The 72089-nt window shown below is 44.2% G+C and overlaps 4 protein-coding genes across 5 annotated transcripts in view; 3 read left to right on the plus strand and 1 right to left on the minus strand.

Annotated features, from left to right (window-relative positions):
- Positions 1 to 6441: 6441 nt before the first annotated feature.
- On the minus strand, positions 6442 to 10723 carry LOC125545603 (probable membrane-associated 30 kDa protein, chloroplastic). Of its 2 annotated transcripts, none has more exons than XM_048709619.1 (12): positions 10580 to 10723; positions 10356 to 10499; positions 9756 to 9856; positions 9552 to 9662; positions 9312 to 9376; positions 9141 to 9222; positions 8861 to 8935; positions 8637 to 8707; positions 8361 to 8443; positions 7202 to 7266; positions 7039 to 7113; positions 6442 to 6792 (listed from the first exon to the last, which is right to left on the minus strand). In XM_048709619.1, the coding sequence occupies exons 2-12, from the start codon at positions 10456 to 10458 to the stop codon at positions 6679 to 6681; spliced, it is 945 nt and encodes a 314-aa protein (XP_048565576.1). In that variant the 5' UTR covers positions 10459 to 10499; positions 10580 to 10723; the 3' UTR covers positions 6442 to 6678. The 2 variants fall into 2 exon arrangements, with proteins under 2 accessions (XP_048565576.1, XP_048565575.1); XM_048709618.1 differs by having other exon boundaries at positions 10356 to 10514.
- A 2769-nt stretch (positions 10724 to 13492) lies between these two features.
- Positions 13493 to 14971, plus strand: LOC125548940 (galactose mutarotase-like). Its single transcript, XM_048712455.1, has 3 exons — positions 13493 to 13733; positions 13822 to 13871; positions 13977 to 14971. The coding sequence occupies exons 1-3, from the start codon at positions 13529 to 13531 to the stop codon at positions 14835 to 14837; spliced, it is 1116 nt and encodes a 371-aa protein (XP_048568412.1). The 5' UTR covers positions 13493 to 13528; the 3' UTR covers positions 14838 to 14971.
- A 3462-nt stretch (positions 14972 to 18433) lies between these two features.
- On the plus strand, positions 18434 to 29169 carry LOC125545604 (chromodomain-helicase-DNA-binding protein 3-like). The gene is given in 25 exon segments (XM_048709620.1): positions 18434 to 18644; positions 19068 to 19106; positions 19232 to 19348; positions 20476 to 20592; positions 20693 to 20812; positions 20949 to 21053; positions 21563 to 21639; positions 21712 to 21769; positions 22340 to 22413; positions 22513 to 22794; positions 23002 to 23066; positions 23432 to 23814; positions 24449 to 24573; positions 24702 to 24795; positions 24798 to 24893; positions 25001 to 25089; positions 25659 to 25825; positions 25916 to 26070; positions 27010 to 27068; positions 27333 to 27428; positions 27531 to 27643; positions 27804 to 27924; positions 28011 to 28038; positions 28112 to 28796; positions 28798 to 29169. Coding segments are annotated over 25 exon segments (3420 nt in total). The 5' UTR covers positions 18434 to 18529; the 3' UTR covers positions 28838 to 29169.
- A 41278-nt stretch (positions 29170 to 70447) lies between these two features.
- LOC125545605 (pentatricopeptide repeat-containing protein At3g21470-like) overlaps positions 70448 to 72089 on the plus strand; it is a 1887-nt gene continuing 245 nt past the window's right edge. Inside the window, exon 1 of the mRNA XM_048709621.1 lies at positions 70448 to 72089. This exon is cut by the window's right edge and continues 245 nt beyond it. Coding sequence (XP_048565578.1) covers positions 70526 to 72089 — 1564 coding nt within the window. The 5' untranslated portion in view covers positions 70448 to 70525.

Here is a 72089-nt window from a genome sequence, read left to right on the forward strand (position 1 = left end):
GGCATCGGTGTTGATTTTGACCTGACCCAATTTTGGTGGCCTCCAGCCATGACCTGGCAAGAGAGCTGCCTGCTGTTGAGGAACGTCAAGCAAGGCCAAAGCTTCTCTGGTGAGTCTAATAGAAGTCACCGGATCATACTTCTCTCCGTCATGCGTGCACCTGTTACGAGAGCTCCAAATAGACCACATGATGGTGATTATTGTTGTGCGCTCCTTTCCACTGAACATTGAGCCGCATAAAATATCGCTCGCCCAAGAGGATGGATGAAACCTTGGCAGTTTGATGTTCAACACCAACCTAGCTTCTTCCCAGAACCGTCGGGCATGTGAGCAGTGTAGCAATGCATGCTCCTGATCTTCCTCTTTGGCTTGACATACTTTGCATAAACTGACATCTCTGATATGCCTGTAGTGCAGCGTTTTCTCATCAGGTAGAATGCCCCGTAGGACTCGCCACCAGAAAACACGCACTTTTGGGACAACTTTGAGAGACCATAGCGATTTCCACAAGTGTTATTGATCTACTGAAGCTCCTGTAGCCTGCCCTTCACCTAGAGCTAATTGCTCGTTGCGGTTCATAAGAGTTTGGTACGCTGTTTTCACACTGTAGTTTCCTGATTTCTCATGCGCCCATGTTAGGAAATCTGCACCACCACCCCGCCGTAATGGTATATTGAGAATTGCTTCGGCGTCTGGTGTGATAAAGGTTTCCTAGACCAACGACAGCAGGGGAGGCCCGTTGCGACGCTTGATTTAGTAGTTGATCGATCATACTCCTACAGTACAGGCGGTTTGGGGGGACGAAAGTACGTCAAGCTGGTCGTCATTTTTGGGCCGGGGACATGGGACGAGGATTCAGTTTTTATTTTGGTTTCCGATTTTGAAAGTTCTATATGTTTTAAATGAAAATTTTATATTAAGTTATGTTTTCATATTCATGCTTCTCACGACCAGCGCTTTCATCTAAGATCCATTTTAAATATATTTTGACTACTTTTGAAAAAAATGTTAAGTTTCTTTCTTTTGCGGGGGAAAAATGATAAGTTTCAATGTTTAAAACTTAGTAGGAGCGTTCGATAAAAATTAATTATTTTGTGTCTACGATCGACAGAAAAAAATTTGCATAAAATTATATCTATGAAACTTGTTGAAAACTAAGCATTTTTTATGCAAAGATGATAAGTTTTATCGTTGAAACTTAAAACTTTTTGAGGATTTTTTTTATTGTGCCCTCATATGAGATTCAACTACCTCACGAGGCAAATCAAGCGGACGGCAGGGGTTGGCAGGTGTGTGCCCCTGCGAATCTCCGCGGGGACATGCTTGGTAGATGAACCAATCGGGTGTCAACTCGAGAGCATGCAGAAATGACAAATCAGCGTGCCGCCTACGGCGCATGAATCATGCTTGATGATAATCTATACTACATACTCCGGATAAGAACCGACCGTGTGTGTGTTACGTGTGGTCCGCCCTAACATGTGTCCCTTTGATGTCTGATGCCGCCCTGTGTCTTTGGCTACATCCGGCAAAACCATGGACGCTCGAATGGGGGTATGCATGAGCTGATGGGTCGATCCATGATATACATGCATGCATGGGTCGGGGTCAGGGGTACGGTTTGCCAAGTTGGCCTGCCCAATGATTCGAGGTCTCATTCAACTGTGCCTTCACATGCCATTCATTGTCTCAAGGGTCCAGATAACCTTTTGATCTGGCAATTTTATATGCACATATTCTCTGGAAAAGGTTTGGGTCGCTGAGCATATAATGTCTTCCACAAAACTTTATATATACTCTTCGCGAGAGGGGGAGGACATAATGAAGTGCTTTTCATCGGAGCAACTGATTCAATTTCTTCTTGTGTGCAGGGGCAGCAATGTGTGGCGGTTGTGAGCGTCGTACGATCCTTGATTGATTCGGGTGAACCGTGCAAAAGAAAATCAAGGACACGGGACCTCTCCCCCTCTGGAAAGGAGTTGCTTTCCATCGCTGTATAGATTTCCTGTTATCATTTTTTTTGCGGAAACTTCATCTGTGGTCCGGTTGTGGTCATGCAATGCTGATTGATTCGGGTGCACAACATATCATGTGGTGAGGTGGCGGGTTGATCGACCGCCCTGGTCTAGCTGCTGCCTAGACTGGCTCCGAGGGTCATGCATGGCCATGCAAATCAAGATCCAAATCGTCAACGACCTGCCAAAACAACAGCGTGGACAAGGTACGGTCGTCGGAATTGGATCACGTCGATTGCATGGGTCAGCAAACTGCGGACACACGTAGTGCTTACAATGAAAGACGATCGAGTTGGATCTGTTCTGGAAGTAGCTGTTCGGCATGCATGCGTGCGTGCTATCGTCTTCGTACGTGTAAGCTGAACTGCGAATGGACCGTACATACGTGCATACGTACGTCCGGCAGGAAAATATGCATGGGAATGGCAGACCGGCACGTACGTACGTACATACGCTACGTAGCGGTAGGACTGTAGCCTGTAGGTGCACGCAGCACTACACGGCGTCGCTATGCTCGTCGTGTGTCCTTATCCAACTCGTACCTACAGTCCTACTCCTACCCCTAGTCCTGGCCTGGCCGGATGTGGTCAAACATAATCAGACCCATACGCGTCGTCGCAATCGGGTGGCCGACGGCTCACGCGCGTCCACCGTCGGTCAGCTGAGACGGGATGCGGCTTCTGAACAGATCAGCACGCGCAGACGTACGTACAGCGTGTACACATACGCGTCGCTACATGTATACCTTGAGGTCTAGAAGATATACATTGATGTACGTAGACGGGCTCATTGAAGCCGGCCGTGCATGTTCTCATTGACGTACGTGTACGTAGAGCGTCGACCGGGCAGTGATGGCGGTGTCATGGAAGTCTCGGCTCTACCCTCTACGTATTGTTGGAAATATTAGCACTTCTCCGATTAGACTTATCCACGAGTTAACAGTAAGCATGGCATAAAAAGTATGCATCTCATAGCGATACCTAAGCATACTAGCATGTAAAGAACATAGAATCGAAACTTCTATGAGCAGCACATATACGGCTAGCATAAATATGAGTAAACGAGGGATGAACAGATCATACCCTCCGGTTGGCCAGGCCAACGCGGCAGCTGCAGCAGCAACCTCGGCGTCGTCTGTGGCCTTCTTCTTAGCGGCGGCGTCGTCGGGCATGGTGTCGATGCAGAGGAAGTAGTGGAAGCATAGGCGAACATAGTTGGGGACGGATCGGGAGCAGTCGCGTCGAGACGCTTCCCAAAAACCTTATTGCCGTTCTCCCGGACAGGATCTCGAACGACAGGGTTCCGGAGGCACTTGCTCTCCCGACCAGCCGTGCACGCGGTCGTCGGGATGGGATCACCGGAGGCAGCACGGAGTGAGGAACAATAGATGACGGCTAGGTCACGCGAAAGGGAGTGAGTGAACCGAACTTAGTTACTTCACTGGCCAGAGCCTTCTTATATAGTCCGTAAGGAAGAAAGTCGTGGGCCTTGCCGAGGCCCACGACCGAGTCGGCCCACTCCCGGCAAGGGAGTCAACGAATACGTGGGTCCCGGCAAGGGAGTCGACGAATCCCGGCAACGCAAGTCAGCCCACATGTTAGCGACTCGTTAATTAATCCCTGATTAATTAATTCATTCCTGAGCGGCAAAAATAAGCTTCGACTCATTCCCGCGGCGCGCGCGCGTCGAGGCGTGGAGGAGGAGCACGTATGTACCACTCCTCTTCCCAAGTTTTCAATGGCAAATGGTAGAGCAACCCTTATAAAGGGGTCTCAACTCTCCTCAACTAGCAAGGTGAGACTAAACTTCCAGCCACCTACCATCTCATATATGGGCACCACCTACCATCTCATACATGGGCCTCAAGATTAACCAGAGATTAGTGTCTTATATTTTTTTTACCGGGCAAATTGGGAAGTTTTATTCTTTTCTTTTTTTTGCATCGAGTTTTATTCTTATATGGGCCTAAGCCCATCCATAATTCAACATGTATATGTACGTAGATGCGTATTATTGATCATGCCTCAAGATTAATCAGAGATTAGTGTCTTATATTTTTTTTACCGGGCAAATTGGGAAGTTTTATTCTTTTCTTTTTTTTGCATCGAGTTTTATTCTTATATGGGCCTAAGCCCATCCATAATTCAACATGTATATGTACGTAGATGCGTATTATTGATCATGCCTCAAGATTAATCAGAGATTAGTGTCTTATATTTTTTTTACCGGGCAAATTGGGAAGTTTTATTCTTTTCTTTTTTTTGCATCGAGTTTTATTCTTATATGGGCCTAAGCCCATCCATAATTCAACACGTATATGTACGTAGATGCGTATTATTGATCATGCCATACATAGTACTCCTACATGTACAGGGCAGCCGGCAGCGAGGAATAGTTGGCTAGGGCACGTAGAGTGTAGATGCATTGGTGGGTCACGTGGCAATGTTTATCCGCCCAGAGCATAAAAGTTGACCCGACGGATACAATGGCATCGAAAGAGTTTGTTTGTCCTTTTAAAAGTCGGTCAATGACTTCCAGGGTAATTCCAGCTATCCATGTATACTGCAATTAATATGTTCGCATGCACGGTGTGTATCCAAACACATGATAGTAGTAGGTTCCGGTCCAACCACTGGTTTGTGTACATGCGTCAGTTTGGAAATAGAGAGAAAACAGAGTGAAAGAGGCCCTGTTTGGTTCACCTGTGGATTTCTAAAAGCAGTTGTGAAAAATTTGTTGTGGAAAAACAGCTGTGAAAAATCTGATGTAAAAAAGATATAGATCATTTAGCAAACCAGCAGATACAGCTTTTTCAGATTTTGGCCTGTAGCGGAATCAGATTTTGGAAAGCATGTCCTGGACTGCTTCCGCTTTTGGTTTAGATTTTGACAGCAGGTTTCTGAAATCGAATTCTACTGAGTTCGTCCTTTGGTTCAGATTCTACCGCGCGGCAGCGGAATCCGTCAATAAAAGCTGAACCAAACATGGCCATATCTCCCGGTCCGATGCATGTGCCCTTCTTACTAGTACTGCCTGCTATTGATGCTAAATCATACGACTGCACATGAAAAAGAACGCAACGAAATCGGTTCGCCTTTTCTGAAGGTCTTGGGGCACAGTGCTGTCTGCCTGTACGTGCTCTTATTGGTTTGATGGAGCCGGGCGTGTTGCTTGTGCCGGTCCAATTCCTGTCGTCGGTTCCGGCAAGGCGTCCCGAGCTTTACCACCTGATCTCTCTTGTCCCCCGGTCAATACGGAGTACTACTTTGCAAGAGTTGGACGGGTCTACGCACAGCGACGTGGGCGGCAGAATGCAGGGTTTTGTTGAAGAAAACAATTGTGGTGTCAATTATTGCCTTTGTATCATTGTATGTGAGCGTTGCATAAGGACCTTGACGCTTTCACCTGCGACTCATTTTACGGGGAGAAGGCCAGGCTTCACCTCCAGCCTCCGGGCGTATGTCCCCATTGCCGATGCGTGCACGCTGAATATTAAGGAAAGCTAGAAAAGCCATGGCTGCTTCTAGTACTTGGCGATTTGTGAGTTGTGGCCATGACCCGGATATATTAGCACCTGCTGAAAGACTAAAAAAATGTTCACCGAAACGAACGCATCTCGGTGCTGGAAACCAGCACCCTGATTCTCACTCAAATGATCGTAGCGTGTTGCCGTCCAGGAGAGAGGTGTGCCTTCTTGTCGCTGCTTCCTTTTACCTGCTTGCTGTTGCTTGTGAGCCGTCGCCGCTTCTAGATGAACAACCGGCGACGCAACGCGATGGCAGTGGATCGTACCGTATGGGCTGGAGTGTAGCGTCCTTGGGCGACAGCGGCGCTCCCCAACACGCCGTTCTGCCTGTCGTTTTGCACTTTTGCTGCTTCCGTCTGATCACGACCGACAGTGGCAAGGGCAACCTTCGTTCTTTCTCCTTCATCTGAACCTGGGATCCGACGGCTCCCGAGAGTTTATTGTACCTACGCGAAATTTTGAGACTCCCGGATGATTTTCTTGCAAAATGCTTAAGAACTCCCGGGAGCCGTCCGATCTGAGATCCAACGGCTCCTAGAAGCCCATATCATGGTATCAACTGATATCTTCCCCTAAACCTGGTTTGGTGACTTCAAAAATTGACGCTGTGGTTGGTGTGCAACGCACATTTTTCAGCGGGACGGATAAACGGATATATCCTGATCACTTCACAGCTAGGCAGAAACCATGTATCAGACAAGTCAAAAAAAAAAATAACCCCATGGATGAGAGGCTCCGTGCAGGTTCAGAACTGCGGCCGGTTCTAGTGGGCATGCCACTCTCCTTCTAGAAGGGCACGCATGGTCCCTGGAATGCAGTTAGAAAGAATGGGCAGCAACGGGAAAAGCCCAGCATCGACAACAGTCAGGCGCACGAGGATGGGGAACTGGGGCTCTTGGCTAAGCTCGAAAAGGGTGTGATGATTTGCACATTGTGACAAATATAACTGTACAAAGTACACTGCCATTCACAGGAAAACTGCGAGAGAACTCTTCGCACAACTGTATATACCTTTACCAAAAGAAGTGCACTCTGATGGGTTCAGAACCCCGGATGCACATTGCTGAAAATCTGCAAGGCTATATAACTTCTGGGGTTCTTCGGTTAGGTGGTTTCATTTCATCAAGCCTGCAAAATCTAGTACTCTTTGGCCTTCTTCCGCAGCTCACTTAGCTCCTTCTCAATCTCAATGTCTTTGAAAGGGCTGCCTGATTTGCTGCCCGTGGTTCTACCTGGAGGAAGTTCGCCTTTCTGTAGGTGACATGAAACATAGTCATGTATTTATATAGGGAACAGACGGAATAACAAAGGCATATCACATTCACTTTTGTATTTACAGTTGGCTAGCCAGGTTATGGTCTAATTTTTGCATATCCAACTACTCCTATGTGTTTTGGTGCACATCCCAACAGGAAGGGAACATGATCAAAAGCAGACATAATCTCAATTTCAACTTTAAAACCACTATAATTCCGAGTCCAAAACGACGAGACATACCAAAGAGCTCCCGGACAGTTCTTTTCGCATTTGTGCAAGATCATCATCCACCGATGTAGTCTCGAGCATCGCAAACTGTGGACAAAAAAGAAATTTACTGCGGGTCAGATCTTATTACCACAATGAATATCTTTAGAAGTTACTACGCACGCTCCAGATTTACCTTTCCTTCTAGATCATCAGCTCCTAATTGACCAAGTGCCTCAGCTTGGGATTCCATAGTCATAACTGACAGCACAAAACATGTAGCTATTGGTAAGAATAAAATGTACAAATAATTTGTCACGAGAAATCACTGGTCGGCTCGCTGATAACACGCCCGGTAAGAGAAACTAGTGGCACATGTAATTTCCCGACCAACAGAAGACACATAACATTCACTACACAAGCAAGAAGATTATAACATAATTTACAAAGGTCATACATATAACAACACAAATAGGAGATGATACAACATGTCAATCAAAATATTCATCATAAAACGCTAGATTCTGTTGAAATCATCAGCCTATGTGCAAGTGGCCAAACTATCCACTGCTTGAAAACTAGATATGTAATGTAACCACAAATGATTTTTGGCAACAGCAAAAAAAGTTCCAGATGCATTTTGATGATACAGCGGCTGGCAATTGTGACAACTTATGGAGGGAAAAAAAACACCACTACCTAGTTCTAATTGCTACCTGATGCATTTGAATATTAGGCCACTGATAGTTTGACATATTTTGAGGTTCGAGTCTCTACCGAGTCATTAAGGTTGCTGATTGAGTACTCCGGGAATGTATTCGGTGCACCAACACTTGTGGTGCTACCGGTGCACCAGATGCCGTAGAACATTTTAAAAGATCAGAAAAAAAATCTAGCAAATTAATACAACATCAATGAATGTTGTCACAAAATTTCATGTCAAATTTAAAACATTTCTTGAGATACAAAAATGACAAATTTGGTATCAATGTGATAATGGGCCAAATCTAAAGCCCAACTTATGTTATCTACTATTCAGTGCTGAATTTGTCTCTCTCTTTTTTAGCCATGCTTCGAATTTTGACTTGAAATTTTGTGACAATCTACATTGATGTTGTGTGAATGTGCTGAATTTTTTTCATAATTTTTTGAACATCTTAAAATGTGCAATATGAGTTCGGTGCACCGGTAGCACCACAAGCACCAGTGCACCAGATATTCTCCATGAGTACTCTAGCATCTTTTGAGCTTGCATCTGGCCTATGCCCATATCAGTTCATACTAACTATGCAAATAAGAGGGTACTTAACAAAATAAATAACACTAGTAGGAGAAAACCACTAACGAGGGAATACCTTTCTCCTCCATCTTCTCAAATGCTGATAGGGCACTACTTGTATTTACATTCCCCAGCATTTCACTCACTTTTGTTGCGGTCCTAAAGAAAAATCAAGGCCAATTATCACATTAACGAAACTACTCCCTCCGTTCCGAATTACTTGTCGCAGGTATGGATATATCTAGATGTATTTTAGTTCTAGCTACATCCATTTCTGCGACGAGTAATTTGGAACGGAGGGAGTATGAAGCAATGGGCGCCGAGACAGAACCAACAAATGAATGATGCATACTTCGCTGATTGAGCACGGGCTTTTAGGGTATCCTTTTTCTGCTTGGCCTCTGCTATCTTGCTCTCAAGAAGCTACAGAATGACATATACATGTTTAAAAAAAGTTGAAAATAAAGCCAAAAATACAAATAGATAGTGTTCGCCCTGTGACACACATGGTCCCAGAAAAATACAAATTTGTATTCAGGACAAGAGCATTCCTGCTGTTAAAACTAACAAACTCACCCTGGTATTTGAAACAAGATTGTCAACGACACTCTTCTGCTGATCAAGCTGGGCCTTTAAGGAGCTTGCGTTTTCCTAAGCACACAAACACGTAACAAGACTGTAACATGAATTTAGCATACGAATTAACACAAGTTGACATAAGATGTATATAGCACATACATGTATAATGCAAACATTCAATAGGATTTGTTTCTAATAGCAAGTTGCATGTACACTTTAGTAACGGTGTGACTGGGCAGACATTTGATCCAGCACACTAGACCTACATGATACTTACAGCATATGATTTACGCCGTTTAAGGGCTTCACGAGCAAGTTCCTCTTCGCCCTTTTGAAGAGCAAGTTGAGCCCTCCGGTACCTACATTTAAGAAAAATGGCATCGAGTGTAAAACAAACAGATGACAGGGGTAAATGTAAGCTTTTAGTTTCCCGTGACATTAACATTACCAATCAGCATCAGCTTGTTCGGCAGCTTTGTACTTGTTCTCGAGCCGCTTTTGAGATGCCAAGACCTTCCCCCAAAAAAAAAACATGTTATCAGGTTGAATGCAAAAGAATATTGTACAATAGGCTTGTATTTCCATTTTACATCTATATGCATAGAGATCCAAACAAACAACCTGACAATACAAGAGGCAGCCAACTGTAACTGGTGAAATTTTAGGATTAACAGTAAACACAACAAACCTGTGCAGTGGCTTGCCGCATCTTTATTAAATCATCATTCATCTCCAAGACCGCTTGATCTAGGATCTTCTCAGGGTCTTCAAATGAACTCAGAATTGCATTTGCATAGGACTAGAAAAACCAACAAGGCACAAGCACTTAGTTAAATAAACACAAAACTATGCTACTGTGTAACGAAGTATTGACTGAAATGGCCTTACTCACCCTGACAACCCTAGTTAGTCTATCAAAGAGGTTACTCCGTATGGCGTTGCACTTAAATCTGTTGACATTTGATTGGCGTACTTGCACAGCTCGAAGAGAAACTGCAGAGGATGTAGCCAATTAGAGGTCATCAACATGGCCATTGGCTCATCGTTAAATAACTACAATATGCACTTCCATATGCTCTCTACTGCAACCATATTAATGTATGTTACCAGCATCAGTGACTGTCTGAGCATGTAAGCTAAGAAGATTAAGAGACATGATAAAATGTAAATATCTGGCATGCTTTAATAGTACATGCTATAGTTTGTAGTTGGAACCGCAAATTAGCATGGAATGGCTTCAATGAACATGCTATTGGAGATTTGGAGGTCAACCCGGCTCGTTTCAGAGCAAGTTCCACAACCATAAAGAAACAATAATCACAATCTCCCAAACCTTCGGCCTATCAACCTTCCAATTTGGACCTCTACGCTAGCATAGGTGTACTAACTATAAACTAGCTAACCGAATCCACAGCTACAAGTTTATTACAGCAATCTCTGCCACAAAGCACATGAAAGACGAGGGCGCAGGGCACGAGCTCGAGAAACGCACCGCTGCCGTTGAGGAAGGAGGTCCGGAGGGCGGCCGGGCGGAAGCTTGCGGTGGCGGGCGGCGTCGCGAGCCTGAGGCTCGTCGGCGGGGCCCTGATCTCCATCGATTCGGGGCGTAGCGGAGGACCAGATGGAGAGAGGAACCCTAGAGTTGCAGACCCTGGAATTTCAGAACCTGTGAACCGATGGACGAGGCAAAGAGGAGAACGTGGAGGGGAAGCGTACCTGGAGCTCCTGTGGCCGGAGATGGGATGGTTGGGGCTCGGGGTCGCCGGAGACTGGCGGCGCGGCTCGGACAGCGGCTTGGGTCGATTTCAAGGTTTGTTTGGTGAATCGGCTGCGGAACGGGGGCGTTGTCGCAAAAGTGGCTGAGCCCTCTCCACCGCCCCGATCTGGACGGTGCACGCTAGATCGGACGGCACACGGGCTCGCTCGGTGTGCGCCGGTGCATCACGCAGTGTTTTTTTTTTATTTGACATCATGCATCACGCAGTGAAGTCACTGCTTCAAAAAGTTCTACCTTTATACGGGAATCGGATCCTCTAACATTGTGAAGGAAAGTTGATGATCTACTGTGTTCAGTTATAATAGTTAAAATGACTTAAATTAATCAGATCCTTCTTTTTATCCATATGATTATAGCTAAAATGACTTAAATTAATTTGCAAATTGATGATCTACTGTGTTCAGTTATAATAGTTACATACAAACAAATTGATGGTGAAATAAAATTAATTTTAAATTATTTATATCTGCAGTAAATACCAACAGTAAACAACCGACTAATTACCTACTAACAGTCCATAACTTTCCTTATTCATTTTACACTAGACAAACACTGTAGCGCGGTGACTTTCCTTCACAATGTTAGAGGATCGGCAAAGACCCGCTTGAATGAAAATGCCAAGCCTGGGCCTGGCATGATGGCCCAGAAGAAGACATTGCCTTAGCATTTTGTACACATTTCTCTAAAAAATAAAAGCATTTTTAGAGACATTAATTTTATCATTTTAAAAAAGTGGATGAATTATATAGAACTTGGAGGAAAACTTCAATGAGAGGTATGGCAGATCATGAGAGAGGTGAACACCCTGTCTTGAACGCCCTGACAACTGGCTTTGGCGTATTTGACTTTTTGCCATATGAACGGAGAGAGAATAACACTGAAGCTCACAACTTGATGTGGTCCATGATTTGCAACACTACTGGAAGCCATGTTTGATTGGGTGATCTACCCCCCCCCCCCTTCCTCCTATTTTATGATACACACTGAAGGTTTTTTTATTTGCCCAAACAAGATTATGTTGGTTTCACATTTTATGCTTGAATATGGGAACCACCATTAGATAGCTTAATCCTTTATAACACTATGCTCCCTAGTTTTAAAGAGCCTACATTTAATTGAAGTCTTCAATTAAAATTGGGTCACCCAATTTTGACCGGGTTAACAATTTCTCGAAGCACTCTCATTCAATTCTTTTATATTATACACTATGCGTTCTATAACACTATGCTCCTTAGTTTTAAAGAGCCCACATACAATTGAACTCTCCAATTAAAATTGGGTCACCCGAATTGAGTTGTTCAATTTATAATTGGGTCACCCAATTTTGATCAGATCAACAAATTCTCAAGGAGCTCTTCCATTTAATTCTTTTATTGTCCTATGTTCCCTAATTTTGAAGCTTTTTCATGCAATTGCGGTATTCAATTTTGGATTTGGTATACGATTTTGACCGGGCCAATGATTTTTCAAATCAATTAGCAACAACCGGCCTATAAAAACACATCAATTCCACACACCCTCCCACCACTAGAAAAAGAAGTGTCGCCATGTGATATTGTACATCAATATAGTAAATGCAGCTAGCCACATAGAAATTTTCCCACATAAATATACGTTGGTTAGCAGATAGCACAAAACCACACCACCAAAAGGCCCATGGAATCACCTTATTATAAAAAATAAATAAAATACACTCCATCATCTCCCCCACCAGCCAGACTAAATATTCCTTTTATCAGCACCAAAATATAAGGGGTATTAGTTTTTTGAAAAGTCAAATTTCTTTAACTTTGAGCAAGATCAGAACAAAAAATATCGCATCCATAATATTAAAAAAATGGGAATTCATTTCATGATGAATCTAATCATATGGAGTTGATATTATGGATTTTGATATACTTCTCTATAAAATTGATCAAACTTAAAAGGTTAGACTTTCCAGAAAAATAATACTCCTACCCCTTATATTTTGAAACATAGGTATGATGTGCAGCGAAGTTTTGGTTCTTGAGCTCATGCACCCGCATAAACAAAATGCAAAAGTACGGATTAACAATAAACGTGTTCACATGTTCTAGTTGTGTGCAAATTTTCAAGGAGAAATGACATTGATGTTGCTGCATAAAAAATATAGTGGTACGAAAAAAGCTTATTTTTGAAAGTTGTTTAAAGCGCCTTTTTTTTCTCAGACCACCACAAATGTTATTTCTTGACCAATTTTCGTACAGTCAAAACAAGCACACACGTTAGAAACCAAAAAAACAGCATTTTATTTTATTTGCTTGACATTTTCCTTGATTGTATTGTCCATCCAGGAGCACATGAGCTCAGGCTCAGAATTGAATTTCTGTTAAAAGGTCGAACTATATTGCACACTAAGAGGATGTTATGTAAGGTCGAATTATATTGCACAAGTCAAAAATACAGTGCAAACCAAGCATTGACCTCCTGTTAAAAATACAATCGCACCTCTGGCCAAAGTACATGATTTTCAGACCAATTAGTCGCTTTGGGCAGTGGCTTTACATTCTCTGTTTGGTGACCTGTGAGGTATAAACGAAAACTCAGTGATTTTCAAGTAGTCGAGGCGGAGATAGCCACGTCCGAGGGACAGGAAGGCGTCGCGCCGATGGACTAGAGGAGCGAACGTTTTGCTCCTGATAGTTGCCGTTTTTCACGTAACAGTCAAATACGGTGGTTCGATTCAACCTGCACAGATTAACGCGACGTCTGTTATCCGATCCCATCCTCCCCTGTTGACCAGGACAGTCGTTGCTCTCTCTCGAGTGCTAACCATGCTCCTCTATAAATACCGGAGCAAACAAGAGTATACGCAGCTGGAAGGCGGCTTCGATCGGTTAGAGATTAGAAACTTTGGAAAGAGAATCATGGCGGCGATGAGCATGAAGACGACGATGGCGTTAGCGCCGCTCTTGTGCCTGGCCGTGGCCGCGTCGCTGGGCGGCGTGGAGGCGAGGAAGCACCCGGGGAAGGAGACCCTGGGGTACTACGAGCTGCGCCGGGGCGAGTTCTCCATGGTCGTCACCAACTGGGGCGCCACCATCCTCTCCGTCAGGCTCCCCGACAAGAATGGTACTGGCTGCTCTTAGTACGTATTCCCTTGATTTTGTTTCTTGTTAAGATGGAGATGCTGATCTATGCATCCATGGTTAATTGGCAGGGCGCATCGACGACGTCGTTCTTGGGTACAAGACCATCGGAGGTTACGTGGTGCGTTGCTTGATCTTGAACTTTTGCTTAACCTCGGTGGTGGTGGTGCCGCCGACATTGATTGATTAGTTCGTTTGATCCTTCCCTTTTTCTTGATTGCCGTAGAATGACACCACCTACTTCGGCGCGCTGGTGGGGCGGGTGGCGAACCGGATCGCCGGCGGGCGGTTCACGATCAAGAACCACCCCTACCACACCTACACCAACGACGGCAACAACACGCTCCACGGCGGCCACCGCGGCTTCAACCAGGTGTTCTGGTCGGTGCGGGAGCGGGCCACCGGCGCCTTCCCCTACATCACCTTCTACTACCGCAGCGGCGACGGCGAGGAGGGCTTCCCGGGCGCGCTGGACGTGCTCGTCACCTACAAGATCGACGGCGACTACTCGTACAGCGTCACCATGTACGCCCGGCCGGTCGACAAGCCGACGCCCGTGAACCTGGCGCAGCACACGTACTGGAACCTGCGCGGGCACGGGCGGGGCACCGTCCTCGACCACTCCGTCCAGATCTTCGCGTCCGCCGTCACCCCCGTCGGCGGCGACCTCATCCCCACGGGCGCCGTGACGCCCGTCGCCGGCACGCCCTTCGACTTCCGCGCCCCGGCGGCGCCCGGCGCGCGCATCGCGGAGGTGGAGGGGGGCTACGACATCAACTACGTGCTGGACGGGCGCGACGCGGACGGGCAGGGGGTGCGCAAGGTGGCGGTGGTGAGCGAGGCCACGTCCGGGCGGGTGATGGAGCTGTGGGGCGACCAGCCCGGCGTGCAGTTCTACACGGGAAACTTCCTCAAGGGCGACGAGGGCAAGGGCGGCGCCGTGTACGAGAAGCACGGCGGGCTGTGCCTGGAGACGCAGGACTTCCCCGACGCCGTGCACAACCCCAAGTTCCCCACCGAGATCTACCGCGCGGGCCAGGTGTACAAGCACTACATGCTCTACAAGTTCTCGATCGCCGGCAAGTAGCCGGGATCCGATCCGTCCGGCCGGCAACAAGTTTTTTATGTTAGTAGTAGTACGTAGCAGTAGCTAGAGAGGATACTTTGACTTGGAATCATGCATGTTGCCGGTGGAATGAATAAACATTACGTTACGGCCGGTGAGGCTCCCCTCATGTCATGTCTCGCTCGCTCGTCCTCCCGTGTGCTCGGCCTTGTTGCCGATTCGGGGAGCTCGTCATCGCGCCCTGCTTGGTGTCTAGGACCGTGTCCTCCTCTGTTCAGAGATGGGCATCCATATTTTAGAATGCACGTCAATTGTACTTCCCCTCGGATATGGATGTATCTACAAATAAAATACGTCTAGGTACATCTATTTCTGCGACAAGTAATTCCAAACGGAGGGAGTATCTCGCACTGCCTACTATCTTCGTCTCCCTAATCTAGTATTACCACCTATGTCAATGGCTCATCCGGTCACAATCTCCCTTCTACTGCCACCCCGGCACACTTTGAATTTAAAGCACACAATTGTGCAGCTGTGTATATGTGAAGATTCCAAAACAGAAAAAGAAAACCGTATGTAAGAGGCTATCGATATCCATCTAGCCTTTGCACGGCAGTAGGGGCGAAAAGAAAAAACCGAAGACATAGAAAGCTAATATTGGTCTAGAAAAAGTAAAAGTGGAGAAATCATAAGCTCACAAAATGGACCTGAAGGCTGAATATATAGTAGAAATCACATCAAAAAAGAAAGTGTGCCTCTTGAACAACTTATGATGAATAACAATATTAAGCAAATCGGTAGTTAAATGCTCGAATAACCAACTTTCCTGAGTATATTTTATCAACGTTTATATTTCACACCATCCTTTGCATAGAGCATTCGTCTTCGCCCAATATTGATGGGTCGATATGGCTTGGCAGCACTTGTAAGAAGATTTAGTATTATCAAATAGTATACGGTGATGGATTAGGTAGGACACCTGGTCGAATATTTTATTTCCATGTACTTTCTATTTTATTGGAGGAAGGAGATGTGACGTCGGACAATAAAATTGAAAAAGTCTGAGAAACAATAAAACGACAATAGGTGGGGAAGTTTTGTGCCAGAAGAATATGATGGGGCCCGGACGGCCTAAGCGACCACCTTACAAGGGCGCTTACGGCCTGTGGGTAGGTGGCTCCGGTGCTCGATGATCTAAATATTCAGTGAAACCTCCACACTAATTATCGAGCATTTTTTCGCCGCCACCACATCGCATTTCTAGGCAATCTTCGTTTTCAACCCTCATCTAGTACTCTCCCGGAGGGGGATCATCTCCGTCATCATCGACATCGATTCCCGTGCTCTAGATAATGAGTGCTATGATAAAGCTAATGGTCATTCCTATGATGAGTGGGTAGCTAAAATCTCAGGGAGAAAATTTTCTTCGGTCTTGCTATTCAAAAAAATGACGCACTTGATGAAAGTATTGCTTTTTATGGTGACACTACGTCTATTATCACTATTGAGGATGATTATGTTATGCCTGCTACTTATTATACTGTTCTTGATTGGGGAGACAATTATGATACTCCTTATGGCATACAAAATTTATATGGTGCAAATGATGAATTTTTTATTGATGACGATGGTTGCAATAGATGAAAATGGGTTTGGAGAGGTCAGTTCTTTAGCTAGTGTTGACCCCACCATTTTGGAGAGTGTTATTATTTATCTTGATGATTGCAATTGGATTTTGGAGATCCGCATGCACATGAAGCAATAGTTATATAAGAACTAAAACACACAAACACATAACAAACAAATCAAGTCGACTCAGCTAGGGATCACAGTGTGGTTGCAGAGAGGAGAATATAGTTGTGGATGATGGGGAGGACAAATTCCGTTGCGCCGTGGTATGGGCCCCACAATTCAGAGGTGTTAGGCGATAAGGAAAAGCATATGAGGTGGTTGAGGATCGGGAGAAAGGATACGAGGAGGCGGGTTTGGCGCAGCACCTCCCTATGCATCACATGCAAATAGACATTCCTTGTTTGTTTGATCAACCATGAACACTAAGGGCAATGTCCGAATGGGATGATAAGCAGGAGGCGGCATAGTCCAGAGACATTCGATGGGGATGATTCACAAAGTGATATTTGGAGTTTGAGTAGATCCCTATAATGGCATTGTCAAGTAGTAGCACATGCAACAACAAAAGGGGGTCGATGAGGCGGGGAACTTGAGTTGTCTTCCTTTTTTGTGGTAAACTTTCAACCTATTAATCTTCAATCATGACAGTACAACGAATACCAGAAATAACGAAAAATACATCCAAATCCGTAGAACACCTAGCGACGACTAAAAGCATTGAAGCGAGTCGAAGACGCACCGCCTTCATCGCCCTCCCTCGCCAAGCCGGACAAAACTTGTTGTGATAGAGAGTTGGAAGTCATCGTGTTAAGGCCCCCAAAAAACTAGTGCACCAGAACAGCAACCGCCGCCGATGAAGAGAAGTATGGATCGAAAGGATTTAACATGAAGATATACGTACATAGTCAAAGGAAGACAAGATCTGAGCAGATCCACCAAAGATGATCACGGACCGAATCCTCGCGTGATCCATCGAAGACACACCTCCACACGCCCTCTGACGATGCTAGACACATCATCGGGACGGTGGCTAGGCGGGAAAAACCTTATTCCATTTTCGGGGAGCCGACACCATCTCGCCTTCTAGAATAGGACACAAACTCTAGCAAAATTCAAAGAAACACCTAAAAACGGAGCCTTCCCGCCAGTACGGGCCGGGATCCACCGCGTCCCATGACCCTAAGGCCACAGGAGACGAGGCACATCGACGGCGTTGCCGACAGAAGGCAGGAACCCTAGTCGTTTTTCCCTTGGAAGAAGAGACAAACGGACGAAGAGACACGTGAAGAAGTTGATGCTGTCACCGGTGGCAGAACGATAAAGAGAAGAGAGTACTCAGGAGAAGATGTGAGGTGAGCAGAATGTCCACGCACGGGATGTGTCGCGAGATGTTTTTGGTGAGCGGACATGATATAGGTTTGGGAATGATTTTTTTTCGTATATAATCATAACACATGTCGAGTTAAAGTTTATTTAGTAGACCAAAAAATGATGACGTGATGCACTCTTTTGCTTTACCCAACCACATTAATTTGTCACATTTTCCAGTAGTACATTCAAACATCTCCACAAAAGATCTTATCAAAACCACAACACGAACATGTTAATTTTGGGGACGCCGCACAATCCGCACGGATATCTTCTCCCATACGACAACCGAGAAATCTCCCATCTCCCAGAGTAGAAACAGCGCAACTGGCCGCAGAAAATCTCCGCACGCACCCAATTAATGTCTCCTCCCCGCTCGCACGTCGCCCGCGCCGCCTCTGCTTCCCGCCCATGAACCAACTCCATGGACCCGTCGCACAGGTAACCACAGCCAGCCCACCACACGGGACCCACATGCCGCTCCCCAGCCTCGAACACCGGCTCCACCTACGAAACCAGCGCCATGGAACTTCCCGCCAGTGCTCTCCCCCAACCCGCGCGCGAGCTACTAAACCCACGCCCCACCCCCACCCCATTCGCAACACACATCCCAGTAGTCCTCCTAGCCGCCGTCGCTTCGAACCCGGGAAGAAAACCCTACCGGCCTAGCCCCACACGCCGGCGCGGCGGCGAACCCCGGCCGATCGGCGCCGATGAGAGGGGGGAGGCGCGGGACGGGGAAAGTGCGGCGGGGAGGCGGCGCCGCCGCCGCTCGGCCGCCGCCGGACGAGCGCGCCGCCGACGTCCAGGTCATCGAACTCAGCGATGGTGAGTGATACGGGGCGCATGTGCGTGAACTCTTGCCTTTTTATTTCTCCTGCATTTCGGTTTAGATCGGGCGTCCAGGCGATTTTAGCTTGAGGTTTCGCCGGATTCACGTAGCTGTAGGTTGTTGGTCGGAACTTTAGGCGAGCTTCCGAGTAACTCGTTTGGTCGGGGTTGGAAATGACCGGCATTTGCCATGCATATGCGCGCACCGGTCGATTTCGTTTTCGAGAGCGCATCGATTGGTATTTTTCCCGATCCGAAACAAATTGCCCCCCAATCTTGTGAGTTGGATTTTTCTTCGCTTTTTTTTGTGGGACAACATCTTTTTCTTCGGTCAGTTTGCAGCGTCGAACTGTTGATCACTGTGTCAGATGCGAAATTTCGTTCGGATTATCACTTTCTTTTTGCAATTTTATTTTACAGATGAGGTGAAGTCAGCAACGCAGACAAAACCACCGGAAGGTGTGACTAGAAGTTCAAATCTCTCCTGATCGATCGTCTCTTGAGGCGCGAACACGAAGCCCCATTCACGTTCTATACATCAACTAACTCCCTGTTTCTGTTTACAACTGATGACTGCATCGTAGTTTCCGCAAAGAACCTCGGGCGTCTCAGGAAGCGAACAGCCGCCGGTGGTGCTGCAACTTCTGAGTTGCATGAGGACGAGGTGCAGGCTGCTGATGTCATGCCGAGCAATGGTGAAGGTACGAGTGTTGGGAGGAACACTCATATCTCTTTTGAGTTATTTTGTTAAATGTCCCTAGTGTGTGAGAAATTAATGGGGACCCAGTGCGAGACTAAAAATTAGACCATGAATGTAGAAATAATGAAAACATTGGTTTTACTTATTACCACTGCACATTTTCTGTCAACAAATTATAACCTGCCAAAAGGTTCATCTTGGAACTATTAACTGAAATGTGCCGTCCTTTTAGCACGAGGCAGTGGCACATGAGGATGAAATGTCCCATCCTTCCAGCATCATGGTTCTAAGATTAGAGCAATATGGCTTCTTTACACTATTCATTGGCAGAGGGAACACCTAGAGTTAGGTTTATGCGATTAATTTATTCCTTGATGGGCTGGATTGGGAGTTTTAAGTAGGGTAAAAGAGACATGTGAGGTGGAGAAACTATATCTAACATGAGATATTTCTCATCAAGTTATTTGATCTTTTAATGTCGAAGCTTTGCTAGTTTGTATTTTTATAGCTCATTAATTGTTCAGTTAAAAATAGTAAGTAGTATTTCCACTAGTCAAGAAAAAATTGGGGCCTCCAAGATTTTCGGGCCCCTGTGCACCAGCTGCACCTGTACATGCCCAAATACAGGCTGAATCTTTTTCATATGTTTGCATTTCTGTTGCAAGTGACATTCGATTCACTGATGTATAATTTGGTAGAATTATGTGCCTACATACATAAACGGAGTTAAATTTTCTATGCAACTGCAGCAATTCTTATCCAGATTTGTTTATTTTTGCATCATTATAAATTTTAACCCACCAAAATCTGCAGCCAAGATCTTCTTTTTGCCTATTAACGCAGAGACTTTCTAGCCTCTTGAAGTGACTGTAAACTTCTTTAATCTATTTTTAATAAGATAAGATATTTATCATAATTACACATAGCTAGATGTATTTGCAAACAGCGAGGATGGTAAGAGAGTGAGCTATTTACAGTTCTGAAACTTAAAAATGTATAAATTAGAGTGAAGTTGTTACATATGCCTTCTTTTTGTTAATTCGAAATGGTGTTTCACATGTATTACAAGGTTACAATTTGTTTTACAATTTTGACTCACGATATTAGTTTGAACTTATTTCACTGCAGGTGGGCAACTGTCGCCTCCATGTAGAAGGTCCAAACGCCTACAGAGAGAACGAACTGAAAAGCAAGAATTGAGTAGCAGGGAGAGTCAGCATGATGTATTTGTGAACAGTGAGGATGGTAAGAGTGAGTTGCTTTCAGTTTTGTAGCTTGAAGATGTATGAATTAGAGTGAAGTTGTCATGTATGTCTTGATATGTAAATTCCAAATGGTGTGTCAGAGTCCAAAATGTTGGTTCGACGAAGGAGGCCAAACCACCTCAGAAAGAGATTTACATCCGAGTATTTCAGTGGTGAATGGAATGAAGACAAATATATATCGCGGAGCAGCTCTGATGATGGTATGCTCAAGTGTTAACTTTTTGTGTGCTAAATTTGTCAAAATGTTGTCTTAACCAACCAAAATACTCCCTACAAAATGATACAGCCATATAACCATTGTTCTGTGGCAAATAATTTAAAGTTTGCATTGTGCAGATGATGATCACTTGCCCCCCCAGCGAAGGTCAAAGCGTCTTTGGCACAGAATGGGAACTAGCAAAGATGCATACAACGGCGATTCTGATAGTGACACTGTAGATAGTAAGTGGGCATACTTTGTGATCAATATTTTTGTTTACATTTTGTTACCATGATTCTCCCTTTTCTGTGTGTTTTGCTTCATAAACTCTCCATATGCATTTTTCTGGAGTAAATTGAGCAGCCTTTTGGAAGCATTTCTCTTCTTTTGAAAAAACTAAGTCGGATAACCAAGGATCCTTATAAGATGATACGATGGAGGACCATGCTTGCTTATTGTCTTTGTTTCATTGCACAATAAATTTCATGATTTGGTTTTGAATTCGCTCAAACTTGTAACCTTCACTTACTTCCCATATCATTTGATCAGATGCCCCCTCTTGATTAGACTTAAGTTCTTATGAACACACCCACATAGTGGATTAAGCACTACCACATCTTTTCAAATCATGTAATTTGTATTTATTCTGTGCACCCATATAGTAATTTGTATTTATTCTGTGCCAATTAGGTGATCATGTGCCATACAAAATTTTCTCCAACATTAAATTTTACTTTTGAAATCACCACAGATCATAGGAAGGCAATTCCATGCAGAAGAATGTCAAAGCGCCTACAGCAGAAACAGAAGGCTGATCATGTTTCAGATGTAAATTCACAAAAAATAGTCTGTTAACTCCTGCTCTTCATGAAGTAATAAATCTTTCCTGTTCATTTTTAGGAGAATTGCACTAAAGCTTCTCTGTGCATGTTGCCAACGTCTAAATCTTCAGGATCAGGTATAAATAAGTTATTGATTTGTTGAAAACCGTCAGTTTATTGCCCTTGCGGTGGGTTTTACGGTGCCAATATTATGCACAATTAGTATCTTTTTTATAAAGGGCATTTTTATTAACTCAAAACGTAGTATCAAGCGGATACAAAGCATGATGAGCAACACCCAACCTCTGCATAACTAAGATGCACAAAGCCAAACACTTACAAACTGACAAAAGATAAAAAAATCGGACATATTGACAACAGTAGAGTCATATAGGACCTACACTGCGCCACCAGTAAATGCACAGTTGGTACTTGACAGCCAACTCATCACTGAAATTTCTAAAACTCTTGTATAACTATTACTATATGTGTCTGTATATGCATGTACCATTCATGAATTAATGTTCTCCAGTGAAAACTAAACAGTGGATGTTGCAGCCATACCAACTTAATTATGCTTGCTGTAGCTTGCCGCTGTGACAGTGCAGACTCACGTTCATGCATTTTTTCTGCCTTTTAATGACCTGTCGGGTACCTGTGTGCTTGTTGCGAGGTTAATATAACATGAACTTTCTGTTTTGTACCAGATGATGAGCTATTGCGTAGCACTGTAAAACTTTGCAAAAGCGCTTCTAGTGGACCTACTTGCTCAATATGTAAGGTATATGTTATTTCTGTGAGGAATTTTGTAAGGTTTGCTTGAGCTGTTTTTTTTCATCACCTTGTATCCGTCAATCTTATGTGATTTTTTTGTGCACAGAGTGGAGCCGGCAGCTGTCTTCTGATCCAGTGCCAGAACACAAGCTGTTCTCGTAGCTTCCACACCTTCTGTCTTAGTCCTCTGATGCAGGATAGTAGAGGCACTTTGGAATGTCCTCTCTGCAAAATCGACCAAGCATCCTTGGCTAAGGGGACGGAAGTATATGCCTTAAAAAAGGTCCAAACACTTGTTGGTTGCAGACGGGTAATTCTTCAGGAGTCAGATTTCCAGTATCAAATGCTCGTGAAATGGCAATCACTTTCTCATCATCACGACTGCTGGGTTTGTTTTTCTCCTTGCCACATTCTTGTTTATTGTAGCTGCCTTGGCATTGCTGTCGGCCCCTATTGCCACATACTTATGTATCGGCATGTCTCGTTAGCTACATATATTTCCTTTGTTAGAATGGTTTTCGTCTATGTGATGTCAGTACAATCAATGTGAAATTTGTAATTATTTTACTGAACATCTGGATTTTACATGCTCTAGGTTCCACTTGATTGGCTTCGTGTTTTTGAGCCTCAACGAGCACGAACCTACATAAGCAAGAATACGTAAGCCCCTTGCCTTCTATAATTGCTGCTATTATTCTTTCGTCAGATCTGAAGCTGTCCTTTTGATGCCAATTATCTAGTTGGTCCATGTAGGCAAAGTTTTCTTCATTGACGTGTTATGAACTATGTATCTATGTAATCTTTGAACAGTCAAACAAGTATTCCTTTTACATGCAGTTTAAGTCTGCTATCTACTGATTTGTTTTCTCCTTCTGGTTACTCTATAAGACCTGAATGAATAACGAACTGTAATGAACTCACACTTGCCATTTAAAAAAAAATTGCCCTGTGTTCTTAACTGGTACCACTTCTTTTGAATGCTCTCTCATATTCTTTCTTATGATTATACAAACTTATTGCAACAGCTTACCTAAAGAGGCATACTCGGAGGATCAAAGGAAACCTGAATGGCTTGAAGTAGATCGTGCCATTGCATGCCGCCGGAAGTTTGGTTATGATGGTTTATGTGACGTCCTGGCTAGTTTTGATAATAATGAAGATTTTGAGGGACACGAGTTCCTCGTGAAATGGAAAGGACTTGACTATTGTGATGCCACATGGGAGTCGTATTTCACGGAAGGCGTGCCATCAGCTGTTTCTATGCTTGTCCAAAGGCATAAAAATACTGTACGAAGCCCGATGAACATTGATGTGATGGTCCCAGAAAATGTACTATACAATTACCAGGTTCAGGGGTTACAATGGATTCTTGACAATTTCAAATCTAGGAGGAGCGTTATTCTTGCTGGTATGTTCATGAACTGTAAAGTCAAAATCGACGCATTGTATGTTATACTATTATTTCAGTATATATGACCCAAGTATTATTCAAATATTGTTGCAAGGGCTTCTTACATATTTTTTTGAGATAACAAAAGTTTTGCATCTTAATGCATTTTAATACATACGGAGTTTTTATGTACAATGATTATTATGTACTGCCTCCGTCTCAAAATTCTTGTCTTAGATTTGTGTAGATACGGATGTACCTAATACTAAAACATGACTTGATACATCCGTACTTAGACAAATCTAAGACAAGAATTTTGGGACAGAGGGAGTACAAATTTATCGCGATGGAATCTGGCACTCTGTCCATCCGGAATTAGTTGACACTCAAACGGATGTATCTGATTCATCAGTTTGAGCATCAACTAATTCCGGACGGAGGCAGTATTAACTTTGGTTCCTTCTGTAATAACCCGGTCTGAAGAGATACTTTTACTTTTCTTACCAAAGACATCGATGTAGGGTGTTACTTGTGAATTACTGCATGCATATGTCTTGGAAGAAGCTTCTTGGCGTAATTCTTGATTGTTCTTTTCTCATTTATATTGTAAAGACAATAACGGAAATTTTTCCTTTTCTTTTTCTATTTTTAGATGAAATGGGTCTTGGCAAAACTGTCCAAGTTGTTTGCTTTCTCAACCGCATAATCAAAGGAAGTCTGACCACATCTCCTGCATTGGTCATTGTTCCCAAGAGCATCCTACTGCAATGGGAAAAGGTTTGTATAACCTTCATGATCTTCTGCCATAGTATCCTGAACGTTTGTAGTGAAGGAGCTCAAATCATTGTCCTTAACTCTTCATACTGTGTCAAATGTAATTTCTGGATGCATGTTCTCTGTATTAGGAATTTGATCGCTGGGCACATGATCTTAGTATTGTTGTTTACCAAGGAGATAAGGACTCCAGAAAGTGTATTCAAGCTCATGAACTGTACTCTTCCAAAGGAAGACTCTGTTTGATGCTCTAGTGACAAGTTATGAGATTGTCCAAATTGATAAAGCAGTTCTAAAAAAGATTAAGTGGTCAACGATTGTCAGTAAGTTTTTTTTAGCTGCATCGAGGTTATCTAGTCTTAATTTGTCTCTGTTATTAGCCTGAAAGTTAACATTTCTGCTGTCGTACATCACCTCCCTTTCGCTTCAGTTGATGAGGCTCACAGATTGAAGACGCTTGATTGTAATCTTGCATCCTGCCTATTGAAATATAGCTCAGATTTCCGGTTGCTACTTACAGTAAGTCTTCCATACCCTAGCCCTAGGTGTACTTTTGCCTAATTTGAGAAGTAATGATTTGTCCCATCTGGTCTAATTCTGGGAATTCCATCTGTGTCATGCAAACTATTACACCCTGTTTACCTCAGATCCTTGGAAGTTTGTACTTTAGCCGTGATGTATATTGTGTACCATAAGGGCTCACTCATATTTTGTGATATCATTGATTTGGATGTGTGCATACCAGCTTGGTACCATTGACTTCCTTGTTTTTAGAAAGAGCTCTGTCAAAAAATTTCATCAGAAAGAGGTCTATAGACTTTTGAGGGAATGAATCATTTGCCTACTGTAGTTGTTTAGGAGCAAATATTTCAACTCCACACAGCCCGTAGGCATTTCGGAATAGTTATCTTAAATAGTAAGCTTTATAAAGTTATTCCCCAGTCCTATGATTCCATAGACCAAATAAAATGTTATTTGAGGCATATATAGCTTATAGTACTTCTCATTGAAATGCATTTTAATTGCCCTTTTCTGGAATGATCTGATCATGTGGTTGGACCTTGTTCCTCTTTCTCTTCGCCGTACAGGGACCATTCCAAAATAACGTCCTGGAGTTGTTTTCATTGCTTCATTATATTGATCCAAATGAGTTCTCTGACCCAAAGGATGATCTGTTGTTCTCACCAATTGAATCTGAGCGTGGTCTGACAATAGATGAAAAAATCGCCCGCATTCCTGAGATTTTAAAGCCTAGGTGATTTTTCTGTCTAATGATGAAGTTATATACTTTGTTTATTTCATAACTTGGATGTGGCTCTTAGTTCTTTCATGTTTGGTTTGCTAGGATGTTGAGGAGATTGAAAGCTGATGTGCTAAAAGATTCTATGCCAACAAAGAAGTGGGTAGAAGTTCCGTGTGCACTTACAGATTCTCAGAGAGATCTTTACATTAATATTCTAGAGAAGAACTACTCAAAGTTGAACAGTGCTATTCAGGATGGTCAGTCAAAGAGTTTTCACTTGCATTTATCGTTAGTTTATATGTACTTTTCTAGTTTGTCTTAATCTGCATCAAATTCTCTTGATAAAGCTGGTTTCTGCTAATGTTATTCTCGACCATGCATATAAATGTGTGCCACTTTGTATTAGAGAACACTCGGAGAAGTTGTTTAGTACAATGCCACTAGTGTCAGCGACAAACAATCAAAAGAGAACTTATAGCAACAAAAACAGGGCTACAAGAAAGCAAAAACTAGGCTACAGAACAGCAAAACCTGGCTAGTCAGTTCTGGGTGTCTAGCATGCAACAGTCACTTCCTGTGATCCCTAGTGCTAGTGAAGCCGCCATAAGTTTGTCTCTGTCGACGACTTGTAGTCCAGCCTCCACCTGTAAAATACGCAGGTGTTGCAATGCCTCCAGGTGGCTGGTTTGTGCTAACATTATGGCATTATGCGTGGGAAGTTTAAATATAGGAGAGCATTTTTTGCAAAGCGAGTGATATCTGTCCAATGCAACTTCTTTAGGCCTTCAATTTAGCATGGCCTTCTAGTGGTACGTGCTTTTACCACCAGTCACTTAATTGCAACACTACTAGAAAAATGGGGTCATCCCACGAAAATCTTGGAAGCTCACCAACTATACTTGGATTGATCTATGCCTAAACTTAAATGGCACATACACTTCAAGCTTAGATTTTCTGATCAGCAAATTACAATGGCAAAGAACAAATTTCAGGGCACTCACCGACAGCATTTTTGACTTGTGGAACTTGCTTGCCTTGAAGTATTATCTGTATTACCATTTTCTCATGGAGTATCTCTGAGTGGTGGGAACCAAGTTATCTAACTTCACAGAATGTTCTTATAATTGGGCTTATGTACTTGTGCTAGCCAAGTAGTATTTACATTGGGGCTGACAGATTTGTGTGCACCTTTTCAGGTAGGAAGCGTTCTCTGAACAACGTACTAATGGAACTGCGAAAATGCTGCAATCATCCGGTAGATTTTGCATCCATTTAGTTGTTGAAGGCTACATCTACTTCCCTTGAATCTTTCTTGCCATAAACTTGTGGAATTCCATGTGTCTTGATATTTTATGATAAGGAACATTTTGACAAAGATTTGTGTGAGGTGGCGATATAACATATTTAGTGCAGTGTGTCATGCATTTGAATTCTGCATTCTGTAGTATGTTTTGATGCAAACTAATAGATTTTAACTTCAAGTCTCGCTTCTCCTGCTAATTTGTTTCACCTTCTCCAGTATTTGTTTACAGGATCGGATGTTAAACAACATGCAGGAGAAGATGTTCTCCAATCACTAGTTTCTGCATCAGGGAAACTTCAACTCTTACAGAAGGTGCCTTGACCTACTACTACTGCATCCTATCTAGCGTTGCTCGCTTATTTGTTCCATATGTTTTGTTCTTGGATGTAATAATCGTCAATTCTTAATCTGCAGTTGCTCCCAAAATTGAAAGAGAGAGGGAACCGTGTATTGATTTTCTCCCAGATGACGAAGATGCTTGATATTCTTGAGGACTTCCTTTCTTTCCTGGGATACACATATGCACGGTATGTTTCATTAATCAGACCTATTCAATCTTCTGATGGATATATGGTTCCATTTATCCTATCCTACAGTGATGCTCAATATTTCTTCAGTCGTTTCAGAGTATAGCTGACATTTTTTCTCTTTCTTCTTTTGACTTAATATATCTGTGTTGGCGTGCAGCATTGATGGATAGACAGCACTCTCTGAGAGGCAGGAGAGCATAAAAGAATACAACAACACTGAAAGTGAAACATTTATTTTCTTGATGTCAACTCGTGCTGGTGGTATAGGTATTGACCTGGTATGAATTCTAATACTCACAGCCTCATCTGTTTTTATTTCTTCCACTTTATGGAACTGGACTAACATTATTCACTATTATGGCAGCCTGGTGCTGATAGAGTAATTATATATGGTGAGTGGTTTTTAGTTATCTGCTTCATTCACCTTAAATCCTCTTGGCACTTATTTTTCCTTTGTGTGTTCAGATCCAGACTTCAATCCATTTATGGACTTGCAAGCACAGTCCAGGGCTCACCGGATTGGCCAGACCCGACCGGTGGTTGTTTACCAGCTTATTACAAAATGTTCTGTTGAAGCGAAGATATTGCAGAAGTCTAAGCAGAAGTTGGCCATTGAAAATATTTTAATGAACTCTTCCAAGAAGCCGCCAAGTGCAGATGAGCTGAAGTCCATTCTACTACATGGAGCCAAGATAATTCAGGACAAAAAGGAGATTAAAGCTGTATCAATCCATTATGACGACGAGGCCATTGAGAATCTCCTCAAGCTAGATCCTTCGAGCGATGAGATGTGCACTTCAGAGTGCAACGGCTATCTTGGCGGCATCGAGAGCTTTCCTCATGGTTCCGAGGACGTAGTACCTCCCTCCCCCAAGGTTGACGATTTAAAAGTATTCAAGCCTGCCACTCCCAAGGTGGATCTTGGCCGCGGGAGAAGGCAGAGGAACCTCGTGAAGTATTTCGAGGAGACGGACAATGAAGACAGTGATGACATGTACGCTCCAGAGGCTTCCTCCGAGTCCAGTAGCTCTTCCTCTGATGATGAAACAGATGAAGAAATTCCTGAAGTAGCACGCGCTAGAACTGAAGTAGACATGGAAGCTGAAACAGTGAGCGTTGTGAAGCCAGAAGTAGCTCCCGTTCCAGCCCCTCTTCCTCAGAGTCAGAGTCCGGCAGCTCTTCCTCAGATGAAACGGAAGAGGTTAAGCCTATTGTAGCAGGCGTGAAGTCTCAAGCGTCCGGCAGCTCTTCCTTGGAGTCCGGTAGCTCTTCCTCAGAGTCAGAGTCTGGCGGCTCTTCCTAGGATGATGAAACCGAAGAGGTTAAGTCTGTTGTAGCACCTGACAGTTGATGCAGAAACTCAGGCTAGTCGTCCATTCCTTTTGTATAGGATTATCTATATAACTGCGTAAGTAGAATTATGTGGCTGATTTATATGCCGACTTTTGGGGCATCTGCCCATGTATGGTGAGAACTGACGAGTGATGACACCTTTATTACCTTATTTATTATGGTTGTTGATATATAGCTAGTACGTAAGAATTATGAGTGATGGCATCTACTCCCTCCGTTCTGAATTACTTGGCGCGGGTATGGATGTGTCTAGATGTATTTTAGTTTTAGATACATTCATTTCTGTGACGAGTAATTTAGAACGGAGGGAGTATATATTACCTTGTTATAAGAATTATGGTTCCTGATACTGTCTGGTAACACCTGGCATTTGCACATTTTTCTCTCCTGATGAGGAAATGCAGAAGTTGTCTCCATGCATTGCTGACATGGCTAATACTCCCAATCTACAACTCCCAACTTTCTAAGGAGCAAATTCCGGGCGTTTGTTGAAGTAAACTCATGATGATGGATTGTGTGATGCTGAAGACTGCGGCATTTCTATACCTCCAAATCCACCAAACGGTGGGCATGAAGTCCTTCCCGGACTGGTGGTCTCGCCATGGATCTGGCCATGCAAGGACCTTATGCATAAGGCTTGTGAAAAGAGGGCAACTGGAGCAGAGGCGACCCACCAGGACCAATGTCTGTCCCTTTGGGTTCGGCGGCGGCGATGCTTTGCTGTTACTCAATTTTGAGATGTCGTGTTGAGCTCATGTGCCTTAGGTCGGCGTCGTCTTCAGGCTCATGCCCGACAGCGAGGCCTTGCCATTTGTAGTGGACTCGTGTTTTTTTTCAATGCGGTTTACCCTATTCGGTTCATTCCTTGATCTGCTTGTAGAAGAGATTCACCACTGCCTTGTATTGTTTGGCATTGTGGCTTCATTTATAATGGGAGGCGAAATCTATTTCAACAATGGTCTCTTCTGATTTGTCAACACCTCGGCGGGTGTTGTAGTCCCCTCCACGACGCCAGTTCAACCCCCAAGACCTTGACAGTGTTGTACCAAGATTTATGAAGTAGTGAGCGTCGTTAGTCCAATGCAGACACCAATGCGGATAATTAAATAGTCTCCAAATATTCGGATCTGGTAGCCTGGACATTTTTACCATCCAACGATGATCATCAAAATTGTTTGGACTTACGTCCGAAATCCCACAAATCAGAACCAAACCTAGGGAGGTTTGGGGGAGTCAGGATATTCATCACGTCGGATTCCGATACCCCCGGCCAACCAAAATACCCTATCCGGAGCCTTTTTCACCCCCACTCCGTCCCTCCCCATGTGCTCCGTATCTGCACCCTCATAGACTGCCGCCACCGTTGTACCACCCCGGCCACAGTTCAAGCCTTGCCGGACCTTCCCCACCCCACCTACGCACTTGCCCACCTTGGACTAAGCCGCCGTTCCACCCCGGATCGGGCCGCAGCCCAGGTATCCTCCGCCCTTTGTGGATGTCGGCCATGGCAGACACTACGCCCGGCAAGTGTTCAGTCAAATGTCGTTTCTAATATTCTTGATGTTATCATTGTTTACTTTGAAACAAACACAGTGGCAATGTACTCGGTGGAAGGGGGAGGGTGATCTGTTGTGTGAGGCATGGTTGCAATTTTTTGTTGATAGCTTACCAAGATGACCACTTGGTGTGCGAGGCATGGTTGGGCATAAGTGTGGAGTTTCAAGGCATGAAGCAAACTGCCGTGACATTTTGCCAACTTGTACATGCATGTTTGGTTCAATGAGCACAAGCACTACATGCCCTACAATGTGAAAGTGAACCATGATTGCGGTGCGAACTCGGTACTCTATCAATGGCATGCCATTCAGAAAACCGCCGACATGTATTGTGTTGTGTGTATGCACAATTGCAAATAAGGTGACCAAGGGGCGCGTCATCAGAAGAACCCATAAGTTTTGCTTCTTGTTGCTCTACGGGTAATCATTTCATTGCTTTGCTCAATGTTGCAACTTGGGATGTCTTTGGTTACCCGCATGAGGACCAACCAGGCCCGCGCAGGAAAAAAATGGGGTGTTTGGTTACCTGCATTCACTGTTTGGCCTGCACTGCACAAAGCTTAAAGCACCTTGGGGCCAGGCCAGATGGGAACCGCCGAATCAAAAGTTTTTCCATAGCCAGGCTCGCGATATGCACGCGGGCGGCGACTGTTGGACGTGGGGAGACACGTTTTGAGACGTCACGATGTTTCCTACAACACTAGCAATAATTACCCTCACCGCGCTCTCTCCATTCCCCCACCTTCACACCGGCAGCGATGGTCAGTGGATCGGAGAACAGCAAGACGACCACCGACCTCCATCACGGGCATCACCAACATCTCCCGTAGCACTTCGTCAAAGGCGATAAGCCCTATTTTCACCTTCTAGCTTATGATTTTTGTATCCGGTCCGCGTTTAGGTTCGACCTGCGTTCTAGGGGAATGGGGAATCGGGAATCGGGATAAATAGCCATAGTATTGATCAACACTTCTTCACGAGTACTAAGTAGTGATGGATTTTAGGGTTCCAACCAGGATTGACTACAAGGGGAATGGGGATTTGGGGTTAATCTTACATAGTAGCGGTAAATCCTAGCCGCAACGGCCCTGGAGGTGCTTGGAGCAGCGTCCCCCTTGGCCTTGTAGTTCTCTCCTGGCTCGACCATAGCATGCACCCTCTCGCCATCCTCGTCATCGTCCAGATCGATTGACATACTATGGTGGCCTGGCTCCGGGGCCCTGACCACCACCTCCACCGCTCCATCTTCCTCCTCCAGCTCTGGAGCGATGACCTCCGGCGCCACCTCTGTCTTAGCCCAGAACGCCGTGGCACACTAGTCTTGAGGAGCTTTTTACCCCCTGTACTTGGCCCATCTTGCTCTCCGACCAACGTTGCCGGAGTTAGCCTGATTCATGGCCCAAAGCAAGATGTCCACCGCATAGCACTCTTCACTAGGTCATGAATCAACGTATTCAACTTCTCCATCATCGCCTTCTTGACCAAAACGTTAGCCTCCTTGTGCATGTCCTTGATGCTTGTGAAGTTCGAGCACACTTCCATGGTGTTCTCGAACTTGGTGCGAGCACCCCTAGGAAGAAAGCTCTCCAACCAATGCCCCAAGGGAATGGGTTGGGGATGGGATTCATGGTGATGGAGAGGTGGAAGAGGTGTGAGAGTGAGAGACCTTGAGGGTTAATTAAGTGTGGTGGTGGGTAAGTAGTAGAGTGTTTGGGTGGGTAAATATAGGGGCGTTGAATGGTAGGATTTAATTCTGATCAAACTTTGAACTTTGTGTTGTTCATAATGCGGATCGAGATGGAGAACAAGGGTAAGGAGGTGGTGCCGGCCTTGGAGGACGTGCCATCCATGGCTGAGGACATGTTGGTGGAGGAACCCCCCAGCGGCAAGTGCCGAAACTATGGGCACTACCATGAGGAGGCAGGGCCAACTCACTTCTAGAAGGTGATCCTTGCCCCAAAGCTGGAGTGCCTTCCTATGCCTCTAGACTTCACGAAGCACTTCCCGACTGTGCCTCAGGAGTTCAAGCTGAAGATGAACACAAGTTGTGCATGGAGGGTTACGGTACCGCTGATGAATAACAGGGTCACACAATGATCAGGGTTGGGCCCCCTTCACCGTTTTCCTCCAGATCAGGATCGAGTACATGGTCACCTTCAAACTCCTGACTCCCGACACCATGAAGGTGATCGTCTTCAACAACGACGGCATTGAAGTGGTGATCAAGTGCGGGAAGCATGACGACACCTTCGATGTGAACGTCTAGGAGAGCTCTCTTTTGCGCTTGCTGGTGTAGTTTGTAATATGCCATATTTGTTCTTGTAAGTGCATTTAGTGCCACCCCATTTGTTGGTTTTAGAGTATTGACGACGAACTTGGTTGAGGGACTAATGTGTTTGTGAGATACACAGGATAACACAGATAGAAGTCCCTGGAGATTCGGTTTAGCTGTCGAAGACGACCCTTAAAAATTTCTTAAGACATTGAAACCATTGGTGACCTATGAAGATAATGATTGAAGACAATGGAACATGAAGATTTAGCTGATTTGTTTTTTTCATTTTCTGTTTATTGAGTCATGGGAACCACCGTACTATTAAGTGGGGTCGAGGTAATACGAAGACAGTTGTTGAAGTGTTTGCTCAACCAAAACCCCTAGGTCTTCTTCTGAAGACAATGAGAGAAAAATCTCTTCTGGAGTTGGATGAGTCAACATTGCTTGTAGCCCAAGTAATGTTGCCGCGTATATTTGAAATCCGACCGCTGGGACACATGTCAGTTGATTGATGGCACATGGTCATTTCAGTCAAATCATGTCATTGCCTTTGGCTATAAATAGCCACCCCTTCCACCATAAGTTGGTGGCTGCTTCAAGATATTGCACGACTTTTGTCGTTTGAGAGTAACCCACCTCCGAAGCCTTTGAAAGAGATTTTTTGCGAGGAAAAACCCAAACATCCAGAGCCCAAAGTGATTGAGCATCATTGAAGATATTATGTTTTGGGTGAATTGAAGACTTATTACACTTGAAGACTGTGATCTTCCAGACGGTTAGGCATCATGTTTTGGGCATCCAAGAGTCATTGTGGATTGACGGTGAACAAGTTTGTGAAGGTTTGGGAAGTCTGAAGGAAATATGCCCTAGAGGCAATAATGAAGTTATTATTTATTTCCTTATATCATGATAAATGTTTATTATTCATGCTAGAATTGTATTAACCGGAAACATGATACATGTGTGAATACATAGACAAACAGAGTGTCACTAGTATGCCTCTACTTGACTAGCTCGTTGATCAAAGATGGTTATGTTTCCTAGCCATAGACAAAGAGCTGTCATTTGATTAATGAGATCACATCATTAGGAGAATGATGTGATTGACTTGACCCATTCCGTTAGCTTAACAGTTGATCGTTTAGTTTGTTGCTATTACTTTCTTCATGACTTATACATGTTCCTATGACTATGAGATTATGCAACTCCCGTTTACCGAAGGAACACTTTGTGTGCTACCAAACATCACAACGTAACTAGGTGATTATAAAGGTGCTCTATAGGTGTCTTCGAAGGTACTTGTTGGGTTGGCATATTTCGAGATTAGGATTTGTCACTCCGATTGTCGGAGAGGTATCTCTAGGCCCACTCGGTAATACACATCACTTAAGCCTTGAAGCATTGCAACTAATGAGTTAGTTGCGGGATGATGTATTATGGAACGAGTAAAGAGACTTGCCGGTAACAAGATTGAACTAGGTATTGAGATACCGACGATCGAATCTTGGGCAAGTAACATACCGATGACAAAGGGGAACAACGTATGTTGTTATGCGGTTTGACCGATAAAGATCTTTGTAGAATATGTAGGAGCCAATATGAGCATCCAGGTTGTGCTATTGGTTATTGACTGGAGACGTGTCTCAGTCATGTCTACATAGTTCTCGAACCCGTAGGGTCCGCACGCTTAAAGTTCGATGACGGTTATATTATGAGTTTATGTGTTTTGATGTACCAAAGGTAGTTCGGAGTCCCGGATGAGATCGGGGACATGACGAGGAGTCTCGAAATGGTTGAGACATAAAGATCGATATATTGGAGTACCGGGGAGTTACGGGAATTCACCGGGAGAAGTATTGGGCCTTATTGGGCCATACGGGAATAGAGGAGGGAGGCCAAAAGGAAGGAGGCGCCCCCCTCTGGTCCGAATTGGACAAGGGGTGCAACCCCTTTTTCCTTCTCCCTCCCCCCTCTTTCCTTCTCTCCTACTCCGGAAAGGAAAGGGGAATCCTACTAGGACTTGGGAGTCCTAGTAGGACTCCCCACACTTGGCACGCCCCCTCTAGGGCCGGCCTCTCCCTCCCTCCTTTATATACGGGGGAAGGGGGCACCTCTAGACACAACAATTGATCTCTTGGATCTTTTAGCCGTGTGCGGTGCCCCCCTCCACCATAGTCCACCTCAATGATATCGTAGCGGTGCTTAAGCGAAGCCCTGCATCGGTAGAACATCATCATCGTCACCACACCGTCGTGCTGACAACTCTCCCTCAAAGCTCGGCTGGATCGGAGTTCGAGGGACGTCATCGAGCTAAACGTGTGCTGAACTCGGAGGTGACGTACGTTCGGTACTTGATCGGTCGGATCGTGAATACGTACAACTACATCAACCGCGTTGTGCTAACGCTTCCGCTTTCGGTCTACGAGGATACGTGGACACACTCTCCCCTCTTGTTGCTATGCTTCACCATGATATTGCGTGTGCGTAGGAATTTTTTGAAATTACCACGTTACCCAACAGTGGTATCAGAGCCTGGTTTTATGCATTGATGTTATATGCACGAGTAGAACACAAGTGAGTTATGGGCGATACAAGTCATACTGCTTACCAGCATGTCATACTTTGGTTCGGCGGTATTGTTGGATGAAGCGGCCCGGACTGACATTACGTGTATGCTTACACGAGACTGGTTCTACCGACGTGATTTGCACACAGGTGGCTGGCAGGTGTCAGTTTCTCCAAGTTTAGTTGAACTGAGTATGGCTATGCCCGGTCCTTGAGAAGGTTAAAACAACACTAACTTGACGAACTATCGTTGTGGTTTTGATGCTACGTAAGAACGGTTCTTACTCAGCCCGTAGCAGCCACGTAAAACTTGCAACAACAAAGTAGAAGACATCGAACTTGTTTTTGCAGGGCATGTTGTGATGTGATATGGTCAAGGCATGATGCTATTGTATGAGATGATCATGTTTTGTAACCGAGTTATCGGCAACTGGCAGGAGCTATATGGTTGTCGCTTTATTGTATGCAATGCAATCGCCCTGTAATGCTTTACTTTATCACTTAGTGGCAGCGATAGTCGTAGTAGCATAAGTTGGCGAGACGACAACGATGCTATGATGGAGATCAAAGTGTCGCGCCGGTGACAATGGTGATCATGACGGTGCTTCGGAGATGAAGATCACAAGCACACAATGATGGCCATATCATATCACTTATATTGATTGCATGTGATGTTTATCTTTTATGCATCTTATCTTGCTTTGATTGATGGTAGCATTATAAGATGATCTCTCACTAAATTATCAAGGTATAAGTGTTCTCCCTGAGTATGCACCGTTGTGAAAGTTCTTCGTGCTGAGACACCACGTGATGATCGGGTTTGATAGGCTCTACGTTCAAATACAACGGGTGCAAAACAGTTGCACACGCGGAATACTCAGGTTAAACTTGACGAGCCTAGCATATGCAGATATGGCCTTGGAACACTAAGACCGAAAGGTTGAGCGTGAATCATATAGTAGATATGATCAACACAGTGTTGTTCACCATTGAAAACTACTCCATCTCACGTGCCAAACTTATGGTGAGGTACACAATAGATCTGGTACACAGCATGGCATACTTTATAGAACCTATGGCCAAGGCATAGGGAATGACTTTCATTCTCTTTATATCTTCTGTCGTGGTCGGGCTTTGAGTCTTACTCAGTTTCACACCTTGTAACACAGGCAAGAACTCTTTCTTTGACTGTTCCATTTTGAATTACTTCAAAATCTTGTCAAGGTATGTACTCATTGAAAAACTTATCAAGCGTCTTGATCTATCTCTTGATGCTCAATATGTAAGCAGCTTTACCGAGGTTTTTCTTTGAAAAAACTCCTTTCAAAAACTCCTTTATGCTTTACAGAATAATTCTACATTATCTCTGATCAACAATATGTCATTCACATATACTTATCAGAAATGTTGTAGTGCTCCCACTCACTTTCTTGTAAATACAGGCTTCACCGCAAGTCTGTATAAAACTATATGCTTTGATCAACTTATCAAAGCGTATATTCCAACTCCGAGATGCTTGCACCAGTGCATAGATGGATCGCTGGAGCTTGCATATTTTGTTAGTACCTTTAGGATTGACAAAACCTTCTGGTTGCATCATATACAACTCTTCTTTAATAAATTCATTAAGGAATGCAGTTTTGTTTATCCATTTGCCAGTTTTCATAAAATGCGACAATTGCTAACATGATTCGGACAAACTTAAGCATAGATACGAGTGAGAAACTCTCATCGTAGTCAACACCTTGCACTTGTCGAAAACCTTTTTGCGACAATTCTAGCTTTGTAGATAGTAACACTACTATCAGCGTCCATCTTCCTCTTGAAGATCCATTTAATCTCAATGGCTCGCCGATCAATGGGCAAGTCAATCAAAGTCCATACTTTGTTCTCATACATGGATCTCATCTCAGATTTCATGGCCTCAAGCCATTTCGCGGAATCTGGGCTCATCATCGCTTCCTCATAGTTCATAGGCTCGTCATGGTCAAGTAACATGACCTCCAGAATAGGATTACCGTACCACTCTGGTGCGGATCTCACTCTGGTTTACCTACGAGGTTTGGTAGTAACTTGATCTGAAGTTACATGATCATCATCATTAGCTTCCTCACTAATTGGTGTAGTAGTCACAGGAACAGATTTCTGTGTTGAACTACTTTCCAATAAGGGAGCAGGTACAGTTACCTCATCAAGTTCTACTTTCCTCCCACTCACTTCTTTCGAGAGAAACTCCTTCTCTAGAAAGGATCCATTCTCAGCAATGAATAACTTGCCTTCGGATCTGTGATAGAAGGTGTACCCAACATTTTCTTTTGGGTATCCTATGAAGATTTACTTCTCCGATTTGGGTTTGAGCTTATCATGTTGAAACTTTTTCACATAAGCATCGCAGTCCCAAACTTTAAGAAACGACAGCTTAGGTTTCTCGCCAAACCACAGTTCATACGGTGTCGTCTCAACGGATTTAGATGGTGCCCTATTTAACGTGAATGTAGTTGTCTCTAATGCATAACCCCAAAATGATAGTGGTAATCGGTAAGATACATCATAGATCGCACCATATCTAATAAAGCACGGTTACGACGTTCGGACACACCATTACACTGTGGTTTTCCAGGTGGCGTGAGTAGTGAAACTATTTCACATTGTTTTAACTGAAGGCCAAACTCGTAACTCAAATATTTTACTTTTGCGATCATATCGTAGAAACTTTTATTTTGTTACGATGATTCTCCACTTCACTCTGAAATTTTTTGAACTTTTCAAATGTTTCAGACTTGTGTTTCATCAAGTATGTTGGGTAATGTAGCAGAAATTCAAAATTTTCTTACGTGTCACCAAGATCTATCTATGGAGAAACCAACAACGAGGGGAAGGAGAGTGCATCTACATACCCTTGTAGATCGCTAAGCGGAAGCGTTCAAGAGAACGGGGTTGAAGGAGTCGTACTCGTCGTGATCCAAATCACCGGAGATCCTAGTGCCGAACGGACGGGACCTCCGCGTTCAACACACGTACAGCCCGGTGATGTCTCCCATGCCTTGATCCAGCAAGGAGAGAGGAAGAGGTTGAGGAAGACTCCATCCAGCAGCAGCACAACGGCGTGGTGGTGGTGGAGGAGCATGGTGATCCAGCAGGGCTTCGCCAAGCACCGCGAGATATGAGGAGAAAGAGAGGTAGGGCTGCGCCAGGGAGAGGTCAGAAACTCATGTGTTGGCAGCCCCAAAGACCTCAACTATATATAGGGGAGAGGGAGGGGGCTGCGCCCCCCACCTAGGGTTCCACCCTAGGGGCGGCGGCCAGCCCAGATCCCATCTGGTGGGGCAGCCAGGGGAGGGGGAGAGGGAGGCGCACCAGGCATGGGCCCTAAGGCCCATCTGCCCTTAGGGTTTGCCCCCCCTCCTCCCCTTAGGCGCCTTGGGCCCTTGTGGGGGGGCGCACCAGCCCACCTGGGGCTGGTCCCCTCCCACACTTGGCCCATGCAGCCCTCCGGGGCTTGTGGCCCCACTTGGTGGACCCCCGGGACCCTCCCGGTGGTCCCGGTACGTTACCGATAAAACCCGAAACCTTTCCGGTGACCAAAACAGGACTTCCCATATATAAATATTTACCTCCGGACCATTCCGGAACTCCTCGTGACGTCCGGGATATCATCCGAGACTCCGAACAACATTCGGTAACCACGTATATCTATTCCTTATAACCCTAGCGTCATCGAACCTTAAGTGTGTAGACCCTACGGGTTCGGGAACCATGCAGACATGACCGAGACGTTCTCCGGTTAATAACCAACAGCGAGATCTGGATACCCATGTTGGTTCCCACATGTTCCACGATGATCTCATCGGATGAACCACGATGTCGAGGATTCGATCAATCCCGTATACAATTCCCTTTGTCTAGTGGTACGATACTTGCCCGAGATTCGATCGTCGGTATCCCGATACCTTGTTCAATCTCGTTACCGGCAAGTCTCTTTACTCGTTTCGTAACACATCATCCCGTGATCAACTCCTTGGTCACATTGTGCACATTATGATGATGTCCTACCGAGTGGGCCCAGAGATACCTCTCCGTTTACACGAAGTGACAAATCCCAGTCTCGATTCGTGCCAACCCAACAGATACTTTCGGAGATACCTGTAGTGTACCTTTATAGCCACCCAGTTACGTTGTGACGTTTGGCACACCCAAAGCACTCCTACGGTATCCGGGAGTTGCACAATCTCATGGTCTAAGGAAATGATACTTGACATTAGAAAAGCTTTAGCATACGAACTACACGATCTTTGTGCTAGGCTTAGGATTGGGTCTTGTCCATCACATCATTCTCCTAATGATGTGATCCCGTTATCAACGACATCCAATGTCCATGGTCAGGAAACCGTAACCATCTATTGATCAACGAGCTAGTCAACTAGAGGCTTACTAGGGACATGGTGTTGTCTATGTATCCACACATGTATCTGAGTTTCCTATCAATACAATTCTAGCATGGATAATAAACGATTATCATGAACAAGGAAATATAATAATAACCAATTTATTATTGCCTCTAGGGCATATTTTCAACAAAGTAGATATACTCATATCTGCTCAAATCATCTGTGAAGATCAGAAAATAATGATACCTGTCGCGAGCCTCAATATTCATCGGACCACATACATCAGTATGTATGATTTCCAACAAATCTGTTGCTCGCTCCATTGTTCCGGAGAATGGGGTCTTAGTCATCTTGCCCATGAGGCATGGTTCGCAATCATCAACTGATTCATAATCAAGTGATTCCAAAAGCCCATCAGCATGGATTTTCTTCATGCGCTTTACACCAATATGACCTAAACGGTAGTGCCACAAATAAGTTGCACTATCATTATTAACTTTGCATCTTTTGGCTTCAATATTATGAAAATGTGTATCACCACGATCGAGATCCAACAAACCATTTTCATTGGGTGTATGACCATAGAAGGTTTTATTCATGTAAACAGAACAATAATTATTCTCTAACTTACATGAATAACCGTATTGCAATAAACATGATCCAATCATATTTATGCTCAACGCAAACACCAAATAACATTTATTTAGGTTCAACACTAATCCCGAAAGTATAGGGAGTGTGCGATGATGATCATATCAATCTTGGAACCACTTCCAACACACATCCTCACTTCACCCTTAACTAGTCTCTGTTTATTTTGCAACTCCCATTTTGAGTTACTACTCTTAGCAACTGAACCAGTATCAAATATCGAAGGGTTGCTATAAACACTAGTAAAGTACACATCAATAACATGTATATCAAATATAGATTTGTTCACTTTGCCATCCTTCTTAACCACCAAGTACTTGGGGTAGTTCCGCTTCTAGTGACCAGTCCCTTTGCAGTAGAAGCACTTAGTTTCAGGCTTAGGTCCAGACTTGGGTTTCTTCACTTGAGCAGCAACTTGAGCAGCAACTTGTTTGACCCGGATTTCTCGGAAGGAGGAAATAACAAGGACTTAAGGATGATCAGGTACCGGTTTACAAAAATTCTTAACCCGGAGCATAACCTGTCAAATTTGTTCTTGTGTTTATTTTGCAGTATAAGTTTACCATGAATAAATCCAAGCTAAACTTGGGGGCTAATGTCGGGGATATACCCCGCGGTGTAAACCGGCCGGAAGTTAACCCGGCCGAACTTGGCGGTTTATCTGAAGACCCCGCTGACACTTGGCGAGTTACTAGCGACCCGCCCTGACCTGACGGTTTACAAGCAACCCACCTTGGTCATTATGACTCACTGGTTATCCGGCGTGCGGGATCGACGGATGACAAGGCCCAATGTCCAGAAGGTCGGTTCACGTTTAACGGTGGGCCGGTTTAAGAGGAAAGGCATGAGGAACATTATCTTACAAGGAGCTAAGACCTGGACTTATACCCGGTTTGTATTAGAGATGGACGAGTCCTAATCCTAATAGGACTCCACATGTAAGCCGCCCCTTCAACATATATAAGGAGGGGCAGCGCTCCCCAAAAGGGGGCAAGATTCACAGGTTCCACAAGTTGGACAAGTTAGGTTTAGACAATAGCTCTCAAGATAGAGCACTCTTGTAACCGTGATCATCATCATCAATATCAATGAAGCAGGATGTAGGCTTTTACCTCCACCGTGAGGGGTCGAACCTGGGTAAAAGCCTCGCGTCTCTCGTCCCGCTCAACCCCTCTCAAGCTACCACATAGATGCGTTGGCCTCACGATTAAGTCCTGACACTAAGGACATCCGCCGTGACAATTACACGACAGTTGGCGCCCACCGTGGGGCCTGTGCACGGTGGTGTTGAGTTCTTGAAGGGATCTCTCCTAAGGATCGAGGAGCTCGCGATTCCGTCAGATAAGGAAAAGCTGGCAAGTAAATTGTTTTTTGATCAGGAACATGATCAAATTTGAAGCCAGCGCACACGACCAGATGATCTATTGAGACCGTATTAATTTCCGCTGCCGCTGCAAGTCCTAGGGATCGGAAAGGTTGCAATTTTCCGGATGAGAAAGGAGTCGGTTCAATAAATCACGTCATCCACGAGCAGTACAAACCAGATCAAGAAAAGTTAGGGTTGCATGTTCAACATCTGCCATGTGCGCCGTGATAATCCGCTAACTCCGGTTTACAGAAAAAAAGAGATGCGCCGCGAGTCACCCGAGACTACAGCTTAATCCGCCGAGTTCCACTATTGTTCCACGTTCACAAGTCCCGGGCTGTGGGGATCCAATCGTCCACCCTCTTTTTCCCCGATGTGAAGAATAGTCAAAGCGGAAAAATCAACTAGTACTTACACTAGCACGTGACCAAGACTAGTACTACTCCTACTAGAGTACTCATAGACCGGATCAATACCTCTGTCCGAGTCAGAAGATTCAAGGAGCGGCTGTTGTATCATCGTCAGGGGAATTTTCAAAGAAAAAAAAAACAGCCATGAGTCCGTGACCCAGGAGCGAGTCATCCACGGGCTTAGACTCTTTCGTTGAACTGGACCCCGAGCCTCGTGTCAACCAGCGGTCGCCTCCGCTGTCGCCGTGGTCTTCGCGGTCGCTGGCCCTGGAGCAGGCCGCCTCCACCGCTACTGTTCTCGCATCGAGTCACCGCCTCGCTCTGTCCACATAGGCAGTGACCCGCGCCGCCGCACCTTGGATTCGCCTCTGCTGTTGCAAGTTCGCGCCTTCAACTCGTCGGCTGCTGGCCTCGCCCACTGCTGCTCTGTTACTGGCCGTTCTTCGCCGGTTCACCGCGGCTAGACTTCTATTCCACCAACCCGCCGCCGCAGTTACGGCCTCCGCAGTGCCCTTGCTGTTGTTGCCGGTTGGGCCGCCCTCGTTGATCCGCTCGGTCGCCTCAGATCGCTTTAAGCAGTCTTCCGCTTGTGGTGACTCTGGTGTTTTGAACCGCCGTATCTCGAGCCGCCTGCACCCCCCGCGTACGTCCTGAGTCACTGGGGGCCTCCTCACCTGCAGCTGCACTAAACCGGTGTGGCTGAACCACTTGTCTCCGTCTTCACCTTCGCTGCTGTGGGCTGCAACTCCATGTCAAAACCGCCGTCGCCGCCTTGCCAAGTCGCCGGCGCCCCTCTCACAAACCGGCCGGGGATCAGAGGCCCCGAGCTGCCTAAGCCCTCGCCGAGCCGCCTGTTTAAAACGGCTGTCAACATATGGCCGCGTCAAGTCATCATCGCTCTTTGCCGAGTCGCCGCCTCATCTTCAGTCTGCACGGCGACGGTCTTGACCCGGCCCCGCTTCACGGTGCTTCCAAGTCACCCCCGCCCGGGTCGTGTTGCCCCTGCCTCGCCGGTTCAGGAGGAAAATGTCCGGTTTGACCATCAGATTGTGGCTAAAAAAAGACCATTGCTCGCTTCAAGTATGGAGGAGGAGCTATTATGAGGGTATTGCTCCTCATACATTGCATTTGCGTTCAACCGACAAAAATACCAGGTGATATCCATCCAAATTTATTTTATTAAACATATTGTTTTCATCAAAGAACAATTACTTTGGTTTGTATATTTTTATGTACAGCAAAGGTAGTGCCATGTTGTACCTATGAAGTGTACGTCAGCACCATCACGCTCGCGTCTGCGCCCGCTTATTGATGGAATAGGTGTGCGCAAGCCGCCGCCCGTACAATTTAATCTACATCAACCCGCCGGAGCCACGTTGAGCCGCCCTTGCCGCTTTGAGCCGCCAGGGTTATATTAAGTCGCCGGTCAGCCTAAGCCACCAGAACTATATTGAGTCGCTGGTCTGCTTGAGCCACCTCTATCGCGATAAACGGATCATCCGTCGTCCAAACAAATCAGGTGAAATCCATCCGGTATATTTTTATATTATATATTGCTTTCTTTTAAAAAAGAGGAGCCATTACTTTGTCTTGCAAGTTCTTCAATGTAGGACAAATTAAATCACAAAGCTTTGAAGCTCTCAATATCCGGTTTAACATCCGGTTCAAGAAGAATTTATCTCTTGCAAAAAGTTAAAAAATTGCCAAAGAGGACCTGCTGCCATGATGCACGGTTCAAACATGGGTATCCCGCCTTACTGGCCTGACATATTATTGATCACATGGGGGCTTCTGCTTCATAAAGCGGGGTCTCTGTTCTTTTACATCATGTGTGGTTACATGGAGTTGTTCTAAAGCGGCCTCCGGTTTACCCCTTGAGTTTGCTTTTTAAAAGCATTGTGTTATATCACTTGGAGGATTGGTCGTGTCCGAACCAATACCATACCTCTTGATAGGCGAGAGCCACCAGATCACTTGGGGACTTGGTCACGTCTGAACCACTCATGCCTCTTGATCGGCCTAAGGCCACAGAATCACTTGGGGGCTTGGTCGAACCCGAACCATCGCCATGCCACTTGGTCGGCATAAATGCCACGGTTTCATTTGGGGACCTGGCTGACTAGAACCATAGTTACACCTAATGGGAGCTTGGTCGTGTTCGGCCATGGTAACGCCATTTGATCAGCTCAAATAAACCTTTTTTCCAAATGGTTTTGTCATTGCTTTTGCTTCGCACTTTACTTTGCAAGATACTTTTTTCTTTTTTATTGTGTTTTTTTAAAACCAACAAAGTTTTCAACCAATCAATTGACGGAACACACTTCACGTCAATCCGGAGACTATTTGCCCGGTTTGATCCTTATTGTTAACATCCTCTTATGGAGTAACACGGTGTTTATCACAACCCGGCACGGTTTTATCATAAACCGGCACAATATGGAAGGAGTTATCAGTACTCAAGATTGGGGTTATCACCTTTGCTACAAAAAGTTGGTAAAACCAACAATGTGATTCAATGTCACAGGTATATTCTTAAGTGTAGCCTTGGTTATAAACCCGTGTTATATGTTGGGCATTATGACCCGTCCGGCGGTAAACCTCCAGGACACTTTAAACTTGTTGTATGCAGAAACAAGTTTGTTAAACCTGCCTGGCTTTGGACTATAAGTCGCCAGTATATATATTTTTGGATTGCGCCATTGGAATTATGCGCTTATAAATCATTGGGTTATATTATTCAAATAGCCAAACTTGGCTGAATTTTCATTATGATATTGAATGAATAAGGTTTTCACCGGATTATATTATCTTGAATAGCCAACATGGCTGGATTTTTATTATTAAGGTTTTCAAAGTCGCTATAGCGCAATGTCTACTCTTTTATCAAAGGATATGATTTATTCTACAATGGAAGGAATAGTCCCGAGTCGCTGCAGGCTTACAACCCGGCACTTGGGGGCTACATTATTCAAATCGAGATTACATGCAAGTCTCATGTCGCTTCAAGCATGCATCATGACACTTGGGGGCTAATGCCAAGTCATTTTTAGTCTTACTGAAGACCCGACTCATCATATTATAATGAGCCGGCCCTTGGGGACTACCAATTGCTCCTGTCAACAATTCAAGCAATTACAAGTCCCAGGTTGCTGCAAGCATGACAACCCGGCACTTGGGGGCTACATATATGGAGTATTCAGTTTATATGATTGAGATGAACAAACCGGATTTCTTCAAGGTTGAAACACTTACTGGAGCAAGTCTTAAGTTATCACTATGTTCTCCTCTTAAGACTTGGGGGCTACAGGTATTATGCATATAAAGGAGGAACATCTTCATTTTATCAGTTTTGAGCAAATCAGAAAGATCAATTACATGACCCGGTGTCGACAACAATTATGACCCGGCGCCATCAATATTTATAAACCGGCTATTTTGGTAATATTAAACCGGCAAGTTTTAAGTCTTCAAACCGGTTGAATATCAGATAAGTATTTTCAGACCCATGTTTCTTAAACCGGCGCTTTGGGAGCTGAGTCAAAGGAGTTATTCTTCACGATATTTCTCGGTGACAAATCAAGGTCGGCAAATTGATTATGAAGCTGGTCTGTTGACCCGGATTTCTCAGAAGGAGGAAATAACAAGGACTTAAGGATGATCAGGTACCGGTTTACAAAAATTCTTAACCCGGAGCATAACCTGTCAAATTTGTTCTTGTGTTTATTTTGCAGTATAAGTTTACCATGAATAAATCCAAGCTAAACTTGGGGGCTAATGTCGGGGATATACCCCGCGGTGTAAACCGGCCGGAAGTTAACCCGGCCGAACTTGGCGGTTTATCTGAAGACCCCGCTGACACTTGGCGAGTTACTAGCGACCCGCCCTGACCTGGCGGTTTACAAGCAACCCACCTTGGTCATTATGACTCACTGGTGATCCGGCGTGCGGGATCGACGGATGACAAGGCCTAAAGCCCAGAAGGTCGGTTCACGTTTAACGGTGGGCCGGTTTAAGAGGAAAGGCATGAGGAACATTATCTTACAAGGAGCTAAGACCTGGACTTATATCTGGTTTGTATTAGAGATAGACGAGTCCTAATCCTAATAGGACTCCACATGTAAGCCGCCCCTTCAACATATATAAGGAGGGGCAGGGCTCCTCAAAAGGGGGCAAGATTCACAAGTTCCACAAGTTGGACAAGTTAGGTTTAGACAATAGCTCTCAAGATAGAGCACTCTTGTAACCGTGATCATCATCATCAATATCAATGAAGCAGGATGTAGGCTTTTACCTCCACCGTGAGGGGCCGAACCTGGGTAAAAGCCTCGCGTCTCTCGTCCCACTCAACCCCTCTCAAGCTACCACATAGATGCGTTGGCCTCGCGACTAAGTCCTGACACTAAGGACATCTGCCGTGACAATTCCACGACATTCCCTTTGCCCTTTCTCTTGAAACTAGTGGTCTTGTCAACCATCAACACTTGATGTTTTTCTTGATTTCTACCTTCGCCGATTTTTGCATCGCGAAGAGCTTGGGAATTGTTTTTGTCATCCCTGCATATTATAGTTCATCGCTAAGTTCTACTAACTTGGTGATGGTGACTAGAGAATTCTGTCAATCACTATTTTATCTGGAAGATTAACTCCCACTTGATTCAAGCGATTGTAGTACCCAGACAATCTGAGCACATGCTTACTGCTTGAGCTATTCTCCTCCATCTTTTAGCTATAGAACTTGTTGGAGACTTCATATCTCTCAACTCGGGTATTTTCTTGAAATATTAATTTCAACTCCTGGAACATCTCATATGGTCCATGACGTTCAAAACGTCTTTGAAATCCCGATTCTAAGCTGTTAAGCATAGTGCACTAAACTATCAAGTAGTCATCATATTGAGCTAGCCAAACGTTCATAATGTCTGCATCTGCTCCTGCAATAGGTCAGTCACCTAGCGGTGCATCAAGGACATAATTTTTCTGTGCAGCAATGAGGATAATCCCCAGATCACGGATCCAATCCGCATTATTGCTACTAACATTTTTCAACTTAGTTTTCTCTAGGAACATATAAAAATTAAACGGGGAGCAACATCGCGAGCTATTGATCTACAACATAGATATGCTAATACTACCAGGACTAAGTTCATGATAAATTAAAGTTCAATTAATCATATTACTTAAGAACTCCCACTTAGATAGACATCCCTCTAATCATCTAAGTGACCACGTGATCCAAATCAACTAAACCATAACCGATCATCACGTGAAATGGAATAGCTTTCAATGGTGAACATCATTATGTTGATCATATCTACTATATGATTCACGCTCTCAGTGTTCCGAGGCCATATCTGCATATGCTAGGCTCGTCAAGTTTAACCTGAGTATTCTGCGTGTACAAAACTGGCTTGCACCCGTTGTAGATGGACGTAGAGCTTATCACACCCGATCATCACGTGGTGTCTGGGCACGACGAACTTTGGCAATGGTGCATACTCAGGGAGAACACTTTTATCTTGAAATTTAGTGAGAGATCATCTTATAATGCTACCGTCAATCAAAGCAAGATAAGATGCATAAAAGATAAACATCACATGCAATCAATATAAGTGATATGATATGGCCATCATCATCTTGTGCTTGTGATCTCCATCTCCGAAGCACCGTCATGATCACCATCGTCACCGGCGTGACACCTTGATCACCATCGTAGCATCGTTGTCGTCTCGCCAATCTTATGCTTCCACGACTATCGCTACCACTTAGTGATAAAGTAAAGCATTACAGCGCAATTGCATTGCATACAATAAAGCGACAACCATATGGCTCCTGCCAGTTGCCGATAACTCGGTTACAAAACATGATCATCTCATACAATAAAATTTAGCATCATGTCTTGACCATATCACATCACAACATGCCCTGCAAAAACAAGTTAGACGTCCTCTACTTTGTTGTTGCAAGTTTTACGTGGCTGCTACTGGGCTTAGCAAGAACCGTTCTTACCTATGCATCAAAACCACAATGATAGTTTGTCAAGTTGGTGCTGTTTTAACCTTCGCAAGGACCGGGCGTAGCCACACTCGGTTCAAATAAAGTTGGAGAAACTGACACCCGCCAGCCACCTGTGTGCAAAGCACGTCGGTAGAACCAGTCTCGCGTAAGCGTACACGCAATGTCGGTCCGGGCCGCTTCAACCAACAATACCGCCGAACCAAAGTATGACATGCTGGTAAGCAGTATGACTTATATCGCCCACAACTCACTTGTGTTCTACTCGTGCATATGACATCTACGCATAAAACTTGGCTCGGATGCCACTGTTGGGGAACATAGTAATTTCAAAAAAATTCCTACGCACACGCAAGATCATGGTGATGCATAGCAACGAGAGGGGAGAGTGTTGTCCACGTACCCTCGTAGACCGAAAGCGGAAGCGTTAGCACAACGTGATTGATGTAGTCGTACGTCTTCACGGCCCGAACCATCAAGCACCGAAACTACGGCACCTCCGAGTTCTAGCACACGTTCAGCTCGATGACGATCCCCGGACTCCGATCCAGCAGAATGTCGGGGAAGAGTTCCGTCAGCACGAAGGCATGGTGATGATCTTGATGTTCTACTGTCGCAGGGCTTCGCCTAAGCACCACTACAATATTATCGGGGACTATGGTGGAGGGGGGCACCACACACGGCTAAGAGATCAATGATAAACTGTTGTGTCTGGGGTGCCCCCCTGCTCCTGTATATAAAGGAGCAAGGGGGAGGAGGTGCGGCCAGGCAAGGGGCGCGCCAGGAGGAGTCCTACTCCTCCTGGGAGTAGGACTCCCCCCTTTCCATGTTGGACTAGGACTTGGGGGGAAAGGAGAGAGAGGGAAAAGGAACGGGGGGGGGGGCGCCCGACCCCCCTCCTTGTCCAATTCAGACTGGGGGGGGGGGGGGAAAGGGGCACGCGGCTGCCCCTTGGCCTCCTCTCCACTTCCTCCACTAGGCCCATTAAGGCCCATTAGGTTACCGGGGGGGGGGGGTTCCGGTAACCTCCCGGTACTCCGGTAAAATGCCGATTTCACCCGGAACACTTCCGATGTCCAAACATAAGCTTCCAATATATCAATCTTCATGTCTCGACCATTTCGAGACTCCTCGTCATGTCCGTGATCATATCCGGGACTCCAAACAACCTTCGGTACATCAATATATATAAACTCATAATGAAACTGTCATCATAACGTTAAGCGTGCGGACCCTGCGGGTTCGAGAACAATGTAGACATGACCGAGACATGTCTCTGGTCAATAACCAATAGCGGAACCTGGATGCTCATATTGGCTCCTACATTTTCTACGAAGATCTTTATCGGTCAGACCACATAACAACATACGTTGTTCCCTTTCTCATCGGTATGTTACTTGCCCGAGATTCGATCGTCGGTATCTCAATACCTAGTTCAATCTCGTTACCGGCAAGTCTCTTTACTCGTTCCGTAATACATCATCCCGCAACTAACTCATTAGTTGCAATGCTTGCAAGGCTTTAAGTGATGTGCATTACCAAGAGGGCCCAGAGATACCTCTCTGACAATCGGAGAGACAAATCCTAATCTCGAAATACGCCAACCCAACAAGTACCTTTGGAGACACCTGTAGAGCACCTTTATAATCACCCAGTTACGTGACGTTTGGTAGCACACAAAGTGTTCCTCTGGTAAACGGGAGTTGCATAATCTCATAGTCATAGGAACATGTATAAGTCATGAAGAAAGCAATAGCAACAAACTAAACGATCAAGTGCTATGCTAACGGAATGGGTCAAGTCAATCACATTATTCTCTAATGATGTGACACCGTTAATCAAATAACAACTCATGTCTATGGCTAGGAAACTTAACCATCTTTGATTCAACGAGCTAGTCAAGTAGAGGCATACTAGTGACACTCTGTTTGTCTATGTATTCACACATGTATTATGTTTCCGGTTAATACAATTGTAGCATGAATAATAAACATTTATCATGAAATAAGGAAATAAATAATAACTTTATTATTGCCTCTAGGGCATATTTCCTTCACGAGGTTCCGCTATTGGTTTTTGACTGAAGACGTGTCTCGGTCATGTCTACATAGTTCTCGAACCCGTAGGGTCCGCACGCTTAAAGTTCGATGACGGTTATATTATGAGTTTATGTGTTTTGATGTACTAAAGGTAGTTCGGAGTCCCGGATGAGATCGGGGGCATGACGAGGAGTCTTGAAATGGTTGAGACGTAAATATCGATATATTGGACGACTATATTCGGACATCGGAAAGGTTCCGAGTGATTCGGGTATTTTCGGAGTACCGGGGAGTTACGGGAATTCACCGGGAGAAGTATTAGGCCTTATTGGGCCATACGGGAATAGAGGAGAGAGGGCAAAACGAAGGAGGCGCGCCCCCCCTCTGGTCTGAATTGGACAAGGGGTGCAACCTCTTTTTCCTTCTCTCCTACTCCGGAAAGGAAAGGGGAATCCTACTAGGACTTGGGAGTCATAGTAGGACTCCCCACACTTGGCGCGCCCCCTCTAGGGCCGGCCTCTCCCTCCCTCCTTTGTATACGGGGGCAGGGGGCACCTCTAGACACAACAATTGATCTCTTGGATCTCTTAACCGTGTGCGGTGCCCCCCTCCACCATAGTCCACCTCGATAATATCGTAGCGGTGCTTAAACGAAGCCCTGCGTCTATAGAACATCATCATCGTCACCACATCATCGTGCTGACGAAACTCTCCCTCACAGCTCGGCTGCATCGGACTTCGAGGGACGTCATCGAGCTGAACGTGTGCTGAACTCGGAGGTGCCATACGTTCGGTACTTGATCGGTCGGATCATGAAGACGTACGACTACATCAACCGCGTTGTGCTAACGCTTCCGCTTTCGGTCTACGAGGGTACGTGGACACACTCTCCCCTCTCGTTGCTATGCATCACCATGATCTTGCGTGTGTGTAGGAAATTTTTGAAATTACTACGTTACCCAACAAAAGTCTACCTTGAAGAATTACCTGAGTGACTGGGCAAGGTCTAAGTGATCTTAGCACAAGGAGAATAAGGTGAAGACCGAGTCTTCTGAGTTCAATCTCAGCCTCTCTAACTAGACGTACAACTATCACAACAGATGAAACTAATCAAACAAATCACTTGTCTTCTTCGAGCAACTGGTCCTATCCCTTCACTCCTTCACTTGTTGTTTTGTATCGCGAAGCCTTTGCTTGCTCATCTTTGTGCGAAGACATTGTGTGAAGACATTCCTTCTGATCCATCCATGTCTTCACGTTAGCCGTTACTACTGTTCATTGCTACCTAATTTGCTCACTGTATTCACTTATCACTTCATTTGTGTTGCACTGATAGCATGTATAGTGTAGCTTATCTTCCGCCATACTTTGTTTAGTTACTTTTTGCTTCTACGTTGATACGTCTCCAACGTATCTATAATTTTTGATTGGTCCATGCTATATTATCTACTGTTTTGGACATTATTGGGCTTTATTATCCACTTTTATATTATTTTTGGGACTAACCTATTAACCGGAGGCCCAGCCCAGAATTGCTGTTTTTGCCTGTTTTAGGGTTTCGAAGAAAAGGAATATCAAACGGAGTCCAAATGGAATGAAACCTTCGGGAACGTGATTTTCTCAACAAACAAGACCCGGGAGACTTGGACCCTATGTCAAGACACAAAAGAGGAGGCCACGAGGTAGGGGGGCGCGCCCACCCCCACCAGGTGTTCCCTCCACCCTCGTGGGCCCCCTGTTGCTCCACCGACGTACTCCTTCCTCCTATATATACCTACGTACCCCCAAACGATCAGACACGGAGCCAAAAACCTAATTCCACCACCGCAACTTTCTGTATCCACGAGATCCCATCTTGGGGCATGTTCCGGAGCTCCTGTAGAGGGGGCATCGATCACGGAGGGCTTCTACATCAACACCATAGCCTCTCCGATGAAGTGTGAGTAGTTTACCTCAGACCTACGGGTCCATAGTTAGTAGCTAGATGGCTTCTTCTCTCTTTTTGGATCTCAATACAATGTTCTCCCCCTCTCTTGTGGAGAACTATTCGATGTAATCTTCTTTTTGCGGTGTGTTTGTTGAGACCGATGAATTGTGGGTTTATGATCAAGTCTATCTATGAATAATATTTGAATCTTCTCTAAATTCTTTTATGTATGATTGGTTATCTTTCCAAGTCTCTTCGAATTATCAGTTTGGTTTGGCCTACTAGATTGATCTTTCTTGCAATGGGAGAAGTGCTTAGCTTTCGGTTCAATCTTGCGGTGTCCTTTCCCAGTGACAGTAGGGGCAGCAAGGCACGTATTGTATTGTTGCCATCGAGGATAACAAGATGGGGTTTTCTTCATATTGCATGAGTCTAACCCTCTACATCATGTCATCTTGCTTAAGGCGTTACTCTGTTTTTAACTTAATACTCTAGATGCATGCTGGATAGCGGTCGATGAGTGGAGTAATAGTAGTAGATGCAGGCAGGAGTCGGTCTACTTGTCTCGGACATGATGCCTATATACATGATCATACCTAGATATTCTCATAACTATGCTCAATTCTATCAATTGCTCAACAGTAATTTGTTCACCCACCATAGAATACTTATGCTCTCGAGAGAAGCCACTAGTGAAACCTATGGCCCCCGGGTCTATCTTTATCATATTAATCTCCTACTACTTAGTTATTTCGTTTGCTTTTTTACTTTGCCTTTATTTTACTTTGCATCTTTATCACAAAAATACCAAAAATATTATCTTACCATATCTATCAGATCTCACTCTCGTAAGTGGTCGTGTAGGGATTGACAACCCCTATTCGCGTTGGTTGCGAGGATTTATTTGTTTTGTGCAGGTACGAGGGACTCGCGCGTAGCCTCCTACTGGATTGATACCTTGGTTCTCAAAAACTGAGGGAAATACTTACGCTACTTTGCTGCATCATCCCTTCCTCTTCGGGGAAAACCAACACAATGCTCAAGAGGTAGCAAGAATGATTTTTGGCGCCGTTGTCGGGGAGGTCTTCGCAAAACTCAACATACCAAGTACCCATCACATACCCTTATCTCCCGCATTACATTATTTGCCGTTTGCCTCTCGTTTTCCTCTCCCCCCACTTCACCCTTGCCGTTTTATTCACCCTCTCTCTCTATCATCCCTCTCTTTCTCTATTTGCCTCTTTTTGCCCGCTTGCTTTTTGTTTGCTTGTGTGTTAGTTTGCTTGCTTGTCATGATGGCTCAAGATAATACTAAATTGTGTGACTTCACCAATACCAACAACAATGATTTTATTAGCACTCCGATTGCTCCTCTTACCGATGTTGAATCTTGTGAAATTAATACTGCTTTGCTGAATCTTGTCATGAAAGATCCGTTTTCCGGCCTTCCTAGTGAAGATGCCGCTACCCATCTTAATAGCTTCATTGATTTGTGTGGTATGCAAAAGAAGAAAGATGTGGATAATGATTCTTTGAAACTTAGATCTATTCCACCTAAGCATGATATCAACGAGTCTCTCAAAGCCATGAGAATTTCCATTGATGAGTGCAAAGAAAGAACCGCTAGGATGCGTGCTAAGAAAGATGCCTTTATAAGAGTGTGTTCTTCTAGTTCCTATGAAAATAAAGATGAAGATCTAAAAGTTATTGATGTGTCCCCTATTAAATCTTTGTTTTGCAATATGAATCTTGATAATGATGGGACTGAATATGATCCACCTTTACCCAATAATTCAGAATTTGTTGATCTTGATGCTAAAATTGATAAAAGTGGGATTGAAGAAATTAAAACCCTAGATGTTGCTAAACCCACTATTATGGATTTCAAGAAATTTAACTATGAAAATTTCTCTTTGATTGATTGTATTTCCTTGTTGCAATCCGTGCTAAATTCTCCTCACGCTTACAGTCAAAATAAAGCGTTTACTAAACATATCGTTGATGCCTAGATGCAATCTTATGAAGAAAAACTTGAATTGGAAGTTTCTATCCCTAGAAAACTTTATGATGAGTGGGAACCAACTATTAAAATTAAAATTAAAGATCATGAATGCTATGTTTTATGTGATTTGGGTGCTAGTGTTTCCATGATTCCAAAGACTCTGTGTGATTTGTTTGGTTTCCGTGATTTTGATGATTGCTCTCTAAACTTGCACCTTGCAAATTCCACTATTAAGAAACCTATGGGAATAATTAATGATGTTCTTATTGTTGCAAATAGTAATTATGTGCCCGTAGATTTTATTGTTCTTGACATAGATTGCAATCCTTCATGTCCTATTATTCTTGGTAGACCTTTCCTTAGAACGATTGGTGCAATTATTGATATGAAGGAAGGAAATATTATATTCCAATTTCCATTAAGGAAAGGCATGGAACACTTTCCTAGAAAGAAAATTAAATTACCTTATGAATCTATTATGAGAGCCACTTATGGATTGCCTACCAAAGATGGCAATACCTAGATCTATTCTTGCTTGTTATGCCTAGCTAGGGGCGTTAAACGATAGCGCTTGTTGGGAGGCAACCCAATTTTATTTTTATTCCTTGCTTTTTGATCCTGTTTAATAATAAATAATTTATCTAGCCTCTGTTTTTTCATGTTTTTTGTGTTTAATTAGTGTTTGTGCCAAGTAAAACCGTTGGGAAGACTTGGGGAAAGTCTTGTTACACTTGCTGTAAAAAACAGAAACTTTAGCGCTCACAAGAACTGCTGTAATTTTTATTTGGAGCGTGATATTTAGTTAATTATTTTGGCAGATTATTACTAGATAAATTCCTAATGTCCAGCAATTTATTTTAGAATTTTTGGGGTTCCAGATCTTGCGCTAGCTACAGATTACTACAGACTGTTCTGTTTTTGACAGATTCTGTTTTTCGTGTGTTGTTTGCTTATTTTGATGAATCTATGGCTAGTAAAATAGTTTATAAACCATAGAGAAGTTGGAATAAAGTAGGTATAACACCAATATAAATAAATAATGAGTTCATTACAGTACCTTGAAGTGGTCTTTTATTTTCTTTCGCTAACGAAGCTCACGAGATTTTCTACTTTAAGTTTTGTGTTGTGAAATTTTCAAGTTTTAGGTAAAGATTTGATGGATTATGGAACAAGGAGTGGCAAGAGCCTAAGATTGGGGATGCCCATGGCACCTCCAAGATAATGTAAGGACACCTAAAAGCCAAAGCTTGGGGATGCCCCGAAAGGCATCCCCTCTTCCGTCTACTTCTATCGGTAACTTTACTTGGAGTTATATTTTTATTCACCACATGATATGTGTTTTGCTTGGAGCGTCTTGTATTATTTGAGTCTTTATTTGTTAGTTTACCACAATCATCCTTGCTGTACACACCTTTTGAGAGAGCCATACATGATTTATAATTTGTTAGAATACTCTATGTGCTTCGCTTATATCTTTTGAGTTATGTAGTTTTGCTCTAGTACTTCACTTATATCTTTTAGAGCACGGTGGTGGATTTGTTTTATAGAAACTATTGATCTCTCATGCTTCACTTAGATTATTTCGAGAGTATTAAATAGCATGGTAATTTGCTTAAAGTCTTAATATGCTTGGTATACAAGATTAATAATAAAACTTTCTTATGAGTGTGTTGAATACTATGAGAAGGTTGATACTTGATAATTGTTTTGAGATATAAATATGGTGGTATTAAAGTTGTGCTAGTTGAGTAGTTGTGAATTTGAGAAATACTTGTGTTAAAGTTTGTGATTCCCGTAGCATGCACGTATGGTGAACCGTTATGTGATGAAGTCGGAGCATGATTTATTTTTTGATTGTCTTCCTTATGAGTGGCGGTCGGGGACGAGCGATGGTCTTTTCCTACCAATCTATCCCTAGGAGCATGCGCGTAATACTTTGCTTTGATAACTTGTAGATTTTTGCAATAAGTATATGAGTTCTTTATGACTAATGTTGAGTCCATGGATTATACGCACTCTCACCCTTCCACCTTTGCTAGCCTCTCTAATACCACGCACCTTTCGCCGGTATCATACATCCACCATATACCTTCCTCAAAACAGCCACCGTACCTACCTATTATGGCATTTCCATAGCCATTCCGAGATATATTGCCATGCAACTTTCCACCGTTTCGTTTATGACACATTTCATCATTATCATATTGCTTAGCATGATCATGTAGTTGACATCGTATTTGTGGCAAAGCCACCATTCATAATTCTTTCATACATGTCACTCATGCATCATTGCATATCCAGGTACACCGCCGGAGGCATTCACATAGAGTCATATTTTGTTCTAAGTATCGAGTTGTAATTGTTGAGTTGTAAGAAAAATAAAAGTGTGATGATCATCATTATTAGAGCATTGTCCCAGTGAGGAAAGGATGATGAAGACTATGATTCCCCCACAAGTCGGGATGAGACTACAGACGAAAAAAAAGAGAAAGAAAAGAGGCCATAAAAAGAAAGAGAAAATGCCCAAATAAAAAATGAGATAAAAAGAGAGAAGGGACAATGTTACTATCCTTTTACCACACTTGTGTTTCAAAATAGCACCATGATATTCATAGTAGAGAGTCTCTCATGTTATCACTTTCATATACTAGTGGGAATTTTTCATTATAGAACTTGGCTTGTATATTCCAATGATGGGCTTCCTCAAAATGCCCTAGGTCTTCATGAGCAAGCAAGTTGGATGCACACCCACTTAGTTTCTTTTTGAGCTTTCATATACTTATAGCTCTAGTGCATCCGTTGCATGGCAATCCCTACTCACTCACATTGATATCTATTGATGGGCATCTCCATAGCCCGTTGATACGCCTAGTTGATGTGAGACTATCTTCTCCCTTTTTGTCTTCTCCACAACCACCATTCTATTCCACATATAGTGCTATATCCATGGCTCACGCTCATGTATTGCGTGAAAATTGAAAAAGTTAGAGAATGTCAAAAGTATGAAACAATTGCTTGGCTTGTCATCGGGGTTGTGCATGATTTAAATATTTTGTGTGGTGAAGATAGAGCATAGCCAGACTATATGATTTTGTAGGGATAACTTTCTTTGGCCATGTTATTTTGAGAAGACATAATTGCTTTGTTAGTATGCTTGAAGTATTATTATTTTTATGTCAATATGAACTTTTGTCTTGAATCTTTCGGATCTGAATATTCATACCACAATTAAGAAGAATTACATTAAAATTATGCCAAGTAGCACTCCGCATCAAAAATTCTGTTTTTATCATTTACCTACTCGAGGATGAGCAGGAATTAAGCTTGGGGATGCTTGATACGTCTCCAACGTATCTATAATTTTTGATTGCTTCATGCTATATTATCTACTGTTTTGGAAATTATTGGGCTTTATTATCCACTTTTATATTATTTTTGGGACTAACCTATTAACCAGAGGCCCGGCCCAGAATTGCTGTTTTTTGCCTGTTTTAGGGTTTCGAAGAAAAGGAATATCAAACGGAGTCCAAACGGAATGAAACCTTTGGGAATGTGATTTTCTCAACAAACAAAACCCGGGAGACTTGGACCCTACGTCAAGACACAAAAGAGGAGGCCACGAGGTAGGGGGCGCGCCCACCCCCACCAGGCGCGCCCTCCACCCTCATGGGCCCCCTGTTGCTCCACCGACGTACTCCTTCCTCCTATATATACCTACGTACCCCCAAACGATCAGACACAGAGCCAAAAACCTAATTCCACCACCGCAACTTTCTGTATCCATGAGATCCCATCTTGGGGCCTGTTCCGGAGCTCTGCCGGAGGGGGCATCGATTACGGAGGGCTTCTACATCAACACCATAGCCTCTCCGATGAAGTGTGAGTAGTTTACCTCAGACCTACGAGTCCATAGTTAGTAGCTAGATGGCTTCTTCTCTCTTTTTGGATCTCAATACAATGTTCTCCCCCTCTCTTGTGGAGAACTATTTGATGTAATCTTCTTTTTGCGGTGTGCTTGTTGAGACCGATGAATTGTGGGTTTATGATCAAGTCTATCTATGAATAATATTTGAATCTTCTCTAAATTCTTTTATGTATGATTGGTTATCTTTGCAAGTCTCTTTGAATTATCAGTTTGGTTTGGCCTACTAGATTGATCTTTCTTGCAATGGGAGAAGTGCTTAGCTTTGGGTTCAATCTTGCGGTGTCCTTTCCCAGTGACAGTAGGGGCAGCAAGGCACGCATTGTATTGTTGCCATCGAGGATAACAAGATGGGGTTTTCTTCATATTGCATGAGTCTAACCCTCTACATCATGTCATCTTGCTTAAGGCGTTACTCTGTTTTTAACTTAATACTCTAGATGCATGCTGGATAGCGGTCGATGAGTGGAGTAATAGTAGTAGATGCAGGCAGGAGTCGGTCTACTTGTCTCGGACGTGATGCCTATATACATGATCATACCTAGATATTCTCGTAACTATGCTCAATTCTGTCAATTGCTCAACAGTAATTTGTTCACCCACCGTAGAATACTTATGCTCTCGAGAGAAGCCACTAGTGAAACCTATGGCCCCCGGCTCTATCTTTATCATATTAATCTCCTACTACTAAGTTATTTTCTTTGCTTTTTTACTTTGCATCTTTATCACAAAAATACCAAAAATATTATCTTATCATATCTATCAGATCTCACTCTCGTAAGTGGCCGTGTAGGGTTGACAACCCCTATTCGTGTTGGTTGCGAGGATTTATTTGTTTTGTGCAGGTACGAGGGACTTGCGCGTAGCCTCCTACTGGATTGATACATTGGTTCTCAAAAACTGAGGGAAATACTTATGCTACTTTGCTGCATCACCCCTTCCTCTTCGGGAAAAACCAACGCAGTGCTCAAGAGGTAGCTTACGTCTTCGAAGATATTGCCTGTTTTGAAGACTTCCAGAAAAATCGTCTATTCACCCTCCTCTAGTCGATAACTAGCACTTTCAGTTTGGTTGAAAACTGCTTGGTGTAAGTGTCGTTCTATGTTGAAAACTGCTTGATTTTGTTTAAAACTAGTTTATATGCTATCTATTTGTGTGTTTTTGGTTTGTTCCGCCTGCCTAATGTGTTGGTAACTGTAACATCCCAAATTTTCAATTTGGAATGTTATACTTTAGATCATCAATGCATATCATATTTTATTTTGCATTTTGGTTGATCCTAGAAATTCTACGCAACTCAATGACCCACGGAGAGAGTTGGGGATTTCGTTATTTTCATATTTGAGTTTTCTCAAATTTTGGGAATAGGATCATTTGATTTTATTTATTTTATCATCAATTATTTCTATTACAAAAAATTGAGAGAGGGAATAAAATGACTTTCCCAAAATAAAGAAATATTGAGGATTTAATAATAAAATCAAATAAGATTTTATTGCGGAGTTTTATTTGAATTTAGGAAAAATGTGCGTTTTTCAAAATTGCATTTAGGTCCCAAATAAATGTTCACCTTGTGCGGCTTGATTTTAGAAGCCCGTGAAAATTTATTTCGAAATTTTTGGAGTCCGTTTAGTATTTCTTTTTATTTTTCTTCCGAGCGGAATAAAAAAAAGTACAAATCGACCTAGGGGCCGTGTCCGACCCGGACTCCCGGCCCACTAGGCTATATAAGCCGGGGGGGGGGGGGGGGCCCAGCCGAAGCCAGGCACCCGCGCCCAAACCCTAGCGCCGCCCGCCGCCCCCAGCGCCCGCCGCCGCACATTGCCCGAGGTTCGCCACCGCCTCGTTTTCCGTGCCATCGTTAAAAAAAATCGGCGTTCGTCGTTTTTCTTTTTCTCGGATTAAATCCGTGATTTTTCTGATCGCGATTCCTAATCCGATTTTCGTTTTAGTATAACTTTTCGCTCGTTTATCGAAATCAGGCGATTCAAGCGCCTAGAGTTTCGTCTCGAAACCCTCTATCCGAATAACCAACTTAAACAAGTTTTTGCCAGTGTAAAATTTTCCCTAGATTCAGATTACTAGAACGAAGTTGTTTTCTTTCGCCGTTTGACTTTCGTTGCTTCGTTCGATTTGATTCTTTTTGCCAACCGGAGTTCTTAAGTTGAACCTTCTGGTTAGATCTCTTATTTGAGTTTTACCTATGCATTAGATGAGTAATTATTGTATGCTTTTGTTTGTTTGTTTGCGATAGAGTACCCGGAGTGCGCCGCCTGTTACTTCGAATCGTTAGGTTTCCGGATCATCAGCAAGGCAAGTAACACTTTGATCATACCTTTCTACTACCCAGTTTTATGCATTAGATCAATCCTCACACATTGCATGATTAGGATCTAATTAAATTGTGGGATGAGAAGTAGATGAGGTAGTACCTACTACCTGTTATTATCAAACCTTTGGGAGTTACTTCTACGTTTGCTTATTATGCCATGCTATGCTAGTAGACGTGGATTGGGTGAGTGATATCCATGACAGATGTGAGATTGTTAATTAATGGTTTATCTAAGGTGACAACTTAAACACACATCTGGGTGGATTGAGGCACCTGGGTATTCCAGGACTTGCCTGTTTTCTTTTGGACCGCCACCCAGGCTCAAAGGGATCATGAGACTATTCATACTAGAAACTTCCGTGTGCAGCCACAAGCTATTATGGGCTCTAGCATAGTTGACTAAGTTGTGTGAACTCTTACAGTGGTAGACTAGCAGATGTAGCGGATGTAGGTGGTACGGTCTACCCGATCGTAAGGTGCTAGCGCTTCTGAAAGACTATGTCTCGGTCATCCGTCTTCTCAAGCACCGTGTAGTGCGAGAAACCAAACGGAGGCGATCGAGTCTTGTGGGGAAAAGTGCGCAAACCTCTGCAGAGTGTAATAAACTAATCATGGTTAGCCGTGTCCCCGGTTATGGACATCTTGAGTATCTAGTACTTGGATTATCATGTGAATCTCAACATGTTACTCTAAATTAATTTTGTTGGGTTATGTATAATGATGATGCTTAATTGGGATTGAGAATGCTGTCAACCATTCTCAATGTTTAACAACCACCATGATAGTAATTAAATTTATTCCTTTGAAGTAGAGAAAAATTGGCTTTACGCAAAACTGTAACCATAGAGCTTTTCACCAGCCAAATATGCATATAGTATAGCTATTTCATTCCATTACTCTCTATGTGTTACCTTGCCAGCATATTCCATGTGCTGACCCACCATTTCGGGCTGCAACGTTAATATTGCAGACTTTTCAGACGACGATTAAGGAGTTTTTAGGTCGTGGTTCTATACTCAGTGATGCCGTTGGAGTTGATGGACTCACTTATCCTCCAAGCATTCCGCTGTTATCGTTATTAGATGGCCTTAAGCCATATTTATTGTAATAAGTTCTCGTTTGAGACACTCGATGTAATAAGTGTGTGATTGCTACTCTGCTATAAATCCTCCGAGTACTATGTGATGTCAGCATTACTGATCCAGGGATGACACCGGAGCATAGAGATCAGTCTGTTTGAGGTCTGGTCGCTACAGAGATGGTATCAGAGCACACGCTGACTGTAGGACATGACCACTAAGCACAAGATCTAGATCACTATCCATTCTCTTCTCTTCTGACCTCTCATCTTTTCTACTCTTTAGGATGGTGGATGCAAGGAACAAGTTCACACAACCGGATGAAGATACACCCTTTGGACGACACTTGAAGGAAGTCACTAGATACCTGAATATAGGAGTACCAAGCTTCATAGGAACCTACAACGCCACTTTACCTGAAGAAGAGCGCTGGATGATTCAAGTTCAAGTTCCAGGAAGGATGTTCATGCCAGTCACTGAGCCCATAGAGTTTTCTTTTGATGCACCAACTTGGAGTCTAGGAAAGAGCATGGCAGCTCACATCGCCATGGGACGCATTGGAGAAGTCTACCGCAAGGACCTCAAGGATACTATCTACCAGATTTGTGGGCGCCGAGATGAACACTGGGAGACGATCAGCACCCGGAAGGATAGATCAATTGCAGCTTTTATCCAGGAGTTAAACCAGCACATTCGACGACAGGAGAACCAGATGTGCGCCGACATGATAGATCTGAAGAAGGCTAAGACTAGAATCAAGGAACTGGAGGAAGAACTCAAGGCTACACGTGAAGATTATGAAGAGGAAATTGAAGTATTGGTGGAGAAGAATGACGACTTGATCAAGAAGATTGTAATATTTATGGGAGGCCCTACGCCAGTATATGAAGATGAAGAACCCCAGGAAATTAGCCCGGAAGACTACATCATCATCGACGGCACCGACTCGGAAACAGATAGTAGCGATGATGACTATGTTGATGAAGCTGGAGCAGATATCATGGAGTCTGCAACCGAAGAATATTTCTAGTAGACCACCTCATTAGTAGTAGTAGTCCACCATGTAAATATAGTAGCCCGAGCACTTTTGCGATAGATAGATCGATTGTATGCCCTTGTTTGATTGATTGAAGTGAATTGTTTGTTTTGACTCATGTGCATATGGGTAGTGTTTTCTCTTTAGACCCCCTCTATTCTTATATCTCATCTTTTCTAAACCCTCAGATGCCTCCGAGACGTGACCCCGGATTTACCTTTCCACCGGAGCTCACCCAGTTGATCCAGCAGCAAAACACATTGATGCAGTTGCTAGTCCAGAATCAGGGGAACAACAACAACCCACCACCACCACCACCACCACCACCTGTTGACCACTTAGCCCATTTTCTTAGGCTGAATCCGCCGGTGTTTTCCAGTAGCACCGAGCCGATAGTAGCAGATAATTGGCTCCGCAAGACAGCTAGGGAGTTGACCACAACAGGATGCACATATGCGGAGAAGGTGAAGTTTGCCACACATCAGTTAGAAGGACCCACAGCATCATGGTGGGAGAATTTCACAGCCACTTTCCTAGTTGACACTGTCACATGGGACCAGTTTCAGCAGGCTTTTCGTACTGCCCATGTTTCAGCAGGAGCTATGGCCATGAAGAAGCGTGAGTTTCACAACTTGCGCCAAGGAGGACGGACAGTTGGCCAGTATGTGGAGGAATTTAGTAAGTTAGCACGTTATGCCCCAGATGACGTCGCTATGAATGCAGCTAAGCAGGAGAAGTTTCTGGAAGGACTGAATGATGAGTTGAGCATGCAGTTGATGGTAGCAACCTTCAACAACTACCAGGAGTTGGTAGATCGTGCTCTTATGATTGAAGGGAAGTAGCAACAAATTGAGAATCGCAAGAGGAAGTATGGACAAGGAAAGTACAATTCAGGAGCTCAGCAGAAGCCACGTTTTACCCCTAGACCGGGAGGACATTTTCAGCATACCCATGGAGGAGATAGCTCGCACAATCACAATGGCACCAAGAATGGTAATGGCAATGGAGGAAGCAACGGCCAGAACCGCACCAACCCATCAACCCCAGCCGAGAAGGACCTAAGCCAAGTCACTTGTTTTAAGTGTCAGAAGACCGGACATTATGCCAATGAATGTCCTGAAGGCCAAAATGGTAATGGAAGTTCTGGGAAGAAGCTGAACCCTTTCAACAGGGGACAGGTGAACCACGTTAGCGTGGAGGAGGTTGAAGCTCAGCCTGATGCAGTAATAGGTAAGTTTTTGGTTAAGTCATTTACTGCACTCGTTCTTTTTGATACTGGTGCATCGCATTCATACATCTCAAGGGGATTTGTGGATAAGTATAACCTACCAACCCAAGCCCTTAGGTCACCCATGTTAGTAACCTCGCCTGGAGCAGAGTATGTGGCTAGTCTATGGTGTGATCGGTTACCATTAAGGATTGGTAACTATGTTTTTCCCTCAGACCTAATAGTATTGAAATCTCAAGGATTGGATGTGATATTAGGCATGGATTGGTTATCAAAGTATGAAGGGAATATTGAATGTGCTAGTAAGTCAATTTTGCTTACCACCCCAGAAGGGAGAAGGATCAAGTATGTATCCCGGCATGTACCAAAGAGGACTCAAGTAAATTGCTTAACAGGAGTTGTGCAGGAGGAAGTACCAGTGGTAAGGGATTTCCCTGATGTATTTCCAGAGGAGTTGCCAGGCACGCCACCGGATAGAGATATTGAGTTTTTGATTGAGCTATTGCCAGGCACAGAGCCAATATCAAAGAGACCATATAGGATGCCAGCAAAGGATTTGGTGGAAATTAAGAAGCAGATTAAGGAGTTACTGGATAAAGGATATATTCGCCCAAGTTCTTCACCTTGGGGATCGCCGGTACTTCTGGTGGAGAAGAAAGATGGATCGTTAAGGATGGTTGTTGATTATCGAGGATTGAATGAAGTAACAATCAAGAACAAGTACCCACTACCTATGATCAACGATCTGTTTGATCGATTGCAAGGAGCTAAGGTATTTTCCAAGATCGATCTGCGATCAGGATACCACCAGTTGAAGATTCGAGAACAGGATATTCCGAAGACAACTTTTACTACCAGGTATGGGCTGTATGATTACACCGTTATGTCATTTGGTCTGACTAACGCACCTGCCTATTTTATGAACATGATGAACAAAGTGTTTATGGAGTTTTTGGATAAGTTCGTCGTAGTGTTCATTGATGATATCCTGGTTTATTCGAAGAATGAAGAGGAACATAAGGAGCATTTACGTTTGGTACTTGGAAAGCTCAGAGAACATCAGTTATATGCCAAGTTCAGCAAATGTGAGTTTTGGTTGAAAGAAGTAGGATTCCTCGGACACGTTATATCTGGAGAAGGTATAGCAGTAGATCCCGCTAAAGTTGACACCGTGACCAAGTGGGAAGCCCCAACAACAGTTGGAGAGATCCGGAGTTTTCTTGGACTCGCAGGGTACTACCGGAGATTTATTGAGAATTTCTCAAAGATTGCGAAGCCTATGACGGAGTTGTTAAAGAAGGATACCAAGTTCATATGGACGGAGGAGTGTGAGGCTAGTTTCCAAGAGTTGAAGAAACGCTTGGTTACCTCACCAGTGTTGATTTTTCCAGACCAGACCAAGGATTATGAGGTGTATTGCGACGCTTCACGTCGAGGACTTGGAGCAGTGCTTATGCAGGAAGGGAGAGTTGTTTCATATGCCTCAAGACAACTGAAGCCTCATGAGTTGAATTATGCTACGCATGATTTGGAGTTAGCAGCCGTAGTGCATGCATTGAAGACATGGAGACATTTCCTCATTGGAAATCATTGTGAGGTGTACACGGATCATAAGAGTTTGAAGTACATTTTCACACAGAAGGAATTAAACCTCAGACAAAGGAGATGGTTGGAGCTTATCAAGGATTATGATATGAAATTGCACTATCATCCTGGAAAGGCTAATGTAGTAGCTGACGCATTAAGCCGTAAGAGCCATGTCAATACATTAATGACAGGAGAAATACCCAAGGAGTTAGCAGTAAATCTTCGTGAACTATGTTTGGAAATAGTTCTGAGAGGCTATGTAGCAGCATTGGAGATTCAGTCAACTTTGATGGATAAAATCAGAGAAGCTCAGAAAGCTGACAAGGAGATTGCCGCTATAAAGCAAAAACTGAGCAAAGGAAAAGCTAAAGGATTTTGTGAGGATGAGCACGACACCCTATGGTTTGAAGACCGTGTTTACGTGCCCAATGACCCGGAGATCAGGAAGTTGATTTTGCAAGAGGCACACGATTCACCGTATTCAATTCACCCAGGAAATACCAAGATGTATTTGGATTTGAAGGATATTTTCTGGTGGACCGGAATGAAGAAGGATATTGCGGAGTATGTAGCAGTTTGTGATGTATGCCAGAGAGTAAAGGCAGAGCATCAGAAGCCAGCAGGATTGTTACAACCATTGTCGATACTCGAATGGAAGTGGGATAAGCTAGGCATGGATTTTATCACGGGATTGCCCAGGACTCGTTCAGGCTATGACTCGATTTGGGTTGTAGTTGATCGATTGACGAAGGTAGCTCATTTCATCCCAGTAAAGACCACTTACACCAGTGCTAAGTTGGCAAAGATATACATGACCAGGATCGTATGTTTGCATGGAGTTTCGAGGAGTATCGTATCGGATAGAGGAACCCAGTTTACCTCAAAGTTCTGGAAGCAGTTGCACGAAACTTTGGGAACCAGACTAGAATTCAGTACAACTTTTCATCCTCAGACAGATGGACAGACTGAGAGAGTCAATCATATTTTGGAGGATATGCTGAGAGCTTGTGCGCTAGATTACGGATCTAGTTGGGACGATAATTTGCCATATGCAGAGTTCTCTTACAACAACAGTTATCAAACCAGTTTAAAGATGGCCCCTTTCGAAGCCTTGTACGGAAGGAGGTGCAAGACACCGTTGTCATGGGACGAAGTTGGAGACCGCCAGTTGTTTGGACCTGACTTGATTAAAGAGTCTGAACAGAAGGTGAAGTTGATTCGCGACAGGCTCAAGGTAGCCCAGTCCAGACAGAAGAGTTATGCAGATTCTAAACGCAAGGAGACAGTTTACGAAGTCGGAGATAGAGCTTATCTTCGAGTATCTCCACTTCGGGGAACAAAGCGTTTTGGAGTAAAAGGGAAGTTAGCGCCACGATTTGTAGGACCATATCGAGTTTTGGAATGTATGGGAGAAGTGGCCTACAAGTTGGAATTGCCCGAAGGATTGTCAGGAGTTCATAATGTGTTCCACGTTTCTCAGTTAAAGAAATATCACGCGGAGATGGCTGAAATACCGTTGAGAGACACAGTGCCATTGGAAACTATTCAGTTAGATAACGATTTGACCTACGAGGAGAAACCAGTTAAGATCCTCGAGTTTGCCAGTCGAGTCACTCGCAGCAAGGTTATCAAGTTTTGCAAAGTTCAGTGGAGCCATCACACGGAGGATGAAGCCACCTGGGAGCGAGAGGAAGATTTGCTCAAAGACCACCCTCACCTATTTTCTAGCCAACCCGAATCTCGAGGGCGAGATTCATCTTAAGGGGGGTAGGTTTGTAACATCCCAAATTTTCAATTTGGAATGTTATACTTTAGATCATCAATGCATATCATATTTTATTTTGCATTTTGGTTGATCCTAGAAATTCTACGCAACTCAATGACCCACGGAGAGAGTTGGGGATTTCGTTATTTTCATATTTGAGTTTTCTCAAATTTTGGAAATAGGATCATTTGATTTTATTTATTTTATCATCAATTATTTCTATTACAAAAAATTGAGAGAGGGAATAAAATGACTTTCCCAAAATAAAGAAATATTGAGGATTTAATAATAAAATCAAATAAGATTTTATTGCGGAGTTTTCCGGTGTTTTATTTGAATTTAGGAAAAATATGTGTTTTTCAAAATTGCATTTAGATCCCAAATATATGTTCACCTTGTACGGCTTGATTTTAGAAGCCCGTGAAAATTTATTTCGGAATTTTTGGAGTCTGTTTAGTATTTCTTTTTATTTTTCTTCCAAGCGGAATAAAAAAAAAGAAGTACGAACCGACCTAGGGGCCGTGTCCGACCCGGACTCCCGGCCCACTAGGCTATATAAGCCGGGGGGAGGCCCAGCCGAAGCCAGCCACCCGCGCCCAAACCCTAGCGCCGCCCGCCGCCGCCGCACGTCGCCCGAGGTTCGCCACCGCCTCATTTTCCGTGCCGTCGTTAAAAAAATCGGTGTTCGTCGTTTTTCTTTTTCTCGGATTAAATCCGCGATTTTTCTGATCGCGATTCCTGATCCGATTTTCGTTTTAGTATAACTTTTCGCTCATTTATCGGAATCAGGCGATTCAAGCGCCTAGAGTTTCGTCTCGAAATCCTCTATCCGAATAACCAACTTAAACAAGTTTTTGCCTCTATAAAATTTGCCTTAGATCCAGATTACTAGAACGAAGTTGTTTTCTTTCGCCGTTTGACTTTCGTTGCTTCGTTCGATTTGATTTTTTTCCCAACCGGAGTTCTTAAGTTGAACCTTCTGGTTAGATCTCTTATTTGAGTTTTACATGTGCATTAGATGAGTACTTATTGTATGCTTGTTTGTTTGTTTGTTTGCGATAGAGTACCCGGAGTGCGCCGCCTGTTACTTCGAATCGTTAGGTTTCCCGGATCATCAGCAAGGCAAGTAACACTTTGATCATACCTTTTCTACTACCCAGTTTTATCGCATTAGATCAATCCTCACACATTGCATGATTAGGATCTAATTAAATTGTGGGATGAGAAGTAGATGAGGTAGTACCTACTACCTGTTATTATCAAACCTTTGGGAGTTACTTCTACGTTTGCTTATTATGCCATGCTATGCTAGTAGACGTGGATTGGGTGAGTGATATCCATGACAGATGTGAGATTGTTAATTAATGGTTTATCTAAGGTGGCAACTTGAACACACATCTGGGTGGATTGAGGCACCTGGGTATTCCAGGACTTGCTTGTTTTCTTTTGGACCGCCACCCAGGCTCAAAGGGATCATGAGACTATTCATACTAGAAACTTCCGTGTGTAGCCACAAGCTATTATGGGCTCTAGCATAGTTGACTAAGTTGTGCGAACTCTTACAGTGGTAGACTAGCAGATGTAGCGGATGTAGGTGGTACGGTCTACCCGATCGTAAGGTGCTAGCGCTTCTAAAAGACTATGTCTCGGTCATCCGTCTTCTCAAACACCGTGTAGTGCGAGAAACCAAACGGAGGCGATCAAGTCTTGTGGGGAAGAGTGCGCAAACCTCTGCAGAGTGTAATAAACTAATCATGGTTAGCCGTGTCCCCGGTTATGGACATCTTGAGTATCTAGTACTTGGATTATCATGTGAATCTCAACATGTTATTCTAAATTAATTTTGTTGGGTTATGTTTAATGATGATGCTTAATTGGGATTGAGAATGCTGTCAACCATTCTCAATGTTTAACAACCACCATGATAGTAATTAAATTTATTCCTTTGAAGTAGGGAAAAATTGGCTTTACGCAAAACTGTAACCATAGAGCTTTCCACCAGCCAAATATGCATATAGTATAGCTATTTCATTCCATTACTCTCTATGTGTTACCTTGCCAGCATATTTCATGTGCTGACCCGTTTCGGGCTGCAACGTTAATGTTGCAGACTTTTCAGACGACGATTAAGGAGTTTTTAGGTCGTGGTTCTATACTCAGTGATGCCGTTGGAGTTGATGGACTCACTTATCTTCCAAGCCTTCCGCTGTTATCGTTATTAGATGGCCTTAAGCCATATTTATTGTAATAAGTTCTCGTTTGAGACACTCGATGTAATAAGTGTGTGATTGCTACTCTGCTATAAATCCTCCGAGTACTGTGTGGTGTCAGCATTCCTGATCCAGGAATGACACCGGAGCACAGAGATCAGACTGTTTGAGGTCTGGTCGCTACAGTAACTTCACCACCTCCATGAGGAGGTTACTAGATAACATGCGTTGCTTGTAACCAAACACCATGGCTTGTGTTTCCGACTAAATAAGCGGGCAACCAAACAACCTACCTTTCGTTTCGTCCGGCTAGAAGGTATGCAGACAAGCAGACAACATACAAATGTTGGTTTTTGCCTATTTTTTTCTCGGCCAGGCTGAACTGGAATACAGATGCAATGCACACAAAATAATGCGAGCAAAACCAAACACACCCTTGTTGATCATGTTACTATTTAGCTCAGACACACGTGCGTGGTGTATCACTAGACGGAGGGCTCACCCTTCACATTAATGCATAGTTGGTTGATGCAATGAAGAAGTTCAAACTTGAGGAGATGAAGGCCGCTTTTGAGAAGTGGAAAAATTATGGTCTTTGATACGACAACATGTTCTTCTGTTTTTGGGCTCGACGAATTTGAAAAACTTGTTGAACATTGTTATTGATCAACAAGTAAAACAAAAAATTGAGATGCATTCCGCTTTTAAAACTGTTAAAGGGTGTGTCTAGGACACATCTAGATGTGCTATAATTATTGCACATCTAAATAAGTGAATCAAGCATAAAGAGAAAAAGGAAAACGAGAAAGAAAATATTCACACAAATTTCAATGTAAGATCAATGACATATGACTTAGATATGCAATACATATGGCTTAAAACTGTTAAATGTATGATAGAATTGCTATTGATCTGGAGGCAATTGTCATTGTCAGAAAATAAAACAAAAATAAACCAAATGTCTGACTCTTATCAGTACGAAAACATCTACTCTCTTCGTCTCATAATACAAGATCGTTTTTGACACTACACTAATGTAAAAAAACACTCATATATTATGATAGGGGGAGTAGATCAATAGCAAATCAAGGGCATCACCTTCCGCATTACAAGCCGACCGATGAGGGTGGCATCCCCTGAAAGTCCGGACGAGTCCGCCCGCCCCTGCCATCGTCCATGGCTAGCCGAGCGAAGCAGCTCCACGCGCACTACCTGGTGGCCGCGCTCGGCGACCCTGACAAGTGGACCTGCCTCGTCAAGGAGTACGCCGCCAATGCCTCCCTCCGGGACGCCGCCCTCGTCTACGCCAGGCACCTGCCCCGCCAGACGCACCACCTGCCCCTCCTCCCCGCCCTCCTCAAGGCCGCCGCCTCCCGCGCCGGCCCCGGCCTCGGCCTCGGCAGGTCCCTCCACGGCGAGGCCGTCAAGTCCGCGTTCGCCGGCGAGCTGCTCGTGGGCACCACGCTGGTGTCCATGTACTGCAAGTGCGGCCTCCTCGCCGACGCGCGCCGCGTGTTCGACGGAATGCCGGGCAGGAACGTGGTCACCTGCAACGCGATGCTCGCCGGGTACGCCGCGGCCGGCGACACGGGGCAGGCGGAGGCGCTGTTCGGCCGCATGGGCTCCCGGACGTCCGTCACGTGGGCGACGATGATCCGCGGGTTCGCCGAGAAGGGGGACATGGCGGGGGCGCGGAGGTGGTTCGACGCGACGCCCATGGGCATGCGGACCGTCGTCACGTGGACCGTGCTCGTGCACGGCTATGTGGCCGCCGGGGACATGGAGACCGCGAGGGAGCTGTTCTACGCCATGCCCGCGAGGAACGTGTTCGTGTGGTCGTCGATGGTCACGGGGTACTTCAAGGCCGGCGATGCCGATGAGGCGCGGGCGATGTTCGACAGGGTTCCGGTGCGGAACCTGGTGAGCTGGAACGCGCTGATTGCCGGGTACGCGCAAATCGGGCGCTCCGAGGAGGCGTTGCATGCCTTTCACTCGATGTTGGAGGACAGGGTCAAGCCGGACGAGTTCACCATGGCCAGCGTGCTGTCTGCCTGCGCGCAGCTCGGGTCGCTAAAGCAAGGGAGGAAGGTTCATGAGTTCATGGACCGGACGCGTATACGGAAGAATCACTTCGTTTTGAATGGCCTGGTTGATATGTACGCCAAGTGCGGCGACCTCGAGTACGCCCGCAAGGTGTTCGACAGCATCCAACGGAGGAATACCGAATGCTGGAACTCGATGATCTCCGCGCTCGCAAGCCATGGACGGAGCGAAGAGGCGATACGGCTGTTTTCCCAGATGGAGTGCTCGGAGCAGAAGCCCAATGGGGTCACACTCCTCGCCGTGCTTGGAGCTTGTACCCACGGAGGGTTTGTGGAAGAAGGCCTAAGGGTTTTTAACAGTTTCGGCGCGTATGGAGTCGCTGCCGGAGTGGAGCATTACGGTTGCCTGGTCGATCTCCTGGGCCGTGCAGGAAGACTCGAGGAAGCTCATGCGATTGTCAAGAGCATGGCGATGGAGCCTAACGAGGTCATCTGGGGCGCTCTTCTCGGAGCTTGCAGGGTGCATGACAATGCAGAGATGTCTGAACGGGTGTCAGATGAGATCAACCAGTTGCGCTCTGATGGTGCATCAACTAATGACGCGGAGTACATCATGCTGTCAAATATCTTGGCCGCGTCCGAGAGGTGGGAGCAGGCAGAGCGTGTCAGGAGAAAGATGGCAAACCATGGGGTTGAGA

This window comes from Triticum urartu, chromosome 3 (assembly GCF_003073215.2).
Source record: "Triticum urartu cultivar G1812 chromosome 3, Tu2.1, whole genome shotgun sequence".
Classification (NCBI taxonomy): Eukaryota; Viridiplantae; Streptophyta; class Magnoliopsida; order Poales; family Poaceae; genus Triticum; species Triticum urartu.

Coding starts and splice junctions, on each gene's coding strand:
- LOC125548940 (XM_048712455.1), top strand. CDS start 13,529: ATGGCGGCGATGAGCATGAAGACGACGATGGCGTTAGCGCCGCTCTTG. Junction 13,734..13,821: donor CAGGCTCCCCGACAAGAATG/GTACTGGCTGCT, acceptor GTTAATTGGCAG/GGCGCATCGACGACGTCGTT. Junction 13,872..13,976: donor AGACCATCGGAGGTTACGTG/GTGCGTTGCTTG, acceptor TGATTGCCGTAG/AATGACACCACCTACTTCGG.
- LOC125545603 (XM_048709619.1), bottom strand. CDS start 10,458: ATGGAGATCAGGGCCCCGCCGACGAGCCTCAGGCTCGCGACGCCGCCC. Junction 8,936..9,140: donor AACGGCGTAAATCATATGCT/GTAAGTATCATG, acceptor TTGTGTGCTTAG/GAAAACGCAAGCTCCTTAAA. Junction 7,267..8,360: donor TGAGAAGATGGAGGAGAAAG/GTATTCCCTCGT, acceptor TTGTGCTGTCAG/TTATGACTATGGAATCCCAA.